Genomic DNA, 72,089 nt, shown 5'->3' with positions numbered 1-72,089 from the left:
TTACTGCTGGGGTAGCCGCTGGGGGGGAAGGGGGGCATTATTACTGCTGGGAAACTGGTGGGGGAACTGCTGGGGGGGGCATTATTACTGTTGGGGGACTGCTGGGGGGCCGCTGGGGGGGGCATTATGACTACTGGGGGACCGCTGGGGGGGTATTATGACTGCTGGGGGGACCGCTGGGGGGGGGGGCATTATTACTGCTGGGAAACTGGTGGGGGAACTGCTGGGGGGCATTATTACTGTTGGGGGACTGCTGAGGGGCCACAGGGGGGGGCATTATGACTGCTGGGGGGACCGCTGGGGGTGGCATTATTACTGCTGGGAGGGGCAATATTACTGCTGTGGGACCCCTGGGGGGGTGTATTATTACTGCTGGGGGAACCGCTGGGGGAGAGGGGGGCATTAATCTCTGCTGTGGGACCCCTGGGGGGGCATTGTTACTGCTGAGGGAATCGCTGGGGGGGAAGGGGGGCATTATTACTGGTTGGGGACCGCTGGGTGGGGCATTATTACTGTTGGGGGACCACTGGGGGAGGGGCATTATTACTGCTGGGGGAACTGCTGTGGGACCCCGGGGGGGGGGTCATCATTACTGCTGTGGAACCCCTGGGGGGGGGGGCATTATCACTGGTTGGGGACCATTGGGGGGGCATTATTACAGCTGGGGGTCGCTGGGGGATGTCACTATTATTACTGCTGGGGGGCCGATGGGGGGTGTCACTATTATTACTGCTAGGGTGCTGCTCTGGGGGGTGTCACTATGTTCAAGGATCATTTTTTTTTAGAAGGTGGCACCTCAGAATCACTTCATCTGGTGGGCCCAAGATACATAAGTCCAATGTTAGTTGTTATACAGAAGAAATGTGGGGCTTCAGTAGTGCTTTCAAGTAGTTGGGCCTAAGGTGTTTATGGCTTTAACGCTTGGCAAGCAAATTTTAACAGTTATTCTCCATCTCATGGGCACTGAGTAAAGGATGGGTGTTATAGGGGCATATCAAGGTTGGTTTCTTATTCCCTTAGCTGCAGCATTTTGGACTGACTGAAGACGGTCTACTGCTTTGTTTGGGAGGCCCGTGCAGGGCTGCACATTAGTTCAGGTGTGAGGTTATTAAAGTACATACTAGTGTTGATGGATCTTCTCAAGAAATAAAAATTATTTCCTTTGTTGTGTGAAGGTTATTTCCAGAATCGAGATTTATCACATATCCAAAGGAAAGATGATAAATGACTGTTTGGTGGAGGTTTGATCACGTGGACAGGGTTCCTGTGTGCCTTTTCTTCCTCAAGGCACTGCCCATAGTGAGAAGGACCAGGCATACTGTCGATCTATTAGCACAGTGGGACTGCCAAAGAGAAGCTGAGTTCAATGCTTGACAACCTTAACCAGTTATCCTGTGGATGGGATAAATGTCAGTTTGGGGCATAACCTTTAATTATTGTAGTACTCCTCAAGTTGAAGCATGAAGATTTAACAGTGTCAGATATCTGCTTCCTGAGAGTCATCTCCCCATCTATAACTACACCCAAGTGGAACTCATGGTCTGAGCTTCGAAGGGCTATGTTTCATAGGAATTGCGTTGTTCGATGTTCAATGTGCAAGTTGCCATTTTGTTTATAGGAGCTGACCTCTGACCAAGAGAATTTCAGTTTCGGAGGGGTTCAGTTTCTGCCAGCTGGCGTTCATTCAGTCATGTAATTCGGCTAAGTAGGAATTTATAGCTGGAGATAGGTCATCGAATCCAGGCTTAAAGTGATTGTATCACCAGAAAATGACATATTATTCACATCACACTTTTGTTTTAAACATATTTTTTAAAGAATTTTTGGTGATATTTGTTTACATTTTCAGTCACAATCTATGTAATTTTAAAAAATCCTAAAATCCTGCATTTTTCACATTGACCACAGGGCTTTGCAGCAGTCATCTCACTAACATCACAGACCGGATTACACTGACAGGTAACACGTACATATGTAGATAACACGGGATCCACTACTCACAATAGGTGATCAGCTGTGACTATCTACTCCCCTTCCTGCAAAATGACCTCTGTACCGGTCACAGAACATGTCTAGAACAGTCTCCCATACAAGTCACTGGGTCCCTCCTGTCCATTGTGTGAATGGCCCATGAGGCTGCTGTAAAGCATCTCTCTGAATGCTGTTAAATGTAGCTCAGGAAAGATGTCCGTCCCCATACTCATGTATAGACAACAGAATAAAAAAATTCTACACTCAGAAAGTAAAAATGCATTAGAAAAATCAAAAAAATTTTCTATGTAGCTTTCATTAATAAAAAAATAGTGATGTATTTAAAGGATGGGTATAGTTGGCTATTATCTGCATAGCAGGAGTATCTGGCTCTGGATTATTTTGCCTAATGGCTGTATGTAAACTATCTGCATTACAAAGCCTGCAGGTTACCAAACTGTTGCGAATCAGTCTGCAATATTTTTCTGTATTGTTTAAAAACTATATGGACTGAAAACGTTGCAGCTTAACCGGTAATGACTAATAGACCCCCTATTGATCTGTTTTATGTCTCATGATTGTTGTGCACAGTAAAATCTTGAAGAATGTCAATACTGTATATTATCTTCTACTTTGATTTAATGCGTTACAAGATAGAAGTGCGTAGAAATAGAATACACTACGTCTACCAACTTTACTAATCAAATTGAGCAATAGAGGATGTGGGACAGACTTTCTAAAACTCAGCTCCCACATGATGAGGTACGAGGATCAGTCGCATTGCATTGTTTTATTCATGCTGTAATTGGATAGAATCTGAGTAATGTGTTTATTTGTCTCATCCCATATAGTCCTGTCACCTCTATCACACAAATTACATGCCTCCCAAATCCCACAACTGTTTTTTTTAACTTCCAGTAGCAGAATTGTGACATTCCAGACATACTTTACGAGCAGATGAGAGCAGAAAGCCAGATTGGTATTGCGCACTTGTTGTTGTGAACACGGCACTACATAGCCATAAAGTATAAAAAGTCATTGGCCCGCTACAAATATTCCTACACCCAGGTGAGTTGCAGCGGGGAGCGGGGGGGAGAGGGAGAGAGAGATCTCCCCTCCGTTCCTCCCCGCTCTCCCCCGCCGCTCCCCGCCCCCTGAATCTTTAGGGACGGGCGGGCAGATACTCGGCTAAGGCACATTACTCGAGCGAGTAGTGCCTTAGCGAGTATACTCACTCATTTCTACACGCTTTCTTATAAAAAGGGCAGTCATCTGTTTGTAAGTTACTTCGTATATTTAAACATTAAAGCGACCCTTCAGTTACAGGACAAAATTCTACTCTGAACTAGAGAAGTTGTGTGTATATTACCTGCACTTGCACTTTTTGGTCATCCATCCAGTCCACCGGTTCTAGTTCCGTTTTTCAGCTATTCAAGATGGCTATCAATACTCTAGGGGGATTAGGTAGTCTGAAGATTGTGTTGACCATCTTAGACGGCCGAAAATGGGGCCCGAAACCGTCAGATTGGACGGACGGCAAAGAAAAACAAGTGCAGGTAATATAGCCCCACACCCCCTACAGTCCTGGGGCAGGATTTTGTCCCATAACTAGGGGGTTGCTTTAAGAAGCTTTTGTCTGCATCCCCCAGTACTGTTTTATATGTTTTAACCTGCCTTCCATCCATGAAGGTAATATAAGCAAAATGTTGCTTTAATGTAGCTATTTCCATTAATTTCATGCTTACTAAAAACATTACTACCTTCCCAGCTAGAAATCCACTCTCCTATTGGCCAATCACTGGAATACACAGTGGTTACCTTAATATCTTGCCTTAATATCCTGTTAAAGCTCATGTAACATTCCTAGAAATATGAAAAAAAAGCAAATTGGAGGTATTTTCACAGCACAGTTGTTAGCAAAGTAGCTAATTATGGCAGTATTTCTTTTTATTAACCATTTTCGTATTTTTTGGCCTATTTTATACTCTTTACATGAGTATTGTTTCTTCCATTACTGCTATTATTCATGAAACATTTCCTTAAAGACATTTAAATCATTCCAATCAAGTAGAAAAGTCAGTAAGAAATTTCTCCAGACAATGTGATTAAAACGAAAGCAGGATATTAACCGCTGTCTTGGGTGATGCTTTAAATCCAGACTTGTACAGTTTGATCCCTTTTTAGTGAAGCATAGTTCAGCTGGGTGGAACACAATTCAGCAGGATGTCTTTCTGTGATGAACAATGCGGTGCTCAGAGCAGCTGCAATGGTGTTGGAACATGAATACAAATGAACACAATTTGTTCTTCTTGCTTTCCTAAAACATTCTTATAGATGAGGCACTCACCAGTCAGGGTTGTTGCCCAGGCATTGTGGAAGCCACACCAATGAAAACTCAGCACAACACGTGACTCATGGATCAGAACAGCTTGTTCTGTGACACACTTGTGGAACTGGATTCAGGCTGCAAACAGCAGTCAGAAAGATCTTCCAAGTCAGCACTGGAAGTAACCACATTCACAGCTTGATGCACCTGGAACTGGCTCATATGTTCTCGCGCCTGCACTTTGTTTCTTGCAGGACTAGGCAGATCTATGACTTTTTTTTCCCACTATGGATTTTTGTTTGTTCTATTTTTTATCCATGTGTATGTCAGTTAAAAATTAAATTCCTGTGTGTGAACATTTATTTAGATCAACAGGAATGTGTTCTCCTCCCCTCTGCATCTGTAAGTTATGATTATGTGCCATCCTAACTAGTTTCATTTAATAGCCTGACAAAGGGAGCGAGATATCCCTGAAAGTTTGCATTAACATCATGTATTTTTGTTAGCCATTAAAAGGTATCATATCTACAAGATTACTTGGTTTCTCACACTGAGAACAATCACACTTTGCTCTACTGGCTAACACCGTACCAAATATTTTTTTTGTTTTTCCATTAAAAACATCATGGCGATGCTAGTTGTTGATTGGGTTTCTTGGGACTAAAATGTTGATGGCCTATTCTTAAAGGGTTTTTTCAACTTGCTTTTTTTAACCCTATTTCATTACTTGAAAAGTAATAAAAGAACCTATAGTCAACTCTCGGAGTGCCGCATGCCCCCTCCTCGCCACCAGGCTCTCTTTACAAGCTGCAGTTGGTGACATTCTATCTGTACACTGACCGCTGCAACCAATTATATTCCTTAGGGCTATTTCAGACGACCGTATATCGGCTCGGTTTTCACGCCGAGCCGATATACGGTGTCCTTGTCTGCAGGGGGAGGAGGATGGAAGAGCCAGGAGCAGGAACTGAGCTCCCGCCCCCTCTCCGCTATTTGCAATGTGATTTTTCCCAGCAAGAAAAACCACGTAATCTTGTAGCTATGATACCTTTTAATGGCTAACAAAAATACATGATGTTATAGCGAGCTTGCGAACCTATCGGGCTCTTCGTCAGGCTAAAAATGGAATAGATCTAAAGAGGCATCCGTTATCAGTGCCTAGACAAACAAGTTTGTTTTCTGTTGCAGAATTCCATTTAAGTGCGAACCAATCACATCCATATCTGTGCCTTGTCATAAGTATGTATGTTATAAGTGTGTTTAAATATTCATGCCTCTTCAGATCTATTCCATTTTTAGCCTGACGAAGAGCCTAAGAGGTTCGCAAGCTCGCTATAACATCATGTATTTTTGTTAGCCATTAAAAGGTATCATATCTACAAGATTACGTGGTTTCTCTAGCTGGGAACAATCACATAGAACACATAAACATGTACCCATTGATTTCAATAGGCAATTAAGTCAAATAAATGTAATAAATGCTATTTTGTGTGCTATGGGTTTTTTTTTTGCACAACCAAAATCTGCAAGCAAAAATGCACATGTGACCAAACCCGTCGAATTCAATGGGTTCTATTCACTGCGTATTGTGTCAGTAATACATCTGTGCACGTATTATGCAGCGCAGATGTCTTCATGTGAATGAGCCCTAAGTCTGTGATATTATTTGCTTCTTTTACAATCCACTCCTGACTTTGGTTAAACCCAAAAAACTGCACGTGTGAATGTATCCTAGACACTGGGCTTCAGTTCCAGAGTGGATCTGATCAGTGTACACTATACAACATACTCATGATACTGGATATCTAATCTCGTTTGAAAACGCCCCCAATGATCGCAATGTGCAGGTTATAAAAACATGTCCCAATAGTAGTTGATTATCATAATTCCTACTGATCTGTAGATAGTACCTGAAAGCATTTGCTAGATGTGCTGTACATTCTTGAAAAGACGATGGGGCAGGCATTTTATGTTTATACAAGGTGAAGAATTTGACCTTCAAATACCTTACAATTACACAGTATGATCATTGCTACATTTCCCATGTGCCTATTATTCTTGTAGCACCAGTTCTTTGAGCTCACGTGAGCATTTTTTCTACTTAATGCTTGCTCTAGCAGATAGTTTAGGAAGCTCCGGGGAGATACAATGTGGTCTTCCATATATATAGAAATTCTAAATAAATGAGGTTGGAATTATTCTGTACACCTCATGCCCAGAGAGGCTCTCCAAAGCGATGGGGTCCTTTCTGACATATCATGTTCTGTTATTTTCGTCTTCAGAAGTGAGGTAACCTCAATGAGGGCTTAAGTCTACGTGAACAAGCCTTACATATATGGTAAAGCAGTAAGAGTTTTACTAAGTGAATGAGAGAAGGACATATTAGTCATCTTTATTATAATAACTCATTAAATTGTTCTTCAGACTCCTTGAATTAGTTGTCTAGTCACTCCTTGCTAAGCATGTGGAGGTGGCCCACACTTGTCCGGTTACAAGGTAACTATTTAAAAATATGAGCCAAATAGTTAAAACCATAAAATGGTACCTACCCTCCTCAGCCCCAGCGATCCAGTGCTGCAGTACTGTGATTCTCCCAATCTCTGTTGACAGCAGAAGTCAGGTGACCATTGAAAGCCAATCAGAGGCCACAGTGTCACTGTTCTGAACGCCTGGCATCATGGTGTCAGGATGTTAGCGTTGATACCAGAAAAACGGGGGGTGATTCTGTCGCTGATGATTGGCAGGCAGCAGTCACCTGACAATTGCTATCTTCAGAGACGGGAGAATCACAGTGTTGGCTCGCCGAGGCTAAGAAGGGAAAAAACATGTTTGTTCTATTGTTTTAGCCCTTTTGGCAGTAATTTTAAAAAATTAATTGTAACCGGATAACCCCTTTAACCCCTTGAGTGGCAGGTTTCCTATCACCCTGTCGTGCCCACCAGGGCAGGTTTTTTAAAATGGTCTAATCATTGAATTTCAACTAGTTTTGCAGTTGCGTCTCAAGAGCCATAACTTTTTCATTTTTCCATTGACATGGCCATATAAGGGCTTGTTTTTTGCGGGACAAGTTGTGATTTTTTAAACAGGGGGGAGGAAAAAAAGAAATGGGGAAAAAAGAAAAAAAGGGGCCATGTCATTAAGGGGTTAAATAATGTATTAACTTCCTTCTCTGGGTCATTACGACGCATGGATACCACATGTGTGATTGTATTTTTGATTTTTTACAAAGTAAAGGGAGACAAGTGTTTTTTTTATTTTTTTAATAATTTTTTTACTTTTTTTAAAAAAAAATTTTATTTTATTTTATTTATTTTTTGTCCCTATAGGGGACTTCCAAAGGGACCCATCAGGACCCCTGATCACATTCCGGGGGTCCGATGGTGACAGCCCTTTACATGCTGCAGTGACAGCCCTTTACATGCTGCAGTCACATAGACTGCAGCATGTAAGGGGTTAACACAGCAGAGATCAGAGGTTTTCTCTGATCTCTGCTGTTAGAGCTAGTACCTAGCTGTCCTCTGACAGCTAACAACCAGCTCTCCCTGCCTCTATGGCAACCTGTAAACAAAGCAGGAGATATTGCCGGCATATCGGCATGTCGGCAATATCTTCTGCTGGTTTTTCAAAGCCCTTGCACTGCTCTGTGTGGGTCTGTGCAGGCAGAGCACACTGTCACAGCTTGTGGCATTGTGCTCTGCAGCTCCCATAGTGATACATAGCCCGGAAATCTTCCGGGCAGTATCGCTATGAGCAGTGGAGCTCGGCCCCGGAAATTTTCCGGGCGTGCCACTTAAGGCCTCCTTCCCACGAACGGATTTCCGCCGCGTAATTCGCGGCGAAAATCCGCTGCGTTGCCCGCAGCTATTAGGTTCTATTGAGCTAATAGCTCCATGCTCACGATGCGTAATTCCACCGCGGAATTACGCATCGCGATTTCTCCCGTCCTCACCCGCAGCATGCTCTATTTTCTGCGGGTGAGGACAGGCTGTACGCACTGACGGCTTCCATTGAAGTCAATGGAAGCCGTCCATTCACGCTATCTCCCGCTGTAACCAGCGGGAGATAGCGTGAAAAAACGCTTTCCCGCCCACCGCCGCGCGTCATATGACGTCATATGACGCGCCCGGCCGCGTCACGTGACACGGCCGGCCGCGGCACGTGACACGGCTGGTGACGTGGCGGCGGTGGGCGGTGACGCGGCGGCGGTGGGCGGGGAAGCGATTTCACGCTATCTCCCGCAGGTAAGTATAGGGTCTCTGGGGGGCGCCGTGACGGGCTTCGCAGCGGAATATTACGCGGCGGAGCCCGTCACGCTCGTGGGAAGGAGGCCTTAGGGGTTAAGAGATGGAGCACACGTTGCAGAACATCAGGATAATCTTTAATTGGTGGCTGAATCAGTAGTAAACCGATTCAGCTGCCACTTTAAGTAGACACACAGGAATTAACGATGCGGTCGCTTTAACACGTTTTAGTTTGACACCGTTGCAGAACATTGGAATACAATTTAGAATACTTTGGCAATACCATCTGTAATATTAGACAATACAGACTCTTGTATCTTGGTAACACTGTTTCGGCTTGCCATGCCCTTACGGAATCTGATCAAGTCTCTTTGTTATGCAGCAGTCTCTTCTGACATCACTACTGTTTCTATCACTTGTGACACAGCCTCGGATCTACCGCCCATGCGGGATACATCACAGCAGTTTCTCCAGCTTCAGTTACTCACAGTCTCTTATTTACTTAGTAGGCCTTTGGTTAAAAGGTCTCTCTCTCTTAGGCCAACATGGGCGAGCGCAATATCGAGCTGTGAATCACAGCCTGATATCGTGCTCGCCAACATGCGATTTTCCTGTTGGTGCGAGGTGTTTTTATCTCAAAACTGCCTCGCATGACTTTGGGGAAGTTGCGATCCTCCGGCATGGTGACAGCCGTGGAGGAGAATAGCAGAGTTTCTCCCATTGTTTTTATTGGGGGATCCCTTATATCTCATCGCACTGCGTACACCTAGCACACGGTGCGATCCTGCCGCCGGCCCCATTGAAATCAGTGGGAAATGCGGTTAGACCATGCTCAAGATAGGACGTGCTGCGATTCGTTTCCCGTATCGCATCGCGTTGTGATGCAGGAAAACATCGTTCATGTGTATGACCACATTCAAAAGAATGGGGTTCATATTCACGCGAGATTTATGCGTCTCGCAATGCACAAATCTCACGCAATTTTCTTGCCCGTGTGAAGCCGACCTTACTCAGCAATTCAACAACCTGAGCTACTGTTATCCAGTGGTCTGCAGCTCACAAGCTTAGGTTGCACACAACTTTTTAGGGTTGCACTCATGGCTCATGCCTAGGCAACACCAAATCTTGCACATACTTTATACTTGTACAACACCCTTCAGTCTTATAACACACATCTTCCCAACAAACCCTGACCTCTTCATAACATATTAGCTATACATAATTAAATCCTCTATCTATACAACTATCACCAATCACTACAGCACTATATCTAATAGATCCATGCAATACTCATTAACACCATAGCATTTCCTGTACTATACTTCAACATCTAATGCTAAACATCAGCAATGATAGCATTTCTCATACTTTACATCACTTTCCTACACAACATTTGTATCTGTGCCACTCCCCAAACTAAACATTACCGCATTACGACATTTCTCTAAACTCTAACAAGTGTAGCATTTGTCTGACTTCACTAGGTTCACTTTTCTATTCCTCCATATAAGCAGCAGTTCAAACATGCTTAGACCATTTTTTGGCAGCAGGCGCCAGTGCCTGAGGTGACATCTCCGTTCTCCTGAAGAGACCACAATGTGTTACCTGTTATAGTAGAGAAGGACTGGTGACACAAATGGATAGCTGCCACCAGCAGTTTTGGACCTACGGTGGTCCAAAGGGGAAGGTGGCCTAGTCCCTTGTGCAATGGCAAGGATTATTATTAGGTCATTTTTTTAATATTTGGCTGGGAGCAGAGGCGTAACTTGAAGCTCTGGGCCCCGATGCAAAACCTGTAACAGGGCCCCCAACTATAATGCTTTATTCATAGTACTGGACTCCCTATATGGAGAAGAGAGGCCCATAAGGGTTCTGGGCCCGGGAGCAACCGCATCCCCTGCATCCCCTATAGTTATGCCCTGGCTGGGAGGTGACATACCAATGAAGTGTTTAAGTGTTAATATTAGTTTACTCATAGTGGACAGTTTTATTTTTACGTTTCCAGGATACCAGAGGTTAATTCTGACTCTGAGGTTGAGTTGAAATGAGGAAATTTCTACTGTGCAGAAACCCTGCACTGCTGTGGAGACGAGATAACACCTTATCTGATCCCTTTTAAATTAACTAAATATCTCATGCACATGACAGAATCTTTTTTTTGTGATATTAGAACATTGAATGTTACAGAAAGTCTAACGAGATCAAGAAGAGACAATATTATTTCTGTTGACTAAAGCTAAGCTGCAGCGCTAACATAGTTACCGTGGAACAGAACACGATCCTGCAGATTCTGTCACCTTGCTCTGCCATCTAGATTAACCCTGTGATACTGTAGACGTGTGATGTTAAGTCTCTTCATATTTCCTTTGTGTATCTGTTTCTAATGAAGAAACCAAAAAACAAAAATGACAGCTGATAAGAAAATCATCTTTACTTCTTCACTGTTGCCCTGATTATGGGGTTAGATACTATGCTAAAAACTAACCCTTTTAGTCCAATTTCACGCAAGCATATTGTTACCCATCCATAACATGTATGTGTTACAGATCATATTGCAACCATATGTCATCAATATTTGATCTGCATTTGCTATAATTTTTTACACCATTTTATTTTTGTCCCACTAGCGCACTTGCATGTCATCACCTTTGATCGTTATAATACATTGCAATACTTAAGCATTACAGTGTATTATATAATCCAATTAGGCTGAGCCTCATAGACCACCATAGATTACAGACCAGGAGGCCATCTTCAAGCCTCTGGGTGCTATAACAATCTATTGGAAACACGTGATCACATCGTGGGGGTCCAATGAGTAACAGAGGAAACACCCTCCCTCTGTCAGGCTTTTACATGTTACACAGCAGGAATCGGCAGTTTCTCTGGTCCTCGCTGTTAGAGCAGGTGATGGGCTGTTATCAGACAACTGAACCCCTGTTCCGACTTGCATGGGAGATCTGTGCCAGGTTTCCGATACAGCATTGTAAAAAGATGCATGCATCAGAACAAGGTCCCTTAACAACTGTCGTAAAAAACATATGAGCGGTCTTTAAGGAGTTATAGGGAACCCGACTCCTGATTCATCTTGCCCAAACCACGGGCAGCGTGAACCTGGGACAGGTATACCTATTGTCTCCGTGTGTTATTTTGAAAAACTGCAGTATTTCAGAATAAACACACTTTGAATTTTGACTTGGAACAGAGCTCTGAGTCAAAGAGGCGGGCCGCAACGGCCTCTCCCGGCCTGCTGCCTGTTGATTGACAGCTCTCTCCCCTTTTGTGAATTGGGGTGAGAGCTATCAGTCACCATGCTATTGATAGGCAGAGGCCGTCCTCTTTGATTCGGACCTCTGTTCCAAGTCTGCCTTTGACGTGTGTTTATCTCGAAACGCCATAGCGTTTCGGAATAACACGTACACAGGGCAATGGGCATACCTGTCATGGGTTCCTGCTGCCCGTCGTTCAGATAGGATGAACCTGGTGACAGGTTCCCTTTAACATCTATCACTAATCCATAGAATAACTGGTACATTTTAGATAAGTGGGAATCTGAGCGCTGAGATCCCTCAGCATTCGCTACAACAGGTCACCCATGTCCCTCCCCACCAGCAGATCCACGCTGAGAAGGAGATGTATGGAGGGGCTATTTCCATATCCCTCCTAGAGTGCCAACATGCATGCTCTATCATGGTGGGGAGAGATAGGAGACTGGGTTCTACGATGGATGGTGGACCCATACCAATCTGAAATTTATCATCTACCCCATGAAAAGTTGAGAAATGGTTACCGGTTGGAAAGAACCTTTAAACAACACAAAAATATGAAGATACAATTTGTATATGGTAATGCGATTATAGTTTTCTATGGGAGCCATTCTAGGACGAAACAAAGACCATGACCACTGAACACTGCAAGAAAAAATGGCATGGTTAATCTAGTTTTGTTGCGGTTTCCTATAATGCAAACATGCCATGCATCACGGCAGAAAGTGCCCTAAAGTGTATATAAATAGGGCTCAGATAACAGGCACATGTAGTATATGCACTGTCTTTAAACCATAAGCAGTGATTTATTTGGGGAGGAGGATTGTTTATATCCATGCTGCCTGTTTGTACAGGTGGCAGCTGTACAGATAAGTTCATTGCCCTCTATAGGACATTAACCCATGGATCTCATTCAGAGACCACCTACGTACAGCAAGCAAACAATCAATGCGCTTGCATGTGTGGTTCTGGTAATCACACCCAGAGACCAAATATTAGCAGAGCACAAGTGTAAGCACTACAAGTTATGAGCTCTGTATGCTTTATGATGTACTTTTTTTGCTGCACTGCTTGAAAAGTCTATTGAATTAGGTTACATGCACATGGACGATTTTTCCATCCAACTTTCAGACAGAAAAATTGGTCCAAATTTCGGACGGCAATAGCATCCGTTCATTTGAATGGGTGTATTCACGTTTTTTGTTTTTTTTTACTTGAGTAAATAGTCAGAGTAAAAAAAATAGCAGCATGTTCTATTTTTGTCTGATTCTCGGATGAAAATAGTACATATCAATTTGCGGTGTCCCACACTTCAGCCAGCACACAGACAGGTAAGGGTACATGCGGACATCCCATCAGGTAGGATTCAGCAGTTTGTTTCAATTCATCTCCTGTGTTGCAGCCATATGAATGCTATTTAGGGAACAGATGGTAGCGCTCCCTTCTCTGGAGAACCTTCATTATTGCATAATGGAGATGAGCAATTATTTACAAACTGTTACAAACAGTATTGTTCACAAGCTTTCTGTGGCCTCATGTATGTCATTTCACCTCGTTTTGGACAAACTCCTTTGGGCCTCATGTCCACGGGCTCGCACGGTTTCCCCGTGCAGAATCCTGCAGCGGACTCCACCTGGCCCGCAGACATGAGGCCAGAAAATACATTATACTTACCTGTCGAGATGCTGTGTGGCTCTCCTCCGTGCAGGCCAGATCTTCTTTCTTCTGCACAGCGGATGTTCTTGGGATGCCGGCGGTGTGCCGGGCGCATGCGCCATGATTTTTTTTTTTTAACTCCTGCTTTCCCGCAGCCTGGGCAGCTGTGTCTGTACCGCGGGTCCGGACAGCTTCCATTGGCTTTAATAGAAGCCGCGGGAGCTGTCCATGCGGCAAAACCACTAAAAAAAAAAAATAGAGCATGCTGCGATTGTTTTCCCACGCATATGTTCCACACTGGGGGAAAATGACTTACGCAGGTATTTAATTTCCTGCAGATCACCCATGCGGTTTTTAAAATTCTATTTTTGCCATGGACATGAGGCCTTAGGCTGGTTTCACATGGGGCGGAATTTCCATACAGCTTTGCCCCCTCTCATTGGAATCAGCCAGAGGGGAGGAGAGAAGAGGGAAGGCGTTTAACAGTCACGCTGCTAAACTCCCTCCCACCTCCCATATTCCGGCCCAAAAGATAGTTCCAGGACTCTTTTGCGCCAGACGTAAAAATGCCCGGTACTATATTGGCTGGCAGGGCACTTTTACATCACAAAAATATAGCCATGTGATCTAATGCATTGGAATCCAGTGCATCATATCACAGCGTAAACCGGCAGGCCGATATACGCTTGTGGGAAAGAGGCCTAAGAGTGTTCTTGCTACAATCCGTTTAGCTTTGCTATTCCACCAGTACCTGCTCAGCTACCTCATCTTCTCTGCTCTGGACTCTTTACGTGCCATTATATGAGCATTTCTCTCCTGAAAAACAGAGGCAGAGCTATGCCCATTGTGGCCAGTGTCAGGAATTGTCAAATCAATCACTAGGCAGAATCCAGGTGCCGCCCACAATCTGCATTTCTTCACCTGCATTTAGCAACAGAAAACCACTACCATGTAATACCCTGTTTTCCTGAAAATAACGCCAAGCATGATGTTTAAATAGTGTCCAGGTACCTATACATGTAAAAAAAGAAATAATTTTGGAGCAAAAATAAATATAAGCCCCTGTTATTTTCAGGGAAACACGGTAATACTCATGTTCCCTCATTCTGGGCCAGAAGTTCTATGTTCTCTCCACAGAACACTTCTGTTACCAGTCTCGTCTGACCTGCTGTCTGAGGGTTCTGCCTCTGACTGACCTGTTTCATATCAAGTCTGTTAGCTGTGGTTCTCCTTTTCCTGAACACAACTGGTTTCTGCCTAGTCTAGCCCTTGGAACGTCCGCCAATACCTTGTGTTCTTCTGATTCTGACCAGGCCTGCTCTTGGATTCTGCTGCTCACCCAGCTCTCTGGACACGGTTTGTAGTCCTGGTTTAATTTAAGGCTCCATTCAACATTCTCTCTCATGTCCGGTAACTTCGGAGTATCCCACGTGAAAGGGTTATCCAGTTGTAAACTACTGATGGCCCATCCTTAAGCTATATTTACATCTGCGTTCCAGGGTTCAGTTTTCCCCGTGTCCTAGGAGCAGGAAAGCAGAATCTCCTGGCCACACAGATCAGTTTTATGATGGAACCGAACGATCATCAACTATAATGGTGTCAGTTTGGTCTCAATTCATCTGGTTCTGTGACAGAACCTCAGAACGGAGCCTTAGTAGATCAGTGGGGGTCGGCCGCTCTGGTTCCCTACCAAGTCGCAGTTTGCTCAGCTAAGCTAGGGCACTGAGCCAATTTGTGCAGGCAGCAGACTGCTCCATTCCCACCATAGTGGCCTGGCTTTATATTAAAGGCAAATTTTTCAAGTGATTCGAAACTTTGCCTGTAATACCAAGCCTTGCCATTGCACTGGGAACAGAGCAGTCTGCTTCCTGCAAAAATCAGCTCAGTGGCATGAGCACACCTGCCCAGTAAACATCTGATCAGGACTGTGGACCCCACTGATTTACTATTGATGGCTTATCCTAAGGACAGGCCAGCAGTATTTTATAAGTGGACAACCCCTTTAAGGAGCCACATTCCTTGTTTCCCCTCTTGTCTCGAATACATATGAGCTTAACGGAAAGTAACATTAGGCAACTTTCCAACTAGGCTTCATTAATAAAGTCCTAGTGTTTTGCTGCTGGAGTCGATTACTCCTTCAACTAGATGGGAGGTGCTGATGGGGCTCTAGCATAATTCAGACAACACATTGCTTTTCCCATCCTCTCTGTGTTAGGGCTTATTCAGACGTGCGTATATCGGCTGGGTTTTCATGCCTGGACGATATGCTATCCCTCTCTGCAGGGGAGGAGGCGGGAGCAGTGCACAGAGCACCTGCCCCTCACCACTATTTACAATAGGAGGTGGTGGAACTTCTCTGCCCCGTCCCTCCCATAGCAAACAGTGGCGAGGGCCAGATAGGGGGCGGGAGCTCAGAGCACTGCTCCCGGCCCACCCCCTATCCCTCTGCAGAGGGAGACAGCGTATATCAGCCAGTCGTGAAAACCCGGCCAATATACGAATGTCTGAATAAGCCCTTAGGCTGCTTTCACACATGCGATGACAAACCGTGGCATTTTACTGAGATTTTGTGCTGCGTTTTCAAACGCATATTACAGGATTTTTTAAAGCACCCCATCACTGTAACGTGTGATGAGGGGAGTTAAAAAGTGCTACAACGCATGAAAATAGAGAAAACAATGCTCTAAAATTGTGGCGCTTGAAATGTCACATTCGAACACTGGTCTGTGAGGCCCCATTGAAATCAATAGTGGTGTTGTACCGCGGATGTCCCGAACGCCATGCTAATCATGGTAAAAATCAAAAGGGTTTAAACACATGAACCTGCTTCAGTCCTCTTATGAGGCTGTGATAACCACCGCCGCATAACGGGACAAATGAAAACTACCGATTTCAATAGCGGGATTCTTGCCTGCTAATTGTATGGGCAAGAAGACACTGGACCTGCCCCATCTTTCCTGCACGTAGTTAAATACTATGTGCTGTAAAGATAGAGTTCTGCCCCATCTTCCCTCTATAGTGCGGAGTTTTAACAGCCGGTAGGAAGGGAAAAAAAACCCTCGTTCATGCACAACTACACTCTGTAGCGGCGAGCATAGTTCAGCATAAGCCCGTGTGTTTTTGCCCCAAGGGTGCTTTTATATATATATATAAAAAAAAAAAAAAAAAAAGGGCTTGGATCATTCAAATTTGAATGATAATCGTTCAGCGTAAACACCGCCAACAATCGCATGATGAGCAATTATTTTTTTGCTTATTAATTTCATGCACGCATGAAAATAGTTGGCTCATTCGCTAATCATTCGGTTTAAATACCGATAATGCAATCATTCTCGTTCATTGGTACAGCAAATCTGAACGACTTGTGAGCGAATGATTATCTGCCAGTATAAAGAAGCGGATAATGAATCCCTCAGCGTAGAAGCACCGCAAGTCTTCAGAGACAGCAGATCACAGAGGCTGTAGAGAATCAGAGTGTAGACAGGACAAAGCACAAATGGCAGTATGCAAGGGGCGAATCAGGCGGTGTATCTGTGCAAAGAGAAAGGAGAGCACCCACTTAAAGTGGGCCATGCACTTCAAATAAAAAGGCATCCAGAACAAATTTCTATTTCAACACATGGATATTTACTCACATAAATAAAACATTTGTATTAACAAAAAGGCACACAAACTGTTAACAATGAAAAATATTTACAATATGCACATAAATTATTAACAAGTGCACTGTTGGTCATTATCACAGAGCTAGGAAGTTTCAGTTTTTTGTTTATTAGTCTTTGTCAACTTATATACCGACTCCTAGGCCTGACTATAGCAGCATCCCTTCGTTTAGGCCTCATGTCCACGGGGAAAATCAGGCCCGCTACAGATTCTCCATGAAGAATCCGCAGCGGGTCCCTCCTGCCCCGCGGACATGAGCGTTGAAAAATAAGAATAAACTCACCTGCGGTGGACACTGCGGTTCTTCCCTTCTTCGCGGCCGGATCTTCTTTCTTCAGCCTGGCGGATGTTCTCAGCATGCCGGCTGCATGCGCCGTGCCGAAGAAAGAAGATCCGTCCGCGAAGGGAAGAACCACACCGTCCACAGCAGGTGAGTTTAGTTCAGGCACCGGTCTCCTGTGGATCCGGACGGTTTCCATAGAAGCCTGCGGAAGCCGTCCCCGTGGGAGACCTGCACTAAAATGGAGCATGTCTGGATTTTTTCCTCACGCGGGACCTGTGCCTGCAGGGGAAAAATGACATCCACAGGTATTTAACTACCTGCGGGTGTCTAATGCATCACTATGGGGCGCGGATCCGCGTGCAGGAAAAACGCTTCGGATTTTAAATTCTTAATTTCCCAGTGGACATGAGGCTAAAAAAATAAGAATAAACTCCCCTGCTGCAGACTGCAGGTCTTCCCTTCTTTGCGGCCGGATCTTCTTTCTTCGGCCCGGCGGATGTGCTCGGCACGCCGGCTGCGTGCCGCGCTTGCGCCGGGCCGAAGAAAGAAGATCCGTCCGTGAAGAAGGGAAGAACTGCACAGTCCACAGCAGGAGAGTTTAATTCAAGCGCGGGTCTCTTGTGGATCTGGACGGCTTCCGTAGGCCTCAATAGAAGCCTGCGGGAGCCGTCCCCGCGGGAGACCCGCACTAAGGCCTCATGTCCATGGACAAAATAGGATTTAAAATCCATAGGGATGCATTGACCACCCGCAGGTAGATAAATACCTGCGGATGGTCAATAAAAGGAAGGAAAAAAAAAAAAAAAAAAAAAAAGCGCATGAAAAAATCCAGACCATGCTTTATTTTCGTGCGGGTCTCCAGCGGGGACGGCTCCCGTAGGCTTCTATTGAAGCCTATGGAAACCGTCCGGATCCGCAGGAGACCCAAAATAAGAATTAACTTATCCGCAGTGGACCGGGAAGTACTTCTCTTCTTCATGGCCGGATCTTCTTTCTTCGGCCGGGCGGATGTGCCCAGCGCATGCGCGCTGCACGCAGCCGGCGTGCCGAGCACATCTGCCGGCCGAAAAAAGAAGATCCGGCCGTGAAGAGAAGAACTTCCCGGTCCACTGCGGGTGAGTTAATTCTTATTTTAAGCGCTCATGTCCGCGGGGCAGGAGGGACCCGCTACGGATTCTCAATGGAGAATCCGTAGCGGGCCTGATTTTCCTCCGTGGACATGAGGCCTTAAATGGAGCATGTCCGGATTTCTTCCCTGCATGCGGGTCTCTAATGCATCCCTATGGGGCGCGGATCTGCGTGCAGGAAAAACGCTCCGGATTTTAATTCTTAATTTCCCAGTGGACATGAGGCTAAAAAATAAGAATAAACGCACCTGCTGTGGACAGTGCAGCTCTTTCCTTCTTGGTGGCCGGATCTTCTTTCGGCAGCATGGCAGATGCGCTCGGCACGCCGGCTGCGTGCCGTGCGCATGCGCCGGGCCGAAGAAAGAAGATCCGGCCGCGAAGAAGGGAAGACCTGCACCGTCCACAGCAGGTGAGTTTAATGCAGGCACGGGTCTCCCGTGGATCTGGATGGCTTCCATAGGCCTCAATAGAAGCCTGTGGGAGCCGTCGCCGCTGGAGACCCGCACTAAAATGGTGCATGTCTGGATTTTTTCCTGCACGCGGACCCGCGCCTGCAGGGAAAAATTACATCCGCAGGTATTTAACTACCTGCGGGTGTCTAATGCATCCCTATGGGGCGCGGATCCGTGTGCAGGAAAAATGCTCCGGATTTTAATTCTTAATTTCTCAGGGGACATGAGGCCTTAGATGGAAACAGTGTTGCTAACTTCTTCATACTGAATAATAAAATAGGGGTAGCTCTGGTCATCGTTAAATATAACAAAGATCTGAGGTTCAAAGAAATTGTCCACGCAGGAATCATAAAGATCACTGGTTATGTCTCCAGGGTTGAGCGGAGGAGGCCTCCTCATGGTGTGATTCCCTACAACATATCTTCCGGTTAATACTTTGGCCAGGAACATGTAGTGAACTCCTTTTGGTGACCTCTTGGAGAAGTTGTGAGAATAACTTGCTTTCCTGGCAAAGTAACTGCCCTGTCCAAACATGGTGGCATGTTTCCCACACACTCGGGGGTCAAAGTTATGTTTGCAAATTCCATCAACAACATCCTGGGAGGTCCCGTGAAACAGATGTCTCTCGTTCATAATCCTATCCAGTCCTGTCATCTTCCTGGCCATAAATTCCTTTTTCCTAGGAGAAAAAGGTGAGAAGTTAGAATTATGTTCAAACATCACAAAGGACAAACTTCGACGAGGAACGCACCGACAAAACTGAACACCATAGTTACACCAAGCTTGAAATGACAGCCGTAAATCATAATTACTTAGAACCCTTTAAAGAGGCTTTCTGGAACTGGGATGCCTAAGACCTATCATCGAGTCAAACATTCAATTAGTGGGACCCTGCAGCACTAGGGTAAGCGCTGCAGACTCTTCTCAGGCCAGCGATGTCTTGCACACACGTCAAGTGGCCTTTCAACACATCTGTGCCATTTAAGTGAATGTAGATAAACTGCTATACCATGCGCAGCTGCTACAAAATGCATACGCTGTGCCTGTTGTGCGCAGAAGAGGCTGCAGAGCTCACTCAGGCGCTACACCCGCTTCAGACTGCTGATCCAAAGAAGGACTCTGTGCCGGACCGCAACAATTGAATATTGATGACTAATCCTAAAGATAGGTCCAACCATACCCCAGTCTCAAAAAAAGTAAATTTAAGTTTTAAAATATTTTTTAAAGTTGTTGCAACCAATTAGATTATAGATTGCAAGTCTATGGAAAATAAGAATTAATTGGTTTGTATGGGAAACTCCCGTATTTTGACAATTCTGTTCCCACATGTGTTCAATTAAAAATCCCAAATACCATAACAGCAACAGCCAGTTACACACTGAAGAGAGAAAGTATTTTTCTAGGGCAGCCTGGTAAAGTAAAAGTTTTCCTTCCCAGTTATCGACCTTTTAAGATCTTCCCACAAGATTTGATAAAGTACGCTGAAGTGCTGTGCCATTATTGCAAGTTACCCCCTATCCCAGCAGTCAAACCCCACTGAACCAGATAGGTCCCAAAATGTGATCAGCAGTAGTACTTGCACTTGTGCATCACCTCGCCATTCACTTCAATGGAGCCGTCAGATATATGTGCAGCTGCCAATGACCACATTTCGGGACATCCCAAAAAGGTCAAACCTCCACAGATCTGCAAGTTATCCCTTATCCAGTGGATAGGGGGTAATTTGCAATCATGGCATAGCCCCCCTAAAAGAAGTATTCCAACCAAAAGCGGTCCTTTTACACAGAGCAGTTAACCCTTTCCAATCCAATGTCGGGCCTGCCCCGACATCATTTTCCTCCACAGCTCCAATGTCGGGGCAAGCCCGACACTGCAGTGCAGGAGTGCATCTGCACCCGATCGGCAGACACATCGGGTGCAGATACACTTGTGCACTGGTCCCCATCGAGGACCCCCTAGGAGAAGGCAGAAAGGGTTTTAACCCTTTCTGCCTTCTTTACACATTACATAGCGCTCAATTAGCGCTATGTAATGCATAGAGATTCCGGCCGGCCGGCGATCATGTGACCGCCGGTGTTACCTGACCCCCGGCGGTCACATGAACTCCGAGCCGGGAGCCTGTACCATGAGGGGACCTGGTTACCTGACCGGCGTCTTGCGCGTTCTCCTTCTGTCTCCCGGCCCGGCGATCATGTGACCGCCAGGTGCCACCTGACCCCAGCGGTCACATGATCGCCGAGCCGGGAGGCAGAAGGAGAATGCGGAAGATGCCGGACAGGTAAGCAGGTCCCTCCACGGTGCAGTGAGCACCTGCACCCTCCTGAACTCTGTCAGTTCAGGAGGGTGCAGGGAAAGTGTATTTTTTCTCACCCATTTTCCCCAGCTCCAATTTATTTGGAGCTGGGGAGAATGGGTGAGAAAAAATAAATGGATTGGAAAGGGTTAATAGTTAGAAGGAACGAACGATGAAGGGATCATTTGCTTTCAACTGCCGCCTGTTTACACGTGCAGAGAAGCATTTAAATCTTGTCATTTATTGTCCTAGCCTATTCAGTTGAGAATCGGTCTGGGATCGGTCAGCAAACGACTGAATTATTGTCTTTTACATGACCGACAAACGGCAAATTATGATTTTTATGATTGCATAAAACGAATGCTGAGCGATACACGAATGAATTATCATTCAGTTGTTGGCCATGTTTACAATGAACTATTGCTCATTTTCACGATTCAATGATTTTAACAACTAAGGGCTGTCTGAAAGGGGCCTTTTTTACACAATGGGTAATAAGTTTTAGATAGTGGGGGTCCATCGATCGTTAGAACAGTGTACCGCAGTTTCATTTCCTGCCAGACGCGCAACTGTGCCACCTACGCATTCAAAGTCTTTGGGAGTTGTGAAACGCAGTGCGCTGTACAATAGCGTAATGTGATTGGGGGACGCAGACAAGATTTGTGGAAGTTTCCACTCACACCCTCCACACGATACAACAAGTGACTGTTACCTTTTATACTTTTCCCACAGGAAGAGGTTCTGGACTCGCATTATTTTTAAAATTCGGAACTTGGTCTCGGGGACAGTTTTGTGAAATAAAGTATAAACTGTTCGGTAACTTTTATCTTCTTTTGGCATAGGCACTTGTATAAACTCCTGAGACGAGTCCATGGGAATCCAGGTTTCAGGGTAGAAGTTTGGGGCTGTGACAGCAACAGGAGACAAGACTTGCAGAGAAGCCGAATCGGCTAATGCAGGGGTAGCTGGGGGTACTCCACTCAGGGTCCTAGGGGGTAAACAAAAATATATAGAATTTAACTATGGCATTTTATGGTACATTAAGACCTATTAAAGTGTACTTTCCAAAAGAATATGTATATATAAAAGTTGCAAATCGAAATGTAATTAATTCTTTTTGCCCATTTTGTAGTCATACATGGAAAGGCTTGTTGGCAAGTAATGTGGCATCTGTATGAAGAGTCATCCAGCTTTCCTACAGTCCTGAACGGCAAACATTTGCTATGGGAGTGAGGAATGGCCACTGGCGTAACTAGTAAGGCTTGGCATTCAGGACTGTACCAGCCTGGCAGAAGCTCCTGTGGATGCTGGCAGCCACACATCAGCCTAGAGTTAACATCTCGACATATGAGGGGAAATGTGAGGACTTCTATTTACTGGCCACTTTCTTCATAATACAGGAACGAGTTATTCCACATAATCCCAATATACAGCAAATTGATTAAACCGCAGCCTTAAAAAAATAAAACGGCAAGTCGTAACTAAAATCAGCCAGAAACTGAAAGCCGCCATAAATGTAACCTTTTAGTTTGTTCTGTAAAAAGCCAACAAAATACATTTTGTGTGGGAATTGATTTCAAGCTGAGCCAACGCTATAATTGTAAAACCGTTCCTTCCGAAATGGCTCTTTAATGGTACGGGAAGTGAAGCAAGATTTGTGCGCCACTGCGTCCCCACAACAAAATTACTAAGTACCGCGCCAATAAAAGCCTTCTCAGCACAGGCGTTAATGGAACCCATTCATCTCATTAATACCGCGACAGACTGTATACACACAACATGGCTGCTCTAGGTGGAAATTAGGCCTCATGTATAATACAATCAACTAAAACCGTAGGAATGGTGGAGTTTATAAAAAGGCTTAGGAGCGGATAGAAGTGTCCTGACTGAACTGCAGGGTGGGCCGTAGAGATGTAGGCCGGCACCACACTCTTATGAAAGCGGGCTACCAGAAAATCTGCCTGTGTTGCCCCTAGCAACCAATCACAGCGCAGCTTTCATTTTACCTCAGCAGTATATAAATAAAAGCAGTGCTGCGATTGGTTGCCATTTCTCCGATACTGCTGAGGTAAAATGAAAGCAGTGCTGTTGTGAAAGTTGTCTGAAAGAAATCGGTCTTTGTTGCCCATAGCAACCAATCACAGTGCCGCTTTTATTTTACCTCAGCAGTATAAGAAGTGAGAGCTACGCTGTGATTGGTTTCCATTACTGCTGATGTAAAGTAAAAGCAGCGCTACGATTGGTTGCTGTGGGCAACACTGAGCAGATTTTCCTTCAGGACACTTATAATAATGATGCCGGCCCACCCTGTATAAGACATGCATCTCCCTCATGTCACAATATACGTTTAAGGTGTGGATATACAATGTGTCTGCTTTGTTCATATGAAGGTGTAATGAGAGGATACATGGGAGAGGCACAAATCGTGATGGTGGGAAACCTGAAGTAAAGTTACGCAGCTTAGGAAAGTTGCTGAGGGTTATGAGAACAGTACAGGTTATTCAGTTCTATGAGAACCACTGGGGACCAACATTCAGCCATTTTTCTAGATCAGCACTTGTGGTCTTGGAACAACTCCATATATGACTGAGCAGCGGGGAACACACACTTCCCCGTTAAGGGTGCGCTCACACGTTGCAAAACCGTAGGTTAGAGTTGCAGCAGAAAAATCCGCCACATTCATTCCCCTACGTGTGACCAGGATTGGCTTTAATCACATTCACCTTCTTAGTAAAGGTTTCCGCAACGTGTGAACGCACACTCAATGGGGTATCCAAGCCTTTACCTCCTTGCGAATGACCGATGTTCAGTAAAAATCGGCAAGGCTCCACCGCTCAGGGCTTTGGGGTTCAGAGACAGAAGCGTCATAGAAGGAACGTATAGCGCCTGCTGATGGCAGAGAGTGAAACCTTCTATTACACTTTAGGCCTTGTTAAGATGAGCAACGTTTTAGCGCATTGTAGGCGCGTGAAAAGAGTGCTTCTATAAGTACCAATGGTTTCCCATAAAACCGCTCTGATGAATGAATTTGATGCACTAGAGTCCAGTGAAATATGTTTGTGTTCCCCCCTTACCTCTGATTTTAACAAAGATAGGACATGCGACTGCAATGACAGGAAAGACAGGATCTGACCCATCTTTGGTGCGCCCTTTCCATAGACTCCTATGGGAGCTGGAAAACACGCACCTCGGATCGTGTGAATAGCTAATTTTAATTAGCTGGAATTAACCCATTCACACAATCTTTTAATGCACCTATAATGCGTGAAAACCACGCTCGTGTGAACGAGGCCTCACTGAGAGCTCTGGCACCTCTGGCTCGGGCCCCCAAAGCGTGGTTGCAATTAGCTGATCGCCAGGGGCCCCAAGCAGCAGACTCCAACCGATCAACCACAGATGACCTATCCCGAGTATAGGTAGTCATCACCACTGCAAGGGGTTAAATGCCCATCAAACCCCTTTAAGCTATATAGTAACACCCCTTCTCTGGAAACACTAATTGCTCAGGAGGGAGACTAACTCACAGCTGTCAGCAAAGGCCTTAGTAATCCCACAAAGCTAAGGAAGAGCACATTGACGGGAAGATGAAAGCCATGTTCTCCAGAACACCACAAGTGCACCATCCATGACCGGTGAATCATCTCCTCCTCCCAGCAGGGTGCCCAGTTGTCAATACAAACAATCTACTAGGTCACATAAACAGTGATCGGCCATTACTGCAGTACATGTGATCGGCCGCCTGAGGCGCACAAGGACAGTGACCTACGATGCTACTTTACAGGGTAGCAAACGGATTTTCTTCAATCCCCAAAGAATGATTTATTAAAGAACCCGTATTCCTGTGTCCGCTACAAACGCTGACAGATGAGAACAATTCTGCTGCTTCCACTCCATCACCCCTTCCTAGCTGGAGGTGATCGAGCCTAAACATGCCAGCCTATGGAATATACCTCCAAAATCGCTAAAAATAACAAACAAAACACTCGGCATTTCCCCCCCCCCCCCCCCCCCTTTCATTTAACTCCTACGTGCAGCCAAATCCGTGGAGACTATGAACTTCGTGACAAAGATTGTAAGTGCAACGTGCAGCTCCTAGTACACCATGAATGTCAGACCTCCGGGCTAACAGCTTCCAGCCATGCCCTGGGAGGACAGCGTGTTCCTAAATACAGGACTGTGCAATCCTGCCTCCAGCTGTGCATGAGATGCCATAAACAGCTTTTACACCGCTTCAAATTAAAACAGATTAGGCTGCGGGGCTTGCCAGATAAACGTACACATCCGCTTAAGTCACCACTGCATGGAACATGACAAGTATTCTGACAAGTTTCACAGTGCAGAATGTTACCGGCGGTGGAGACCACTCCGCGTCAGACCCAGCTGTGTTTGGAGAAAACCTTTGCTGTACTAGATGCAAACAGTAAAAAACTTCTACAGTCAGGGCTCTCACAAATCCTCAGACACCATTTTTGTGTGTAATCCACAACAAGATAGTGTGTACCGTGTTTTTTTTACTTGCTGTGTGAGAAATACCATTGCCAGTAATGTAAAGTTAGTTACCACGCATTATACGTGCAAAACCTGTGCGTGTGGTATGCTGTAAAAAAATGCTTGCGCGAGAGCCCTCATACTACCAAGCACTACCAGAAATCTGAGCCTGTGCACCTATGTAATGTGAAGAGAGAGGAGTACACCTGCAAACCTTCTGTAGATAACGGGAAGAGCCCGGGAGGAGGAGTGCCCCTGGGCAACGGGAAGAGCCCGGGAGGAGGAGTGCCCCTGGGCAACGGGAAGAGCCCGGGAGGAGGAGTGCCCCTGGGCAACGGGAAGAGCCCGGGAGGAGGAGTGCCCCTGGGCAACGGGAAGAGCCCGGGAGGAGGAGTGCCCCTGGGCAACGGGAAGAGCCCGGGAGGAGGAGTGCCCCTGGGCAACGGGAAGAGCCCGGGAGGAGGAGTGCCCCTGGGCAACGGGAAGAGCCCGGGAGGAGGAGTGCCCCTGGGCAACGGGAAGAGCCCGGGAGGAGGAGTGCCCCTGGGCAACGGGAAGAGCCCGGGAGGAGGAGTGCCCCTGGGCAACGGGAAGAGCCCGGGAGGAGGAGTGCCCCTGGGCAACGGGAAGAGCCCGGGAGGAGGAGTGCCCCTGGGCAACGGGAAGAGCCCGGGAGGAGGAGTGCCCCTGGGCAACGGGAAGAGCCCGGGAGGAGGAGTGCCCCTGGGCAACGGGAAGAGCCCGGGAGGAGGAGTGCCCCTGGGCAACGGGAAGAGCCCGGGAGGAGGAGTGCCCCTGGGCAACGGGAAGAGCCCGGGAGGAGGAGTGCCCCTGGGCAACGGGAAGAGCCCGGGAGGAGGAGTGCCCCTGGGCAACGGGAAGAGCCCGGGAGGAGGAGTGCCCCTGGGCAACGGGAAGAGCCCGGGAGGAGGAGTGCCCCTGGGCAACGGGAAGAGCCCGGGAGGAGGAGTGCCCCTGGGCAACGGGAAGAGCCCGGGAGGAGGAGTGCCCCTGGGCAACGGGAAGACATGTATGTTACTATTATGTTTGAATGGAAACAAATCAGTAGCTGATCGATTGTTAACAGTCAGATCCTATTGGCAGGCCATTAAAGTGAAATTCAGCACCCATAACAATTGCCTTATCTTACAACAACTATATTAGGAGAGGGAATCCACCATTAATTCTGTAGACTGAAATAAGGTTTTCACTTACTGGAGATGTGGCAACAACATGACAGAGGAGCGGAACAAGGGCCGTCTTTTGATCTCCTTTCTGAAACACGCATTCTGCTGGAATCCATCTTTAATGTTCAGTATATATTGGTTGTGCCATGTAACAAATCGGACTTCCTTTAGTCCACGGCAGTTGGCTTCTTCTATCAGCTTCACAACAGGCTGTCATGAAAAAAAAAAAAATGTGGTCACCATTATTGAAAGACGACACTATATGTTTCACTATATATAGTAGACTAATTATAAGAAGTTTACCTCCGAGTATTCCCGCCATCCAAAGTGATCTCTGCAATAGTATTTCCAAATGGTGTGATAATTCGAGGCAGCGCCAGAGGTAGACGGAGAAGACAGTCGTCTGATTTGGTCAAATTCAAGAGTTTCATAAATAGTCATGGAGTCCAGGTTTACTAAAAAATCATGTCCCCTAAAAGTAAGAATAAAAATACCTAGTTAGAAGTCAGCTCACACTACTAGTTAACATGAAGAAAACATTACAGCAAGTACCATCACTTATCACTGCTGTTCATAGCTGCATTCATACAACAGCTTTTGTATATTCACAATCCCAAATAAACTGTTCAGACTGACGCTAGCTAATAAAATAAGTTGTGGAGTATTGCAGGACACGATTGAGGGCCACGTACCAGCTAAACAGTAATTGTTTAATTACAACATAGAGTGGTAGAGTTGGAAGGGACCTCCAGGATCATCGCGCCCAACCCCCGCTCAGTGCACGATCACTAAATCATCCCAGACAGATTTGTCCAGCCTTTGTTTGAACACTTCCATTAAAGGAGAACTCACCACCTCACGTGGCAACCTGCTCCACTCATTGATCTCCCTCACTGGCAAAGGTTTTTTTTCGAATAATCTAATCTGTGTCATACACCCCGTTACCCTTACATCCATAGGCCATCAGTAAGGACTAACCGTAAAATAGGCAAGAACTATTTTAAAACTATTTTATCTGGTTTTATAAGCTCGTGTGCTGCCAGACATACATGGTTCTGTCATGCCTAAGTATCATTGCTAAAGCTAAACTTAGGACCACTGGATGATCTGGAGGGTTAGTCCTACATAAAGTGACAGTAATCATTTGACAATTCACATGTTAAAAGTAATTTAACTAAAGTTGTTCCATAGGAAATTCTGTGTGAATAGATAGAGGAACTTCAAGCCAACATTTTCTATCCTTCTACGTACTATGGATCACACTACATTTTTCAGAAGCCGCATCCTGTAACCAAGATACCATTAAACTGGGTCATGAGAAGGAAAATGTGATTGTCACCTATGACACCAAATAAGGCTAGAATATGAGGCTCTATGAAAGACTCACCAATGGGCCAGGACTGCTGTGGGTATTGTATCTTGACGCCACCAGGAAGTCCTGGTGGAGTCAAGATTGACATGGGAGGGGGTGATTTTTCCATTTAAGCACCCAAAAAGAGCTTTATCCTCATTGTGTAAGCAAGAAAACCCTGCAGGGATCATATGATTCTCCATCACCTCGTTTTTATCATAATTGGAACTTGCTGAATAAATGACTGAATGATTTCCTAATCGGTGACTAAACCAATGTCCCACAAAATCCAGGAAGATATCCGAGTTTCGTGTGCGATTTGTTTCTACAAGCCCCTGAATGGAAAAAAAAAAAAAAAACACAAGGAATCGGGTGATTTAAATGGGATCATGTGTTCTACAGCTGGAAGCAGAAACGTGAACAAAAACTGAAACTGGGCGGCGTTCCTAAACAAAAGTCTGTTTTCGAGAACTGAAAATGCTCAGCCCTACTGTGTGCTAATCGAGCATGCCTGACACATACAGCCCAACTTGTTAACCTTCACACACATCTCCAAGGCAACACGTACCCCCCATCCTTGATCGTTATTAGCCAATAATGGCTGAGAAAAGATTGTACAAACAACGTGGTGAAACCGAAACACAAAGAAGTAGCTTGTGTAAATGTAAAGGAAGAGGGGGGCGGAATGAGGAACCTAGAGAACAGATCTCCACCACATTACTATGTTGTATCCCAGTAAAGGCTGCCAATCCCTAGAAGACACTATGTATGTGCTATCCGCACGCTATGAAGGAATTTCTGCGTAACTGGGCAGACTACTGCTATCTAAATATGTGCTTAGTACGACTATAAATAATGATTTGCATGAGAAAGAACAGCGGCTGAAACGGTTTCTCTCACGCTATATTGCTAAAGCTGAACATTTTGCAATACAGAGACTTCTTAGAATAGGTATCATTAATCATGACCTGGATAAACTATTTACTTCATTGCATTCGCTCAACATCTTATGGGAAATTAGGATTGAGGATGTTAACGAACTCCCGTCTAAAATAGATGGAGTTACTTTATATACAGACAACTTGAGGACATACAGAACAAAACAATAGGGGTTAGCAGACAGTCTCTGTAATTTCCTCTTGGTCTGATGCGCTATTCTTGCTACCAAAGAAAAGCAGAAGGCAGAAGGCCCCAATAAAAGTGAATAGTGTCCACTTTGTAAAAGATCCATCAAAGGTGTCCTGGCTCCAGCAATAATGGAGTTAATGAGTCAGATAGGTAGATTTCTCTATGGGTCAGTGACATGTAGACTCGCACAATGCTCCGGATGGAGTAGAGTTCCCCATGTCTGGACACCCCACGGGTCAGGAAGAACAACTGAAGCCATGTAGTGTTTCCAATGGCGTTCAGAACGAGTCAACTATGTACCTACCAGTCTAAACAGGCTGCACGAGTGCGAACGCGCTGATATCATTTGCTCCTCAAACGATAAATTGGCTCGTCAAGAAGGGCCCCAAGTAATGGTCCTGGATCTGCCTTGAGGCAGACTGGCCCTCACGATCTGATACCGATGATAGGTCATCAATAGCTTAGTCCCTTTAAATGTGTTGAGCCCCAAATTTAAACTATACAACCAAATAGAAAAAATGTTATGTGAAAACACTGTCAGCTGCCACAAAGTAGCAATCATCACGTTGATCTCTCCGACAGGAAGCCCAACAAGTTTACATCCATGATGTGGTCACAAAACTGTTAAATGTGATGCTAATCTCCTACATAGAAACACTGGGGTCACATATGTCATCAACACAATGTTGTTGAATAGCCTAATTTAGTTGGTTTCTAGTTTAGTCATCTGTTTTGCAAGAGTCATATCTGTCAAAGTTTGCACTCTTTGACACACCACTTCCCAGTCAACACAAATCAGGAGTTTCTTTGTGTCATTGGGCCCCATACCCCTCATTAGCGTGCACAGTGTACTCGTACAGGGTGTTCCTATCAGGAGCTCCTAGGTGGCTCAGATTGTTCTGTACCAGAACGTTACATCTGCTTGTTGTACTCCGCACTGGGCACAGCTAGCAAGAAGATGCGGGTAGCCGCAGAGACACAACGAATGTTAGCATTGAAGCACGAACAGATAAACCACCACTATAGATATGCATTTTACAATATCCTGTCTTACTAAAAATAAAGAAAATTTAAGAAAATCTTGTCATGCAACCCTCAGATGGCAGAAGCCACGGCACGAAAGCAGGCTGCACAACAGAAAACTGGGTACAACAGGCAACTACAATAGAAGAACATGTAGAATTCTATCACTCTTAAGGACCCATACATATTAGGGAACAGCCACCCGAACCTGCCGATCGCCACAGACCACACGACTGTCGCATGTGCATGAGGGTCTTCCAACTTTTAGTCAGATGTCAAGGAAAAAAGGGATTAGGCAAGTTTAATTTCAACACCCGATCTTTTGTGTTCCTAGAGATAAGCTGTCTGATGGCAGCTTTTAGCACTGTCACCATTGAGACCACATGACTGCCCAGTGCATGGGGCAGTTGGAAGAAATAGCTGGCGACCAAACAAGCATTCGACCAACAGCTAATGAGGGCGTATGGGCACCGTAAAACACCTACAGAATTAACATAAGTGGTGTACCCTCAGTTAATGCTTAAAAAGCGACTGTTTCAGGAGAAAATTCTATCCCGAGACCAGAAGAGGTATATTACCCATACTTTATTTCCTCCTACCAGTCGGTTCTGGTTTCAGTTTTCAGGCAAGAGAGACGGCCATCACCATCTTTACTCTACTGAATCACCGATAGGTCACTGGAAGTGTTAAGACTACCAATGCACTATACCTGCTCTGTGATTGGCCAACGCTTCATATGTGATCAACATTGGCCAATTACAGAGCAGTGCAAAGCATTAGAAAATGGCAGTGGCCATCTCTGCCAGCAAAAACAGGACCCGGATCTGGTGGAATAGGGGATCTGAGAAGATCAAATACAGACAAGATACCTCTTCCCTCAGGTCCCAGGGCAGTATTGTGTCCCAAAACAGGGGTGTCACTTTAATCACGAATGAAAGTGCTGAACTGTTAGTAGTAGTATGCTCTGTGTTCTAATCCCACCCAATCTCTTGATCACTGCCTGCAATCAGTGAATAGAAATATATGTCATGCGTTGCTCTTATAGGTGCATGGGTCGAAGCCAGTGTGACGATCAACTGACTGCCACAGGTCCAGATATCAGCCAATTTTATTTCGGGAAGCCTTCCCTGTTTACCGCATGGGAAATGTAATAGTTAGTACATGGCAGCTATCCTGATGAATGGCGGCCACCAGAATGGCGGCCACTTGTGCAGCGTGACTTGCAGATGGGGGTTGGGGGTGAGCTGTTGCATTGCAATTTTTCAAGAAACGGCTGTGTAGGATTTGTAACCACAACTTTGAACTTTCAAGCATTCCGGTTAATGTAGGCGACCTCCTATATCTTCACAGTTAATCCGCCTTTTAGCCCTCCTTTGTACATTTTAACATTCCATTTCACTTGGCTCAAGCTGTATCCTTCTTGCAAGGCTTGTACTTCTCGCCGAGGTGCTTCATGCCTCCTACCCTGTGGGAAAGCTGACTGGCTAATTAGAACTGATATTATAGTGCATATTTTAATCACGGCACAGTGCACTTACACCCACAGATCACATTCAGATCCTCAGCCCATAATTACTCAGGCTGCTGCGTGAGATTAGAAAAGGACAGATGAATTTTAAGCAGGCGCAGCGAGGGTGTGGAAAAGTGGGGGTCACTGATTGAAGTTTAATAGATTGTCATGCTCCTACCATTTCTAAACTCACTACAGATTTCCGGAGAAAGAAAAGCCTAGTGTAATTAGGTTACATTATTCCGAGACATGAGACGGGAGATGCCGCATATGGTGAGGTCACCAAGGACACAATTGGTCATTATGCCTCTAGTGCCCAATAACGGTACTGCATGTTAGAATCATGACACATTTATCAATGGATTCCAGTCACATTGGCAGCAATCGAAGGGGCTGCCAGACCCGGTCCTCAAAATAGACCAATATTTAGGAGAAAGACACTTAAGACCCTAATTAGCTGATTCAAGGGGCTGCAGCATTTCATGCAGTCGTTGGGGCATTTTCAAGGGTTACATGCGAATACAATTCTTACAACCCCATGCTATGTGTAGCGGCTGTTCTGAGTATTGCAATGTTGTCCAATTGGATTGAATAGGGTCATACTTGCGAGGAAGCCGCAGCTCTCGTACGAGTGCGGTAGCCCCTTTAATCCATACAGAGGACAGGCCATCAAGTTTTAAAGTTCTGCAGTTACAAAATGTCCATGTGTAATCATAACTGCTAATACAACAAAGAGCAGTAACACAAAATATGACCAGGGCTGTGGAGGCTAACAAAATATAGACTAATACGAGCAGATTAAGGGATTATTCAGGACAGCGTGTAAGGAGACTGACACACACGCAATGTGCTTTTTTTCATGGTTTGGAGGAGTATGCCTTGCAAAACTGAACCAGGATGTGATTTTAGTTTTTAGAGAATGTACTCATGCAGCATTATTTTATTATAGCATATATCGCAAGGCCGGAAACGCTTTACGCCATGCCTGGTAGCATGTACAACACAGGGAAGTCACTGCAACTGCTGATCGGTATTAAAAAATGAGGAATAAATCCCTTATTCTGGGAAATAGGATGTGCTGAGGAATTAGCATGTCCCTTACAGAGGGGAAGAAAAAAAAAATAGAATAGTTCTTAAATAATTCTAGACTCACTGGGTAGTAATTAATACCAGCCATTCCAGACTAAGGGGGTCTCAACCCAGCTAAACGGATCATTGTATAGTTGGGAAAAAGTGCCATTAGACTCCTGGGAAAGCTGTGGTGGGGCAAAAGTGGTGGCTATACTGATTATCGCCCTAATTAAAAAAAAAAAAAAAAAAGTCTGACCATTAAAAACACCACAAAACTACTATAATATGTAGATAAAATCTGTCTCTCTACAGGTATCTACTAACAATGTATTATCTCACCTTCACGCCCCTGCAGTGAGCTGGACTTCTAAATCTGGACAGACAGCACAGTGGCCTCCTAGATGCCTCATTAGCATACAGAACAAGGGCCATTTGCCAGCTTACTGCAGGGTGAGTTCAGAGATAATTACATTGTTGCATCTCTTCAGCTCTACCTGCATTATGGCTTTCAGAATGTGATGGTAAAGGACAACTCAGCAACTTCTGGTAACTGTTTTAGTTTTTAAGTTGCAGTTTGGCCGATGTGGTTTGAAGTCAAATTCAAGAAGTAATCTGTTCTATCTTGTGGTGCTAGGTGTGTGCAAACAGAAGAGGTTTTCAGTTCCTGAATTCTGTTTTTCAGTTGTTATTCTTCTCCGTGCACGTTCTGCAGACAATCTGAACCCAAGACAATGAGCACTTCCTTTGTTTACCGCTGTGCTGGTTCTCGCTACTTAAGTATTTGGTAACTTCAGAAGGGAGTAGATTTAAACCATTAATAGCAATAATATTAAAAGGTACTGCATATGGAATGATGTTACCCTTATGGTGCCTTTACATGAAGTGTAATCTATATGAACACCCTGATTCACACAGCTGTTCACAGACGGCCATCGATGGGCTGAGGTCAATGAAGTCAACGCAGTCTTGTCAACAGCTATGGTCTATGTGAAGAGGAGGCATCAAACGTCAGAGGGAATAAGACTGTAGCACCCTGAAGTTACACCGCCGTTGACATGTGACCTTGACAATGACCTAGAACTACTAAAGAGCTGGTAAACGTGGGTGGTCTACGCCATCAACTGCCACAGGGGATATGATGTAAGACAGCTAGAATACACACTAAACCCATAATAAATAATTCTATATAGACTTTCCCATTCTTTTTTTTTATATTAACCTATATACAACCTCAGACTCCAACAACGAAGCAATACTAGGTGTATCTATAGAGAAGAACACTTTTCCCCCACACACAAGGCTGTAATTTTATAAAAACCAACATGCAATTTCATATACGTCTATATATTGTAAAAGTCAGACTCCTGAGCGGTACATGCGAGACGCAATGCCTAATGGTCTACAAACTAGATCCTGCACTATAACTGGCTTACCCAAGCTTCATGATCTCATAGGAGACAATCCAATCAAGAAATTAGAGTAATATACTTGATCGAGGGTAAACAGCCCTTAAATGAACCGCTTAGTCTAGGGCTCTGCACGTCTGTACAGTGACAATTAGGTAAGTACATATAGAATATGGCTTGCCATACAATATAACATGTTATTTGGGGAGGTGCGGCACCACATGTAGTCTGTGGGAAACGAGCAGCTCAGGTCACCATGGAACTGCTTTTGTGTTACATCCTGCTTCACTGATAAGAACTTTTCGATAAGCAAACTAAAACCCATTAGTAAAGATTGTTTGAAAAAAGCCCTTTGTGTACCCGTTAAATGGAGCAAGAAGCGAAGTCATCAATAACCGCAGACAAAGCCGAGCAGAATGACTTCTACGCTGTGACATGAAACCATGGGGGCTTGTAGAGATAGGAGGGACTGGAGAGGTAACCTAAATACAGTAAGTCTCTTATGTAAAATGCAGGTCAGCGGCGGTGCATGCCATCTGCAGATGAAGTGCTTGGCACTCTAGTTATGAGTCCTAAACGCATTAGAATAATCAGTTTTTAGTTCCTTTGATTGACCCAACCTCCTAGAAGCCAGCAGCCTCCTATCTACGGCTCTGGATTGGGTAAATGGTGCCCACTTACATGAAAACTCCACCAAATCTCAGGTTTATATGCCACGGCTGCTACATCAAATAATGCAGACTGCAGGTTTCCCAATGAAAGTGCGATTAGCTGATAGCAATGTTAATAAATGCTAATTTCCCCCAATAGTACTGCATTGCACAGAGCCTGATGTAATCAATAGGTGTTTGTAGACTCCAATGGACACCCATAGTCTTTCAGAGCGTAAACAAACCATCAATGTTGCCCTTGATAATGGTTAGTAGAGTGCTCATGGTTTGTCCATACATAGTCCTTGGACATGAGATTGGCTGAACACAGATAATGATAGGCCTGGCTGATCATCCTATGTGTATGGCGGCCTCCTGGCTCACCCCTGAGATAGGGCTGTTGTATTCCAACTGTCTGGCCTTTTTTCCTTCCCTGAAGATTAAGAGGTGTCTGGCAGCAGCTTTCTTCCCTCACACGTAAGACACTTGTACAATTGACTGAGAATTTGTGTGTTCGCGGGGGGTGGAAAATTGGGAGATATAGCTGCTGGCCAAATGAGCATTCAGCTGAAAGCTAGCTCATGTGCAAGGGTAGTCTTAAGGCCCATTTACATGCAAAGACAATCTTTCAAACGCGTGAAAGATTGACAGTTTTAGCGATCGTTTTGCATAAAGTGTTAATGGCCACTAATATCCATTTACACTTTATTAGCTTCATTTGTGTGTAAAAGGGCCTCTGGGAGCTGTCTGCAGAGCCCAGTATGTGGTCTGAGCTCTGCATACAGCTCCATTGCTCTCGCATGGGCTGTTGGCAGAATACAATGTAATGTCTGGCACCTGCTGAAAACACAGCATGCGGTTCCTGTTATCCCTCTCCCGCTGAACAATGGATTTTAAGCTCACCTTAAAATCATCGTTCAGTCAAAGAGTGAACGATGGCGGCGTTTACAGGCAACGATTATCGGTCATATACCATTGCTTTGAGAAATCGCTGCATGTAAATGGGCCTTTATGTATGGGGCATAAAGTTTTGGAGTCTGCATCTTAAAGGGAACCAGTCACCTCCTATAAGCACCATAAACCAAGTTCTGACACTTATAGGGTAGGTGCTACTGAGTTGGGGGGGGGGGGGGGGGGGGGGGTGAACGGCTGAATGAAAAGACTGACTGACTTCACGCTGACTGTGCAGGAATAAAGAGCCCGGTAAATATAAATATTATACCCTCGACTCAGTGGGACCCATCCTATAAGCACCGTAAACTAAATTCTGGTGCTTATAGGAGGTGACAAGTTCCCTTTAATAAGAATTATCCCTCAGTTGGTGTACTCACAATGTACTTTATCACATTATGGCCAAGCCGGGGTAATAAGCCCATAAACCTCTTGAATAGCGCTCAATACACTGGAGAAGCAACAGTTTGCTTTGGTTATAAAGAAACACCTGAGCACCTTCCTGCAAAAGACATTCTCGGGCAAAATAAAGGACTGTTTTGCTCATGGAAGATCATGGAGTGTAATTAATGTGTCATCGGGCCGATAACTCATCTTCTGTAATCTGCTGGAATGAATGATTAAGCCGCTTTATACAAGCCCATAAATAGTGCTGATAGCACGAATACAGAAACGTTATCTTGTACCACCCTCAGTAAACACAGCCCAAGAGCGGGCCTAGCTCTGCTGTATATGGCACACATATGGCAAAGGTCAACTATGACAATCCTATCCAATATAGCTCATGGTTTACTGCAGACACCAAGAACTAGAGCTTCTCGGAAAGGCAAAGAAAACCATCAGGCAGGCTGATTCAAAGACGTACGGGACAGGAACGCTCCGCTAGGCTTGTTAATACCGTTGTACAGCACACGGGTGCGGGAAGTAGAAGCACTTGTTCATGTATGGATAGCCCTCCAGGGAAAGGCTTGATGTGCGGTCAACAAAAAAAATCCTTGCCATCAATGGCCAGCAAAGGGTTAAATAACCCTAAAGTGCATGCCTGGCGGACGACAGATGCTCCCAAAACTGTTTATCTGATGAAACAAATAGTGAATACGTTTCTGATTGCCGAATCTCCAGGAAGACACTTCAAAGAGCCCCGGCTTCTTGGATCGTCTGTGTAAAAACCAATTAGTTGCATTTCATATGGAAATAGGAATACACGCTGCTGATCGTCCCCAGACTGCTGAAAGCATGTATTTAAAGCCCCTCTGACATCCCCTGTACACTGCGGGTTTGTCGCTAGTGCTGCCAAGTCCTGGAGAGCATCAAGTTAATTAAACATAGAACTCCGAAACAGTGTAGTCTGCAGTGGTCATGACCGGCTGTTATGGATGGCCAATATTTCCCCTCTCATCCTCCTCTACCATCCTCACTTGGCCAACCATACATGATTCCACGACGGAGCCCACCTACCGTGTTGAAGATATACAATATCAACATCAGTTAGCCGCAGCATCTGACCCATGATGGCACCGGGTCTTCCGGTCCAGTGAGGTCCCATGTCAGACCTCTTGTTTTGGGAGAACCTACAGAAACATTTACATACATGGGCATCAATGATGTCATCAGCACTCTTTAGGAGTTACTTCTCCGTGTGCTTTCAGTTCATTGCCTCTTTAAGACTGATGAGGAAAATCAATGGTGCAGATCTCTGGCAGGCGGTAGGTACTAAGGTCACGATGAGCACGTGTACGCTCCTTCCAAGGGAAATTAGTTTATGATTACAGCATAGCTCCCCTCTACATTTTAGTACTGTAACTAGGATGCAATGGAAAAACATGGTTTTGTAGGATTTCACCAACGTCACCATTGTATTTAATGCTAAGTTAATTAAATGTAATTAAAGGTCAACCCTCCGTAAGTAAATAGCAGTTTACAAGTAGCATCTTGTCATTGGCTTTGCCTAGAGAGGAATTTTCTAGAACATGATGTGTAGGGCAAGGTAAGAAGTTAGGACAGATATGGGAAGTAGGAAACCTCCAGAAGGAGCTAAAAGTGCTTATTACGTGTAGCTACTATTACAGGATTTCTATGTTGAACCACCCCTCTGATTAGCTGGTTTCAGGCCCGGTTTTCAACCATCCAAGATGGATGCAGCAATTTTTTGAATTAGCTAGTGCACACTGTTCTCTGGCCAGTCCTGATCACATGAGCAGCTCTGGCCAATCAGAGAGCAGGTATAGTAATTAGTCTAACACTACCAATGTACATTGGGGATTAGGTAGTCTAAAGATTGTTTCAGCCATCTTGAAACCAGGTCCCAGAATTGATGGATCGGATAGTTCGAGAAGTACAACTGTAGTTAAATACCCCCGCCCCAGAACAGACTTTTGTACCTAAACCAGAGGGTTGCTTTAAGAGATTATAAAGGTTTTATTTTATTTTCTAACTCCAGGAGCAGCACCACTATTGTACATGAGTTATGTATGGTATTGCAGTTTAGCCATATATAAAAAAAAAAAATTAAAAAAAAAAAAGAATGGAGCTGAACTGCAATACCAGACACAGCCTATAGGTCAGTGTGGCACTGTATCCTTGTAGAACAAAAACCAAAAACCCACAACAAGCGAACAAGTAAGCACATCCTTCTTTCTAATGTCATACAAGCACTTTTAAAGTAACTACAGCCAACAAGCAAAAAGATAAGTGCCAATTCGTAATGGAATTACAATTTGTTATTGATGGGGCAGGGCAAATATTATATAAAATTAGGAGAAAAGAAAGAACAGATGAAATTTTCATCAACCAATCAATTTAAAAAAGGTTAAGGCTGGGTTCACACAAGGCGGATTTGCCGCAGAATTTCCCTGCGGCTGCTAATCCTGGGATAAGCCAGCCATGTGGACGAGATTTGTCAAAAATCTTATCCTCACTGGGCGGACAGTCAGTCGTGGATTCCTGGGACGCAGCATGTCCATTTTTTCTTCCGTTGTGGCCTTGCTCCTCTCTATGGGAAAGCAAAGGAAAATCATGCGGCGAAGCCGCTCCAAAACCTGTTACTAAGTACCGCGGGTTTTGGACCTGTGCTTATCCCGCAGAAATCTCAGTTTTTCACTGCGGCAAAACTGCAAGACTTCCGCGGTAAATACACCCAGTGTGAACCCAGGCTAACAGTGATGGGCAGGACAACTAAAATTTAAATGCCCAGAAAAAAAATATATATTGCGTCTGTGGAAATAGACATGTCATTCAATCCATGTCCTGGAAAGCTGACATTCATGATGGATGGGTCTAAAAGGAAGTCTCAGGTTCAGACAATCCATATTTGCTAGAAGAGATTTTTTAACAATAAAACTGATCACAAAGTGTCCCCCTGCTAAAACCCCTAGTGATCGGCTGAAATCTGGCAAGTAGGTGTTCAATTTTCCTGCAGTGCCACCACAGGTGAAATGAAGCATTACACAGCTCCTTCATATCAATGGGTTGTCTGTGTAATGCAAGTCCTCCAGATCCCACTAAAAAGGTTAAAGATACTCTTTGTAACTGCTCTCCGCTCTGGCCAAGAACTGGGGATCCCAACTTCTCTATAAAACTAATTCCTAACAGGTATATGCAAATGGATATTCTAAACCAAACTACCTCTTTCAGAACGCCAGTACAGAACGATTCTACTGAAGGGACACTACTGCAGAGGAACAAATGTTCCACATCCATAAAGAGCAAATGGGATTATTTAACAACCTAGTGGAAATGGTAGCAACCAAGCAATAATAGGCTTTAGATGTCCCAACGCAAATTAGCCTGATGTGGGCACCACAACCCCCATCACCACACATGACTGGTGTACCTGCTGTTCTAAGTGTACTAAGTCTGATTAATTCATTATGTGCATTCCTGCTGACTTGTGCAATGACAAGGTTATCTCAGGTCGTATTCCAGGTGCCACCACAAAATAAATGATTGCTAAATTATAAAAACAGCATAAAGCAGCAGGCTGTTTCTATTAGTTAACAGTGTAGAACAATGGGTAGTGTTATGGATGACAGGACACAACTTTCTTGCAGTGCCAAGGAAACTGTTTAAAACCAAGAGGAACAAACAACTTCTAGCCATGGGTTACTAGAGAAGCTGCCTCGTACTTGGCCTCCCTTGACCAAGCAGAGTGCTGAGCCGGCGCTTCCCGGTCCCGCTGCACTGATAGGACTGCTGAGCCCGTCCGACCACAAGAGATTAATAGTCCTGGCCTGGTAATGTGGTAACAATGCAAATCATATGCTGCATTGGCTTGTTTGGGAGCTTCTCAGGAAGCATCAACACTCAATTATTTGTGTCCTGTAGCCAGGCAACTCAGCATTGCCTTATAATAACTTGGAGACGGAGGCGACCATGGGATACTGACGAGGCCTTTTCTCAACAGAAGTACTTCAACTGCAAACAACCACAAAACTTGGCACCAATTTCTAAGTGATTTAACCACATTACAAATTTAATGCTCATTTCACATTAGCTGTATCAGATTAAGACTTTGAGGAAAACGGTTGGGAGTGAATACAACTAAGCCTGCTCATTCCATTGGGACAGGCCAATTAGGTAAAAGGTAAAGCCCCCCTGGTGCGAGCACCGAGACATGACGGACTCCTAGGGTACGACACATCGTGACATTTTCGAAGCAGACTGTTTTTGTGGGGTGGTTTGCCATTGCCTCCCCCAGTCATCTTTTACCTAACAGCAAGCTGGGTACTAACTTTACCGACCTCGGAAGGATGGAAGGCAGAGTCAACTTTGAACCGAATACCTGAACCACACGGGGATTGAACCCGCAACCTTCAGGTCGTGAGTGAGCGCATAGGACAGCATTTCTGTTGCCTTAACACTCTGCGCCACACGAGGCTCTTTGATAGGGCATCTTTCACCGCTTGCTAAACACAAGGCACATTCACGCTCGGCCAAGCCAAGTTTGCATGTGTTTTGGGAAAGGATGGGGTGTCAAGACAGAAAGCGGTTGGCCAAAGTGGTGTCTGACAAACGTCTATCTGATGCGTATTGCCACCCTAAGTCTTGAGGGCCAACAAGTCAACTTACTACCTGGTTCAACATTCAGAAGAACAGAATCTCAACAAGCAGAAGGTTATCACTGGCCACTTGTAATACTTTGCCATAAGATGTGCCATTTTTACCAGCTCCCTTATAAAAAAAAAAAAAAAGCATACACCCCCCCCCCCCCCCCCCCCAAGTAAGACGTTACTCATCATCCCACCTCACGTTAACACTCTTAATTATTTTATTTGCTGTAATGCTGATTTTCAAGGCAGCTGTAGAGCCACAATATCAGCTTTGTGAACTAAGTAGGGTTATGTGATTTAGTAAATCACATCAAATAAAGTGTTTTGAAATATTCTAAGTATCTAAGCCAACAAGATCCCTTCTTAAACGCTGCAGCTCGAATTATCAGAAAACTTACGTAAAACTGTTTTTAAGATACCGCCAGATCTCATGTGTAACATTAAGTATGTCTGAGGGCTTGTAGCCACACTCCTTAAAGGAGTTGTCCAGGTGTAAACTATTGACGGCCTATCCTTAGATCGGAAGAGTTCCGCCAGACTGGATCCCCACAGATCAGATGTTCACCAGGCCCATGTGCTCAAGCAATGAGCAGATTTCTGCAGGAAGCAGACCGCTCCATTCTCACTGCAGTGGCCAGGCTTGGTATTACAGTCCAAGTTCCCAATTGTTCAAATGAGCGAAACTGAACGGTAAATGTTCACATAGGAGAGTGGGCAGTCTAAATGGGCCACGCGGGCATAAAGGAACAGAAAACCGGAAACCAAACAGAGTTCTTAACGCTTTTGAAGGTGCATAGTGCCACAGATAAAAACACCATCATTCAAGGTAAAAATGAACTCAAACACAATAAATGAAATACAAGTCATCGGATGAGATACTTACTGATATCGCATTTTGATCCGGTCACTATCTGGGCTACAGTACAGTCTTTCCACATGTTCCTGCGAGTCGTCATTTACACTTTGCCATACGCCTGTGGTTCTCCTCCTAACTTGCCAATGATAGGGCAGCACCGTGTGATGCTTTTGGCAATCTTTCCCATAAAAACACAACCCTTGTAAAAAGTCCACACAGATGTCCACCCCATCTTTCGGATGGACGTGGTATTGCAGCTGGTTTAACAGTTCAAACACAAGCAGTAGAGACGCTTCCTCGGTTTTGTCCTCGAATATCCCAGCGTTCGAATTATTGTTTTGGCTCACATTGTATTGGTCCAGACAGCTGGTGTCCTGGAATAACCCAGAGGAGTAACTTTCTAACATCTTGTCCAAGGAGATGGAGTTGGTAGAATCACTAGAGTTTGTTTGTAAGAGAGGATCCTGGAAGGAGCTGTTGGCAGTGGTAGGACCAGTTCCACTAGTGGTTTCCGATGGAAATGTTGGTTCTGTGCTCTCCAATACACCAGACTGGTCTTCCTCAAGATCTTGGCTTGCGTGAACAGATGCCGTGTGCTCCGTCACCGGGCTAAGACTGGTATTCCCAGATATTAGTGCATTGCTCTGAGGGCAATGTTGGTCAATGTCTAGAGCCTTTTTGACAAGGGGTTCACATAAGTTACTAGTGTTTCCAGCCTGATCATTGGATACAAATATTCCATTAAGAGTCCCAGATCCTAAAAAACTAGTAAAGATTGGCCGCAGAGCTTGAAGGGTTTCGGGGTTTAAGATTTTTTGGGCCGCTTTCTTTTTAAAACATGGCTTCACCGGAGGAATCTTATCCGAATGTCTGGAACAGTCCACATTGGATACTTCTGCCATCTTTAATGTACAGTCTTTATTCATTTCCGCATCCAATAATTGCAATGAGCCATCCATATTACTCATCATAGTCTCCAGTCTGTTCTACAGGTAAAGAGAAAAAAACAAAATATAACTACATAGAAAGACATATGCTTAAAAATCACCACTAAATACTCCTTAAAAGGGGTTTTTCTAAGATTAGAAGAAAAAAAAAAATTCTATGGGTAGGGAATGCTGGAAAATAAAAAAAATTGCCATAATCACCTCCTAAAAGAGGTTGACCCACTTCCAGTTTGTTGCAGCAGGAAGCAGACAGCTGTGTACATTGCACAGTGGCCTAGAGTGGTACCCATTCACATCAGTAAGACTCAGCCTGCAATACCAACCTGGGCCACTGCACACTGTATAGAGCTGTCTGCTTCCAACAGCTAGAGGCAGGACAATCCCTTTTGAGTGATCTTAGCCAGGTTGAGAGCCCCCGATCCCCACCGCATTGATCCAGAAAGAAGCTACAGCAGTTACATGCGATTCTTAGTATTATCACTGCGGAAGTCTGTGATTGACTGACGGGTCACAAGAACAATAAATGGCAGGTGGACATTGCAGCTTTCAGAGCAGTAATGACTAGGCGTCCTGCATAGGACTATTTTAGAAGTCGCGCGTGTGTTTTTATTTTTTAACCCATTCCCTGTCCATAGAATTTTTTTTTTTTTTTTTTAGTCTTGGAAAACCACTTTTAAGTAGACAATCATAACTTCACCTAATCTTCAGATGGCGCCTCCATTCATTATCATCCATGGAAGCAGACAGGAAGGAATGTATGCTACACATTGCGGTGGTTTGCTTCTGAGCATTCAAAGCCACAAATACCTGGAGCTCACCGCTACCAGACATTTTCTGCAACGTCTTACCTTTTATTTACACTGAGCACTGAAAAGCCACCCATAATATATGACAAATAGGCACAAGCCGGCCAGGAGCCCGCCCTACGGTCACATGCGTATGCCCACACCCTGTCTCACTCGCTATCTTGCACTCTGACACACACACCCAGTCTGACACATTCACATGGCAGTTTCTCATTCCCAAGCGCAAGACTCGCACACACACCCAACATCACACATCAGCATGAAGGACGCCGCTTTATTTCGGGGAGTCTTTAGCAGGCACCGCGGTTAGGTCACACTGGAAGCAAACAGCCAACTCATCCTGAAGTCGTCACCTGATTGAAGGGTGGAGATGAACATTAACCCAATTTCTCAGGTCTAATTTAGGGCTCGGGGGAAAAATAAAATTACGGAAACTTTCCAAAGCCACTTTTGTAGGGTGAACACGTGTCACACCAGGAACAGGAAGGATTAGGACGTTACAAGTGCGGGTTGAGGCCGCACGCAGAAGTGCTCATATTTGTGCCCAGGAAATGGGCAAGATTGCCAGCAGCGTGCCACCCTTCACGTGTGGTGGTTTGGAAACAGTACATACTTGTTCTACAACCACAGATAGAATTTCCTTGTAGATGTTTGTGCCCAGTTTATCTGTTTTCTACCCCCACACTGGGTGTTCTTCCACCTGGTGGCACTACGTCATAAAGCCCAACATCAGAACACACAGCCGATCACAAACACTTCTAGTTCTGAACACTGGGACACTTTTGGACGTCAGAGTTCCAGCATTGGGTTAATTAGGTCAAACATGTCAAGTCGTTCTCGCTTTATTGAAAACAATGTAGAAACCCGGCATGAGGTTGACGTAATAACTATAGACATTGCCTTACTTCCCTCTCTACAGTGAATCACTCAAGCACAAAGCCAAGAGACTGTCATCCAAAATGGCTGATAGCAGCAGACAATAACCTCAGCCTGGCCTTGAAAGAAGAACAGTCAGGTTGTGTTTAACTGACTTTACACATCAACATAAAACTATATACAAAGGATATATAGACGATGACAAATGCAATTATGGTCCATCCTTGTTTTACTAAGGACAGACGGTCACACAGGTGTGGCTTCCAAGGAAGGCCAAGATCAATGGATTTGGGAAAATGTTAGGAGAACAGCAGATAGAATCAGGCATCAGGCATTGTTCACCGGAGTGCTCCATATTCCAAGGGACGTGCACCTGATATGGGGAATATGGGGCACACTACAGTGGAAACCGCCATGGGTACGGCAGGTACGCCTGGATCTGTAAATCTGCCCCATTGTATCTGCTGCTAACTCGAAACATTTGCACCTAAATTCTGGCATTTGCAGTTGCACAATAGTCTGCAATATATTGCCGTTTTAGGTTTTTCTCATCTCTTTTAAATAGTATGAAGAAAAGTAGGATGGAAAAGCGGAACCACCATCGGTCCAACACTTACTAGAATTTAAGCCGAAACCGGTGTAACTTACAGCACATGTGTAGGCTGGCTCATAGCGGCCATAGATTTCAGTTTCTGATACCTGGACACAACCAAAGATGCAAATTATGAGATGTGCTTAGGCTGTATTTACACAGCAGAGAGTAAATTAGTTTTAATGGAGCTGGTGGAAATAGCCGGGTACAAGTGTCTGGCAGTGCCATTAAAGGGGATGTTCATGGTTGAGATGTGAAAACCCAGCTTTCCGTTTCCAGCCACCAGGGTGCCATGCTGTTTCTGTAGCTCCGGTTCCCTTCAGTGGAAACACTGAAGCCCTCGGTAACTATAGTAGCAGTTTCCCATCTCAGTCATAAAGCCGAGAGGGGCATATCCCTTTAAATGATTGTGAGCACCATGCATGCATGCAGTTTTCACCCTCCACATCACTGCAAGGAGAAGGGGGACACGTGACCTTCGTTATTGTGAGTCTCAGTGGCTAGACCACAAACAATAAGATTTTTATCACCTACTCTATGGATACCCCTTTAATAAATTTGACGCCAGTTACTTTGATTTACGACTGGCATGAAAGTAAACTTCTGAAAAAGCTTTTCGAAGTCAATGTTAGAAAGAGCCACCAATAGCACTCTTCTTGGCCAAAGGTTTCTGCAGGTTTTCAGAACTGGAGACACGTGAGGAAAAGTAATGATGATGGAGCATGACAGGGAAAGGAGGGGGGGGGGGGGGGGTTAGTACTTTTTTTGGTTTGGATTAGTAAGCCCATTGAAGAACATTAATTTGTCCTCCCCAGATCTGAAATAGCCGATTAAAGAAAAGAGACTACTCAAATAGACCACAAGAGGCTATAACACAGGCATTACGTGGAGTAGTGCCCCTTTAAGAAAAAGACGAGGAAACAACTAGGTTGAGAGATGATGTCAAGTAGTGAGATGTACACATAGCATTGTATGTAATACAACGACTGCGCCTATCCCACACATTACACAGCACAACCCCATTACACAAAGTCACAAAACCCATGTGCCTATGAGTGGGGCAATATTGCATCGTCGATGGTAATAATGCCCAGCGTGATACAGAAGGGGCTTTGTGGACCACCAGGCATGAGGCACTCCTGCACAATTCTTTCAGGGCAACTTATGGGAATTGTAGCAAGAATTTAAAACAGGCGTTCCTGACATCCCTACAGTAGGTGCTCTCATACCACTTATCACATGGTGTACCGGGGAATCCAGTCAATAGAAATTATCGCACGGCCACCTAATTTCTCATAGTCTCACCAGGTGTACAAGATTGGTGCGGACATCCCAGAGGCCAGGCGGGACATAGCACTATCATCCTGCACCGTTTATGAGAAGGGTGAATCATGTCTTGGTGGATACAGATATCTGGGGAGCGTGATAATAATGAATCACTGTGTATTGTCCTGGTATCTGCAGCAGCGTATACAGTGCTCACATCCTGTACACCGCTGGGCTGTAGACGCAGACCCCCATCAGCATCGCCTTAAATGTGGCAATTAATGATCGGGAAGCGCTCTACCAGAGTACAATAGTCCATAAGCACTCGGCACCCTATAGACCACCCACAGCCATCACCTACATAGCTCATGACTGTGCAGAAGGACTAAGGAAAGCAGAAATAATGTGCATGGAACATGTACTGCAGGTAGGTAGCTAGCATAGTGTCCCTGTATGGTCCACAATATATTGTCCCTGCATCATCCACATACTGCAGGTAGGTAGATAGCATACTGTCCCTGTATGGTAGGTATATTGTCCCTGCATGGTCCACATATATGCAGGTAGGTATACAGTATACTGTCCCTGTGTGGTCCAAGTACAGCTGGTAGGTATACAGTAAGTGGCCCCTGTACTGCAGGTAGGTATATAGCATATTGTCCCTGCATGATCCATTTACAACAGGTAGGTACACAGTATATTGTCTCAGCATGGTCCTTGTAGGTAGGTATACAGTGAGTGGCCCCTGTACTGCAGGTAGGTATACAGTATATGTTCTGCAGGAAGGTATACAATAAGTGGCCCCTGTACAGCAGGTAGGTATACAGTATATGTCCTGTAGGTTGGTATACAATAAGTGGCGCCTGTACAGCAGGTAGGTATACAGCATATGTACTGCAGGCAGGTATACAGCAAGTGGCCCTGTAGTGCAGGTAGGTATACAGTATATGCACTGCAGGTAAGTACAGTAAGTGGCCCCTGTACTACAGGTAGGTGTACAGTATATGCACTGCAGGTAAGTGTACAGTAAGTGGCCCCCGTACTACAGGTAGGTGTACAGTAAGTGGCCCCCAGGTCCAGCAGTCCTGATCCCCCGCACTGCTCCGGGTCCCGGTACACAATCTGTTCTCCACCTGCTGCCGGTCCAGCCCAGAAGTAACTTTTCCCCGATCTCCGGTGCAGGGGGTCGCTGTGCCCCCCGGGTGGGTGCTGTGGTGAGAACAGCAGCCGGTAAGTGCCCCCTATATGCCCAGTGCATCCGCCCCGCAGTCCGCCGGCCGCACGACGTGGTCCCGAGAGAATCCTTTGTTCTGTCCAAGTTGAGCCCGCAGCACCCGGCGGCTCCGGCGCAACTCCCCGCAGTCCCAAAAAGTTCTCCAGGCGGCAGTCCGGCCACTTACCTGCCCGAGGAGAAGAGCAGGACGGCGGCCGCAGAGCTGGAGGAGAGAAGTCCGCGGTGTGCGAGGAGGAGGCTCTCCAGTCCTACCCGGCTCTGTCCTCAGTCCGTGCCAGCCGCCCCATCCCGCTGTGTACACTGTGCGCTGCCGCCCGCGGCCTCACATGTTACATTAAATATCGCTTCCCCCAGGCCCCGCCCACCGCGGCTGTGCACGACTCAGGGCGGGGCTTCGCCTGCTGGGAGGCTTCAGCACAGTCATCATCATAAGGCGAACTGTGGAGGCCTCGGGCGCCACCTGCTGGTGGATGAGATCTACCTGGTCACAGTGACATGGCGGGAGGGCGGGAGCTCAGCAAGTGGACCAACATGTCACGAAACGCGGAAACGAAAATATGAGTGTGTAATAATAATCAGCAGCGGAGCTGCACGGGGGGCTAGATGGGGGCTGCACAACGCCAGGGAAAAATAAAAGATGTCACATTGTGCGAGTTTTCTTTTACTCACGGCCAGTAATAATCAGGGAGCGCCCAGAACTCCGTGGGAGCGCCACCATCTGCGTACAGATACAGGAAACAGAAGTGAACCCATGCGGTCTGATTGCAGAAGGGCTGCGGATCGTAAGACTTCCATTGACATCAATGGAAGCCGTCCGTGCGGAATCTGCGCAAAAATGGAGCATGCTGCGATTTTTCATCTGCAAATGGAAACAGTGATTGGTTTCCGCTCGTGTGCAGGAAGAAGCTCTTGTCCATAGCATGCTGTGGGCGGTATTTGCTGCGCAATCCGGAGGCGGACGCACGCTCTGGACTCCGCAATGTAAATCCGCCCGTGTGCAGCCGGCCTATGGCAGAGTCTGAGGTGTGAATGGGGCTGCTCTGTGCACCTTCTGGTCAGTTGTTGGGATGTAATGGCAGCTGCAGCAGTGTTGATGATTCTGGCGGATCCGATTTACGGAATCCACGCGGGAGATCTGCAAATCAAGTCGCTCATGGGGGATGTACTAGCATCCGCAAATCAGCTAAAAGCATGCAGATGTGATTTTTTTTTCCTGGCATGCGGATCGCATGGGAAGAAATCTCGGCATGCTCTATTTTCCTGCGGATCCTGCATGTACGGCCTCCATTGAAGTCAATGAAAGCCGCCCAATGTGCAGACCATCTGCAGCTGTCACTGAGTGCCGCGGATCCGCGGGAAAGCAGGAGATTTAAAAAAAAAAAAAAAGCACTGCACATTCGCCGGGCGCGACGGCCAGCATGTACGGACACATCCACCGTGCTGAAACAAGAAGATCCAGCAGCGACGGAGGAGACCTACGCTGGATCCGGAGAGGTAAGAAAAGGTCTTCTCTCCAGGTCTGCAGGAGCGCACGGATACCACTAAGGGATTCAGCAGATGGAAGCCGTGCGTACAAGTGGTCATTGGGCCTAAAGCTTTATTCAGATGGGCAAGTGTAAGTTCATCTGGGAATCTCATACCGGACAGCACACGTCCGGGGTTAGCCGATGTACACGGCCAGCGCACGCCGCATGTCCTATTCTCATCCATGCAAATAAAGACGGAACAATAACTCTGCAGCGCCACCTATTGGATGGCAGAATTCCTGCAAGTCAATGTTAGACTTTTTAGGGCTTATGCCCACGGCCGTGACAGGCTCTGCAAGCGGAATACCGCAGCCGAGTCAGTCATGGCGCCCCCCCAAAGACCCCATACTCCTCTCCAAATCCACTGCGTAGCTCCCGCATGAGGCGCTGGCGTGCATGCGCAGTACAGCGCATGACATGACGGCGGTGTCATGACGCGCCTGGCAGTGGGCTGGGTGCATATTCACATTATATTTCCACTGTGCTACAGCGGAAGTATAGCGTGACGGGTGGCTTACATTGACTACAATGGAAGCCGTCTGCCCTTCTTCCCGTGGCAAATAGGACATGCCACAGGTAATTTCACGCTGCGAAATTCCGGAGCGTGAACATTGGGCAAATCCAGAAATCCGGCCGTGGGCATTAGGCCTTATACAGGTCTTAACAAAGATTGGTAACTGAAAGCCAAGCCAGACTCCATACACAGACAGCTGTTTCGGGGTGTTTGCCCCCATCAGTGCGCAGTAGGATCCTGGCTTGGTTAGTGAGTGGCCTGGGCCATGAGTGGTAAGGGCATCACCACTCCTTAGGCTGCCTCACACTGGTGATAAAATCATGTGATTTTCGCACAATGCAAGAGTGAGTGAAAACACAGAATTATGAAACCAATGATTTTATTCTCATTTGTCATGTTTTCACTCATATGATGTTGCAAGATTTAGGCTGGGGTCACACAGGGCGGATTTGCCGCGGTTTTGCCGCAGCAGATCCGCCCGCGGCAAAACCGCCCGCTAATCTCGGGATTAGCCAGCCATGTGGACGAGGTTTCTCAGAAATCTCGTCCACACGGGACGGCTAATCCGCTGCGGTAAATCCGGTTGAAACTGCGGCTGCCGCAGCCGCGGTTTCAAAAGAAGCAGCATGCTCATTCTTTTCTTCATTCCGCTGCGGCCGTGCTCTCCTCTATGGGAGAGCCGGCCACAACAGAAGAGCAAGCGGCCGGACCGCTTCAAAGCCGCCGCGGCTTAAACCGCGGCGGCTCTGCCGGCGGAGATCTCGCGGTTTTTGCTGCGGCCAAACCGCGAGATTTCCGACGGCAATCCGCCCCGTGTGACCCTAGGCTTAAAAGTCGCTTCCTGCCCCGTCTTTCTGCGTTTTGTGATTTTTTCTACCCATGGAGCCTCCTTTTTATCGCATCGCAACGCATGAACTTGCGATTTTCGTTTGATGCGTTTTTAACATTAGAAACTCCTGTTGTCCTTGATATGGATCAAATCATGGGAGGAAATTGCAGGCGGCAGCGCTGCGCGATCCATCATAAGAAAAAGCATTACTAACACTCAAATCGCCTCAACAAAACTATGATTTTGTCGTGATTTTCTCGTGGTGATATAGCGATCGCCAGTGTGAAGGAGTCCTTATGGAGAGCACCTAGAAGGTGAGTTAGGAGATCTTATGGGATCATGCATGCTCCTCTGGGAAATATATGCATATAAGGAAGATGGAACAATACCTCTGCAGCGCCACCTATTGGATGGCAGCATTATTGCAAGTCAATGTCAGCCCCTTTCGGCAGGTCTGTTCTCATCCATGACATACAGCAATTGCTTTTACATGGACCATCAGCTTCTTGTCATTTGCAATTACCAGCCTAAGTGCTTTCTATAAGGGCTTCTTCACACGGGTGCATGCACTACACTCGCCGTTACTGAGGGGAGTTGTGCATAAATGAGGGAATAATCTTTTTTACCTTTCAAACTCCGCGCTATTCCATGTGAGTTTGGGGAAAATAAAAAAATAAAAATTTCGGTCCTGCCCAATCTTTTTTGCACATAGTATAAACTACATGTGCAAGAGATAGGGCAAGAACTATCTTTCCTTGCCCCTACTATTAACGGGCAAGAATACCACTAGTGAAAGCAAAACCATTGAATTCAATGCTTTCGTTTCATCCCATATTGGACAATATCATGCACATCTGTTTAAGCCCAAAGAGACTCAGGCCTCCCTCACACATGCATTTTTGTACAGCGTTTAGCGCTGCTTTTTCAGCCCAGCGCTAAACACTGTACAAGGCTCCCATTCATTTCAATAGGGCTGCTCACACAGGGCTGAAAACACAAGCGCTTTCAACACTGCACTTGGGACAGTGTTGCATGTCCTATTTTTGGCTGTTTTCAGACCTGTGTTGCCCAGTAAAGTGAATGGGCAGCGGTTTCAGCACTGCTGAAAATGCAGCACAACTAGGTACCACGCTTTTGGCAACACTAAGTGCCCTAGCTACACTGCCTGAGTTAAAAAAAAAAATAGCTAAAAAAAAAAAAAAATCAATACTCACAGGTGATGTCGCTGTCCCTGGCTGCACTCTTGGGACCTGTCAGCCAGCAGGGGAACTTTCTTCTCTGGTGACAGGGATTTGAAATCCCTGCCTCCAATGAGAGATTGCTCTGATTGGCTGAGGGGGCTGTCATTCAGCCAATCACAGCCAGCGCTGGATGCATCCAATCAGTCAATTAGAGCAATCGGCCAGCTTCACAATGTCCCGACAGCAGCGCCGGGGACAGCGACTTCACCAGCCAGGTGAGTATTTTTTTTTTCTTCTATCAGCAGCCTTGTCTGCGCTTTCAGCGGTGCTGAAAACACAGCCAAAACCCTGGCATAACGCATGCCAACGCTGCTAAAACCGCAGTAACCACATAGTTGAAGACAATGCAAACACCTGTGTGAGGGAGGCCTTAGGGTCCTTTTACATACAGCAAGTGTCAGGCAAACGATGCCCGACACTCATCCCTGTGATGCTCGCTCTGCACAGGAGCGGGTATCGCTGGATCGCTTACAGTGTGGCCAACAGGTAGGCTGGGCGGCTGGAAGAGGTTTCTCCATCACCCCTCTCTGTTCACTGTAAGCAGCGGACGCTCAGTACTGAACTGCTGCTGCTTACACCGAATAGTCATTCATCTTTTAAGCTGCTTGAAAGTGAACGACTGGACGACTCTTCCAGTCGTTCACTTTCTGCAGGCTGTTACATGGGACGATTATCGTTCAAAACCCTGAGGGAGAATGTTAAAGGCCATGTGTAACAGGGCCCTAACACCAAGCTCTGTGCCCTGGTATAGACTCTGCAGAGAAGCTCCCATCCTGGAGGAAGAAAGGAGATTCTTTAGTGTCAGCTATTGGATAACAAGTCTATAAGTCAATGTCTGAGACTTTAACAGGCCTTAAACCCAGGGATATCCATGTTTTACTCCAAGGTGAGAACTTATTTACATACGCTTTTTCGCAGAGAGCATTGCCTGTCCTAAGCCTCTTTGGCAGTCTCCACAAGGAAAAATATTATTCCCCTACACCTGCAAAGGTCTGTCACTCAACTAATCAATACCCTACTGTCCACTGACAAGGGGCAAAAAACCCTGAAAGAGGTCTGCAGATGAGTCTTCTCATGGAGAAGATTCTGGTTCGGCTTATATTTTTAGTCATGTTGCAAGGCCTGTCAGAGGGTTGGAAATTGGCTTATGTGGTTGCTATCTGCTTTCTTCCCCCAGGATGAGAGCTTATATACATATCCTTTTTCTTGAGGGTAATAGCCTTTTAAATTAGGGTGGGGGTGTTTTGCGCACACAGGTGAACCTGCCTTTGTGTATTGGTGCAAAAAGGTACAGTACTATTCGCCAATACGCACACAAAACTACCTCATTCACTGCTCAAATGCATTGAGGTGTGTGCAATTGCGCACATGGTTATCTGAAGAAGTCCGAGAAAACTTAATCCGATATTGCAGTCTACGGCTGCATTCAGACGAACGTATATCGGCTCGGTTTTCACGCCGAGCCGATATACGTTGTCCTCATCTGCAAGGGGGGGGGGGGAATGGAAGAGCCAGGAGCAGGAACTGAGCTCCCGCCCCCTCTCTGCCCCTCTGCACTATTTGCAATGGGGAGAGGCGAGGCGGGGCTAATTCTCGGAACTAAGCCCCGCCTCTCCCCATTGCAAATAGTGCAGAGGGGCGGAGAGGAGGCAGGAGCTCAGTTCCTGCTCCTGGCTCTTCTATCCCCCCCCCCCCCCTCCCACAGATGAGGACAACGTATATCAGCTCGGCGTGAAAACCGAGCCGATATACGTTCATCTGAATGCAGCCCCCAACCCGCTATTACGGTACTATCCAAGTGCAATGTGTTTCTGCTAGAAAATCGCATCACGGTAACATGTAATTTTTACGAGTGTGAAAATCGCATGATGTTTCAACAGGAGAAAAATTAAAAATCGCGCCGCCCTGAAATTCGCATATGCATGTGAGCTTCATGCAAGTGCGATGCAATTTTTAACTCCCCCATAGGAAGTCGGCAAGTTTTCAGCAATCTTGCTGAAAAATGGAACACGCTGCAATTTTTTAATCTCATAGCATTACTGCAAGAGGCAAAATGCCTGTGTGAACCAACCCATTGAAGACGATGGGTTAATACATGCATGAATTCTGTGCGTCGCACAAATGTACAGAACCCATAAGCCTTTGCACGTTTTATACTTTGAAGCCATCCATACAGAAAACATGACCAGCATATATAGATGATTTCTTCTCTCTGTACATGTCGTTCCCCTGCATGTGACAAGTGTGCTGAGCGCTGACACTTCCTTCCGCATGTATGCACACACTGCACTTCATGAACACACCTAGGTGTACTGTGATTTCCTCCAGAATGCAAAACAAGATTTCCCAAGTACAGGGAGTAGTGCGCACCTAGTACAGGATCCACCAGAACAAGCAAAGGAGGAGACCGGGAAACTCCACTGTGTGCAGTGGATTCCTATGGGTAGCAGGTCTTACACAGTTACTGTTACTAGTCTCTTGTGCACCTTCTACTGCAGACAGATTCTTCCTGTTCATTTGTTGCCAGTGTAAAAAAAACAAAAACAATCTTGTCATGTGTATAGCGCCAACTTATTGCACAGCACTTTCAAGTAATTTATTACCCCCACCAAGCTGGGTACTCATGAATATGGGAATTGAACCTGCAACCTTCAGGTCGTGAGCGAGAGCTTAGGACTGAATTTCTGCTGCCTTAACACTCTGCACCACAAGTGGAGAAAATATAGATTTTATCTTATATACAATCATTGTGCCCAACTAAACCTGGATTCATCACTAAAGACAATCCATACCACTCCGTAGCAGTCCAGTTTTGCCTTTCAAGACACCACTGCAAATGGAGTTGACGGTGGGCCCTGTAAGACAAAGTGTCCTCCAGCCAAGCACCTGGAGATAGTTCCAACAGACCCAGGGACCTGTAACGATGGTGCCAACTGTCTCTGGATGGCAGACAGCAAAAAAGTTTGAGCTGTTAGTACTTGTTGGATGATCAAACAGTCCTCTCCACTGGTGGTCTGTCAAGGGTTTCCTGAGCCCAGTTGCCTTGTGCTCTTAAGCATCCACTAGTCCCAACACCTCCTAACAGTCTGGTCAGAATGGCCCAGGTGGCGGGTGATTTGTCAATACGACCATCTAGTTTCTCAGATTCCAATAATGCGCCTCCTCAAACTCTGTTAGCTGGGTGAAATCTCTTTGATCGAGTCATAGAGGCGTCTAGTGGTGAACCAGGTCCACACAAGCGGAAGAAGAGGTCACCACACACAAGGAGCCTCTGAGAGCCTTTTTATAGGCCAAGGGTGGAACCACTTTTAGGACCTCAGGTGGCCAAACCATTCATCTAATCACCACAATTCCTAGCATTTGCATATCTGCCTGAGATGTAACTGCATGCCGGGTGTTGCAACAAAATGATAACCCCTTCTAGGTGCTTGATTTTATTTTTTTTACAAAAGGTTGTATTTTACATGTCTGAACCAATATTTTTGATTTTGCTGCTCTATTTAGTGTTAGTGGTGAAACTGCTTTTGACCCCAAGGCATACTTGTTGCACTTTGTTTTTGTTTTAGTTGTCTGCTTTAAAAGGGCACCTGTCATCACCTTTGAGCCCTTTAAACTACATTGTGGGGCTCATAGGTAAGGGGACAGGAGGTACGGAGAGCTGCTTGTTATACTCATTGGGTCCCTCGCTCCAGTGCTGTGGTCTTGAGAAATGAATCACCTTCTACAAGAAATATCTGCTGATGGTCCATTTAGACCGAGTGAACGATGTCAGAGTTCCCTTGGGCAGCCTGTTTAAACAGCAGATACATTATTGGCCCGTTCAAACGAGAAATCGTCCAATTGTTCACATTCACTGTAGTCAAACTGAATAGTGAACGAACCAACAATGATTTTTTTATGCCTGCCTAAAATAAACGGTGAATGGAACAATAAATCATTCCCCTTTCATTCACTGGCTGTGTTTACACTGAATTATTATCAGTCATTTTCACTTGTTTGAACAATTTTTTGAATGATCGTTCCATGTAAAAAGGCCTTCAGTCCTGCATATTAGAAGTTGTCAGAAAGGGTCTGTTTGCAGTGACTTCCTCCAGTTTCCAGAATGAAGGGTCTGCAACATACTTCTTAGGGTGCGTTCACACGAGCGCATAAACGGCGCGTTTTTGCGCCCAATCGTATAAACGTGACCATCTGAGGCGTTGGTTTCCAATGTATTCGTTCGCACGGGCGATTTTACGGCGCGTAAAAACGGCAACACGAAAAAAGACGGAACATATGCGACTGAAATACGCGCCAACGCATATTCGATGGCCGAAAAGATAGTTTGCAAAGTAGGAACAAACGATAATACGCTTTCTAGCTCTGGTCATGATCGCCGAAAAACGTTCTTTCCGTCGATTATACGCTGCGCACGTGCGAACGTAAATATGCCTACGCTCGTGTGACCGCGCCCTTAGGATGAAGATGGGCCATAGAATATAATACATTCTAATGGTCTGTTTTTGACTCTCCAGTGGGATTTGAAGGGGCTTGTTGCTCTGACAAGTGCTACAACACTCCTCTTATAGTGCTCAGTGGGGATCACAGTGCAGAAACACCCACTGATAACCTCTGTCATGTTGCTATGAGAAGGACTTTTATTAGATTACATTGACTGGAGGTGCATTCTACGCTGGCTGGGTCAGACGTTGGCATGACATACTGTAATAACAAGTTCTACAACAGCATTTATAACTGCTATTAAAGTGGGCGCACCTTCCTGGGATTTCCTCACTTTGTGCCTGAGGGCCATCACACGCACCTTCTCAGAGCTGTGCTGCTCCTCTGTTGAATGCATTTCTCAAGTGTATCTAGGAAACCATTCCGTACTTAGGTAATATCAAGCAATAAACGGAATGGGAGGACTGGAATACCCAGAGAGGCTATCAAAATAGGGATTATTCACCCTGGAAAAAAGATGGTTAAGGAGTAGAGATGAGCGAGCACCAAACTGCTCGGGTGCTCGTTACTCGGGACGAAATTATCGCGATGCTCGAGGGTTCGTTTCGAGTAACGAACCCCATTGAAGTCAATGGGCGACCCGAGCATTTTTGTATATCGCCGATGCTCGCTAAGGTTTTCATTTGTAAAAATCTGGGCAATTCAAGAAAGTGATGGGAACGACACAGCAACGGATAGGGCAGGCAAGGGGCTACATGTTGGGCTGCATCTCAAGTTCACAGGTCCCACTATTAAGCCACAATAGCGGCAAGAGTGGGCTCCCCCCCTCCCAACAACTTTTACTTCTGAAAAGCCCTCATTAGCAATGCATACCTTAGCTAAGCACCACACTACCTCCAGAAAAGCACAATCACTGCCTGCATGACACTCCGCTGCCACTTCTCCTGGGTTACATGCTGCCCAACCCCCCCTCCCCCCCAGCACGACGCAGTGTCCACAGCGCACACCAAAGTGTCCCTGCGCAGCCTTTAGCTGCACTCATGCCACACCACCCTCATGTCTATTTATAAGTGCGTCTGCCATGAGGAGGAACCGCAGGCACACACTGCAGAGGGTTGGCACGGCTAGGCAGCGACCCTCTTTAAAAGGGGCGGGGCGATAGCCCACAATGCTGTACAGAAGCAATGAGAAATATAATCCTGTGCCACCGCCATCAGGAGCTGCACACATGGGCATAGCAATGGGGAACCTATGTGCCACACACTATTCATTCTGTCAAGGTGTCTGCATGCCCCAGTCAGACCGCTGTTTTTAATTCATAGACACAGGCAGGTACAACTCCCTATTGTGAAGTCCCTGTGGACCGACAGCATGGGTGGCTCCCTGGAACCCACCGGCGGTACATAAAAATATCCCATTGCAGTGCCCATCACAGCTGAGGTAGTAATGTCATGTTTAATGCAGGTGGGCTTCGGCCCACACTGCATGCCCCAGTCAGACTGGGGTTCTTTAGAAGTAGACACATGCAGTTACAACTCCCTGTGGACCCACGGCATGGATGGCTCCCTGGAACACACCGGCGGTACATAAATATATCCCATTGCAGTGCCCAGCACAGCTGATGTAACGTCAGCTTTAATGCAGGTGGGCAAAAATTAATTGGATTACACTGTAGGCGAGGGCCCCAAAAAATTGGTGTACCAACAGTACTAATGTACGTCAGAAAAATTGCTCATGCCCAACCAAGAGGGCAGGTGAAACCCATTAATCGCTTTGGTTAATGTGGCTTAATTGGTAACTAGGCCTGGAGGCAGCCCAGTTAAAATAAAAATTGGTTCAGGTGAAAGTTTCAACGCTTTAATGAGCATTGAAACGTATAAACATTGTTTACAAAAATTATATGACTGAGCCTTGTGGGCCTAAGAAAAATTGCCGGTTCGGCGTGATTACGTCAGGTTTCAGGAGGAGGAGGATGAATATTATACACAGATTGATGAAGCTAAAAAGGTCCACGTTTTTGATGGTGATAGAGAACAATGCTTCCATCCGCGGGTGCAGCCTACGTATTGTTTAGGTATCGCTGCTGTCCGCTATTGGAGAAGAGAAGTCTGGGGAAATCCAGGCTTTGTTCATCTTGATGAGTGTAAGCCTGTCGGCACTGTCGGTTGACAGGCGGGTACGCTTATCCGTGATGATTCCCCCAGCCGCACTAAACACCCTCTCTGACAAGACGCTAGCCGCAGGACAAGCAAGCACCTCCAGGGCATACAGCGCGAGTTCAGGCCACGTGTCCAGCTTCGACACCCAGTAGTTGTAGGGGGCAGAGGCGTCACGGAGGACGGTCGTGCGATCGGCTACGTACTCCCTCACCATCCTTTTACAGTGCTCCCGCCGACTCAGCCTTGACTGGGGAGCGGTGACACAGTCTTGCTGGGGAGGCAGAAAGCCGTCAAGGGCCTTAGAGAGTGTTCCCCTGCCTGTGCTGTACATGCTGCCTGATCTCTGCGCCTCCCCTGCTACCTGGCCCTCAGAACTGCGCCTTCTGCCACTAGCGCTGTCGGATGGGAATTTTACCATCAGTTTGTCCGCCAGGGTCCTGTGGTATAGCATCACTCTCGAACCCCTTTCCTCTTCGGATATGAGAGTGGAAAGGTTCTCCTTATACCGTGGGTCGAGCAGTGTGTACACCCAGTAATCCGTAGTGGCCAGAATGCGTGTAACGCGAGGGTCTCGAGAAAGGCATCCTAACATGAAGTCAGCCATGTGTGTCACTTTCAGGATCCTCCTCCTCCTCCGGCCATACACGCTGAAAGGATGACAGACAAGCAGCATGGGTACCCTCAGCAGTGGGCCAAGCTGTCTCTTCCCCCTCCTCATGCTCCTCCCCCTCCTCCTCAACGCGCTAAAAGATAGACATGAGGGGGCTCTGACTATGCAGCGACATACTGTCTTCCCCCGGCTCTGTTTCCGAGCGCAAAGCGTCTGCCTTTATGCTTTGCAGGGAACTTCTCAAGAGGCATAGCAGAGGAATGGTGACGCTAATGATTGCAGCATCGCCGCTCACCATCTGGGTAGACTCCTCAAAGTTTCCAAGGACCTGGCAGATGTCTGCCAACCAGGCCCACTCTTCTGTAAAGAATTGAGGAGGCTGACTCCCACTGCGCTGCCCATGTTGGAGTTGGTATTCCACTATAGCTCTACGCTGCTCATAGAGCCTGGCCAACATGTGGAGCGTAGAGTTCCACCGTGTGGGCACGTCGCACAGCAGTCGGTGCACTGGCAGATGAAACCGATGTTGCAGGGTGCGCAGGGTGGCAGCGTCCGTGTGGGACTTGCAGATATGTGCGCAGAGCCGGCGCACCTTTCCGAGCAGGTCTGACAAGCGTGGGTAGTTTTTTAGAAAGCGCTGAACCACCAAATTAAAGACGTGGGCCAGGCATGGCACGTGCGTGAGGCTGCCGAGCTGCAGAGCCGCCACCAGGTTACGGCCGTTGTCACACATGACCATGCCCGGTTGGAGGCTCAGCGGCGCAAGCCAGCGGTCGGTCTGCTCTGTCAGACCCTGCAGCAGTTCGTGGGCTATGTGCCTCTTATCTCCTAAGCTGAGTAGTTTCAGCACGGCCTGCTGACGCTTGCCCACCGCTGTGCTGCCACGCCGCGCAACACCGACTGCTGGCGACGTGCTGCTGCTGACACATCTTGATTGCGAGACAGAGGTTGCGTAGGAGGAGGAGGGTGGTTTAGTGGAGGAAGCATGCACCGCCGCAGATACCACCACCAAGCTGGGGCCCGCAATTCTGGGGGTGGGTAGGACGTGAGCGGTCCCAGGCTCTGACTCTGTCCCAGCCTCCACTAAATTCACCCAATGTGCCGTCAGGGAGATCTAGTGGCCCTGCCCGCCTGTGCTTGTCCACGTGTCCGTTGTTAAGTGGACCTTGCCAGTAACCGCGTTTGTGAGGGCGCGTACAATGTTGCGGGAGACGTGCCGTCCCAGCCCTGTACAACCACATCGGGAAAAGTAGTGGCGACTGGAAACTGAGTAGCGTGGGGCCGCCGCCGCCGCCATACCTTTGAAAGCCTCCGTTTCCACAACCCTATACGGCAGCATCTCCAGGCTGATAAATTTGGCTATGTGCACGTTTAACGCTTGAGCGTGCGGGTGCGTGGCGGCGTACTTGCGCTCCAACACTTGCGCTAGCGACGGCTGGATGGTGCGCTGAGAGACATTGGTGGATGGGGCCGAGCACAGCGGAGGTGAGGGTGTGGGTGCAAGCCAGGAGACGGTAGTGCCTGTGTCCTGAGAGGGGGGTTGGATCTCAGTGGCAGGTTGGGGCACAGGGGGAGAGGCAGCGGTGCAAACCGGAGGCGGCAAACGGCCTTCATCCCACCTTGTGGGGTGCTTGGCCATCATATGTCTGCGCATGCTGGTGGTGGTGGCTCCCCGGCTGATCTTGGCACGACAAAGGTTGCACACCACTGTTCGTCGGTCGTCTGCACTCAGTGAAAAACTGCCAGACCTTTGAGCACCTCGGCCTCTGCAGGGTGGCATGGCGCGAGGGGGCGCTTTTGGAAACAGTTGGTGGATTATTCGGTCTGGCCCTGCTTCTACCCCTGGCCACCGCACTGCCTCTTCCAACCTGCCCTGCTGCTGCCCTTGCCTCCCCCTCTGAAGACCTGTCCTCAGTAGGCGTAGCAAACCAGGTGGGGTCAGTCACCTCATCGTCCTGCTGCTCTTCCTCCGAATCCTCTGTGCGCTCCTCCCTCGGACTTACTCCAATTACTACTACTACCTGAGTGATAGACAACTGTGTCTCATAGTCATCGTCCTCCTCACCCACTGAAAGCTCGAGACAGTTGCCGGAAGTCCCCAGCCTCATCCCCCGGACCCCGGGAACTTTCCAAAGGTTGGGCATCGGTCACGACAAACTCCTCCAGTGGGAGAGGAACCATTGCTGGCCATTCTGGGCAGGGGCCCGGGAACAGTTCCTGGGAGTCTGCCTGCTCCTCAGAATGTGTCATTGTAATGGAGTGAGGAGGCTGGGAGGAAGGAGGAGCAGCAGCCAGAGGATTCAGAGTTGCAGCAGTGGACGGCGCAGAACTCTGGGTGGTCGATAGATTGCTGGATGCACTTTCTGCCATCCACGACAGGACCTGCTCACACTGCTCATTTTTTAATAAAGGTCTACCGCGTGGACCCATTAATTGTGAGATGAGTGTGGGGACGCCAGAAACATGCCTCTCTCCTAATACACCTGGATCAGGAGCTCGGCCTGTGCCCACACCACACTTGGGCCTCCGCGTCCTTGCCCGTGTCCACGTCCTCTAGGCCTACCCTTACCCCTCAGCATGCTGTATTACCAGTAGTGCAAAAACAGAACGCTGTAATTAAAATGTGCCGCTTATTGGCCTGTGGTTGGAGGCTGACTTCCCTTACGGAACACACAGCAGAGCCAGGAAACAATTTTGTGCACGCCTGTAGTGAGACGTAGGTGCGTATGACTGAGCTAGTGGAATTCACAGCGCAGAAGCAGTCAAGTGTCCAAAGGCTAGTAGTAGGCCTTAAGTATTTTGCTTCTATTTTTTTAAAATGCTGAGCTGATACAGCAGACAGATACTGTAGGCAGCGTATAATATTATGTATACTGTTTCCCTCTGGTGGGATGACGGCGATCATGTAACAGACAGCAGATCCAGGAAACAATTTTGCGCAAGCCTGCTGTAACGCTTAGCTGCGTATTAACTAGGACTACAACCCCCAGCAGATAGATACTGTAGGCAGCGTATAATATTATGTATACTGTTTCCCTCTGGCGGGATGACGGCGATCAAGTTTTTGAAAAAGCCCACTGCGTATATAGCCTGAATATCTCTTTCCCTGCCTCACCAGTACTGCCCCTATACTCTGTACAATGACTGCAGACGCAATGCTCTGCACGGTCGATATACAAAAAAAAAAAAAAAAAGTGCAACACTGCTAAAAGCAGCCTCAACAGTACTGCACACGGTTTGATGTGGCCCTAAGAAGGACCGTTGGGATTCTTGAAGCCTAAAATCACTCCTAACACTCTCCCTATAGCAGCAGCACCAGCACTTTCCCTGAGCTATGTCAGAACGCATCTGTGGCGAGCTGCGGGAGGGGCCGATTTTTATACTCAGGTGACACCTGATCTCGCCAGCCATTCACTGCAGGGGGTGGTATAGGGCTTGAACGTCGCAGGGGGAGTTGTAATGCCTTCCCTGTCTTTCTATTGGCCAGAAAAGCGCGCTAACGTCTCAGAGATGAAAGTGACTCGAACATCACGTGGTACTCGCCTCTAGTAACGAGCATCTCGAACACGCTAATACTCGAACGAGTATCAAGCTCGGACGAGTACGTTTGCTCATCTCTATTAAGGAGCGATCAAATAACTATGTATAAAAATACATTAGGGGACAATACAAGGATCTCTCCCATGATCTGTTTATACCCAGGACTGTGACAGTAACAAGAGGGCATCCTCTACATCTAGAAGAAAGTAGATTTCATCCCCAACACAGAAGGGGGTTCTTTACTGTAAGAGCAGTGAGACTCTGGAACTCTGCCTGGGGATGTGGTGATGGCAAAATTGATAGAGGAGACTAGATGCATTTCTAGAGCGCTATGACATTACAGGATAGACACTAATTAACCAGCGAGGTTGTTGATCCGAGTCTGGCAGTCAGGTGGGAACTGTGAAAACGTTGATCCAGGAATTATTCTATCTGCCACTATGGAATCAGGAAGGATTCCCCCCCCCCCCCCCCCCCCACGGGAAAAATTGGCTTCTGCCTCATTGGTGTCTTTTTGCCTTCCTCTGGATTAACAAGGGGGTGGGGGGGGGGGGGGGGGGTGGAAACAGGCTGAAGTAGATGGACATTGTCTCCTTTCGGCCTAACATACTATGTATCCTCTATCTACAGGATAGGGGATAATTGTCTGACCAGCAAAGTGGAGTCAAGCCACTGGGACCCCCTTGGATCACCAACTGAAAAGACTGTACAATGCAATATCAGGTGACAGGATTCTACTAAGTTTGGGTATTTTTACACAGTTGCCCAAGTAATTGCCGAAAAGAGATTTTTAGGCAACTGTCGGCCCATAAATACGGAACTCGACAGGGTAAATGAGCAAGTATTGCTCACTTGTTGAAGTCACTTGATTTTAAACTCAACTAAAAACCAAGCAACTGTCGGCCCACGAAAACAGGCAGTCGTCCATCTATGAATGACTGCCTGTTTACTCTGAACGGAGGGCAGGCAGGCGAGAAGAGATCCCCAGTGCTCTCCACCAACATTCAGTGAGCAAGCATCTCCCCTGTATGACGGTATAGGGAGTGGTAATTGTTGGGATGACTATGCGTAGCTTAAGTACCCAACAGTCGTTCTGTGTCAAAGTACCCTTATAGATGCCCGCTGTACATGTTACCCCATGAGGTCAGCTCATACAAAGTGGAATTGTCATGGATTTGCAGTTTCTGCACAAAAATTCTGTAAAAATTGACAGCAAGGTATACGAGGATGGAGTTTGAAAGCCACACCCACACAGTGGGGAAAGTCCATGTAGCATTTAGTGCAAGTTGTGGATTTTCAGATTCATAGCATGCCCATTCTGTTGTAAAGATGATCAAAGGCAATGCAAAGAATGAAACCCGCGGCACATCTGTAAGGATGATTGAATCAATTACATGTTGTTTATTCACTTCTGACAACTCGGCGCTACAACATGTTATCTTGCCGATTCTCGCCTGTTTTATGGCAGAACGGCTGCTCCGCAGCATCCACTATTTGACAGTGCAGCAGGCTCAGTACTATAAATGTGACCGCTGTGCAATAACTCTTAATAAGCTCATCGGACGTGGATGGCTCCACTCAGCTGGCTGTAACCGCTTCTGTCCGCCTGCATCTATACATTACTGAGACCAGTCACTTTCTGACAATTCTCAACAAGAACATCTGATAACATTTTATGATGGGAAATGTAGCATGTTACCCTGAAACCTGCTGCTGGAAGCGGCGCTCTCCATTGCAGAATGCAATCTATTGTTCATTGTGACAGAATTGATTTCTGCCAACTCGCTGATAACAGAGCAACAATTCCATCTGTGTGTTTTGATGCTTGACTTCTTGGTTTCCAAAGATTTAATAAACTGCCAAATCTCCCAAGTGTGTGTGCAATCTCTACGCACCATTCCTGGCTAATGGCAATAAGCACTAATATTACAGGTGCCCCATAGGTTCTCCTCTGTATCCTCAACTCTTCTCTTCGCTGCCAGTCACTTCAGGTAAGGTCCCTTTACACCAGCTGGACTACTGCCACCTGACTATGGGCCCTGTACTTAAAGGAGTGAGTCGTTCAAATGAATGGAGGCAGAGCGGGATGGGATTGTTTCGGCTCCTGTTTTCATGGCCCGACAGTCACTTTGTTTTTAGCTCATGGGCGCTGGGCATTTTACTGAGGTTTGCTGTGCGCACGCACACTTCCCAGAGCTCTGTCTGTCTGGTTCTTGTTTAATTTGTTTAGCCCAGAGCTCTGTCTGTTATGCTGCTGTTGCATGCAGCGACAAGCTCCGTTAGTTCGTCCGTCACTATGTTTGTCAGTTAGTCAGTTTTTTGGTCCTCTTTGTCCCTAGGCGTATGGATGCATGAATATCCTCCGGCCGTAGATGCAGACACCCGATTCCCTTCCGTCCACTATAGTGCGGATTCCCAAATTCTCTCTGTAGGTGTACGGACACCTGAATCCCCTCTCTGCAAGTGTGTGGATGCCTGAATCTCCTCCGTCCATAGTTGCACAGATCCTTGATTTCCGTTTTTCGGTAGGTTTGCGGACACCTGAATCCCCTCCAGTCGTGAATGCACAGTCACCTGACTCCCCTTTATCTGTAGGTGCGCATACACCTGAATCCCATCTGTCTGTAGGTGTGCAAACACCCAAATTCCCTGTTAAGTGCGCGAACGCCTGAATCCTTTTTTTGGCTTCTTCAGATTGGCGTGATTCAGTCCCGTTATGCGGCCGTGATAATCACGTCCGCAAAGCGGGGCGAAACTAAACCATTGATTTCAATCGTTTTGTTTTCATTAGCGGTATTCTTGCCTGTTAAAAGGGTGAGAAGAGATAGGATTTGCCCTATCTTTCTTCCACATACTTAATACTGCGTGCGGGAAAGATAGACAGGACCTATCTTCCCGTTTTTTTTTATATCAAACTAGGGCGATATGGTGTGGAATTTGAATGGCCCAAAAAAAAAAAAAAAATCCCTGGTTCATGGTCAAATACGCTCCGTAGCGGCGAGCATAGTTCTTACATCCATGTATTTTTGCCTTGGTCTGTAGGTGTGCAGACACCTGTCTTATGTCCTGTTTGGTGTAGCAGTGTTACCTGTGTGACTTGTACCTGTGCCTCATGTTGTGCCATCTAGGTATAGCCTAGGCCCTCTGAGATACATTTATTGAGCTAAGTAGCCAATTCAGGCAACGTTCCGGCCAACATTGGCCTTTATCAAGCCTAAAAACGATAATAGCATCGTAGTTAAAAGACTATACACAGACAATGAAATATCTCATTGTATGACTATTAAAAACACATCCAAGAAAATATCATATAAACATAACAAATACATACCATCTGACCAGGCTAAGAGTCCATGCTGAAGAAGGCCCACAATCACATCTCTTCCTATATATAGGGTGTGGAGCACCCGCCCCATCCTGGACCCCACCCATTATTAGGTATAGGCAAAAAAGGAGTGGATCCATCTGCTGTCAATGTTAGTGGAATGGCCCCGGGTCATATCCTCTCATGCTATCTAATTGGTAAATAGGGCTTTCTCATCCTGTGTAAATGTGAAGAGCAGAACCGGAACTAATAGATCATGGCCCTCCCTATAGTACACCTCGCTTCCTCGTCACGTGGCCAATGTCACCTGATGACGCTTCGTCACATGATCCACATCTCCACGTGTGACTAAGTGTGACATATTCACACTGTGCATGCAGCGCCCTATAGATCGCTATCAACTGAGACGCCATATTCAATAGAGTCCATGCGTCACAGCATCACGTGACTCGCGTCATCATATGACACGATGTCACGTACCCTGGATCGTAGCACGTGACCAAACATCACTCATATGCACCTCCCATTGCTTCTAATACCATAAATAGGTTTAACAGCGTTTCGATAGAATATCAAGTGATCACATATTCCTACTGTTTAAATGCATATTTTATATAACTAGAGATGAGCGAGTATACTCGCTAAAGGCAATTGCTCGAGCGAGCATTGCCCTTAGCGAGTACCTGCCCGCTCGAGACGGAAGGTTCGGGTGCCGGTGGCGGGCAGGGAGCTGCGGGGGAGAGCGGGGCGGAACGGAGGGGAGATCTCTCTCTCCCCCCCCCGGCTCCCTCCAGCTGACTGCCGCTACTCACCGCTCCCCCGCGACGGCACCCGAACCTTCCATCTCGAGCGGGGAGATACTCGCTAAGGCTGCATTCACACAAACGTATATCGGCTCGGTTTTCACGCCGAGCCGATATACGTTGTCTCTCTCTGCAGGGGAAGGGGGGGGGGATGGAAGAGCCAGGAGCAGGAATTGAGCTCCTGCCCCCTCTCTGCCTCCTCTCCACCCCCTCTCCGCCCCTCTGCACTATTTGCAATGAAAGTTCTGAGACTTAGCCCCGCCCCGCCTTTCCCCATTGTAAATAGTGCAGAGGGGCGGAGAGGAGGCAGAGAGGGGACGGGAGTTCCTGCTCCTGGCTCTTCCATCCTCCCTCCCCCCCCTGCACATGAAGACGACGTATATCGGCTCGGCGTGAAAACCTTGCCGATATACGTTCGTGTGAATGCAGCCTAAAGGCAATGCTCGCTCGAGCAATTGCCTTTAGCGAGTATACTCGCTTATCTCTATATATAACCCATAATCTTAAACAAGGACATTTATAAAAAAGTGTAGTGGACAGAACTCTAGATATAACCATGTTGATGTGTGTTAACCCAATCCAGTTCCAACTTCTCATATAAGACCATATCTGGAAAAAACTGTCTATTCAAAATAGAACGTCATCCTATTGAATAACAATCAAGATGAGAAAAATTATTATTATCAACAAATTCTTTATTATGCAGAAAAATTTTTTACAGAAAAAATTTAAAAAAAAATTTCTTTAAAAAAAAAAAAATATTTTCAAAAAAAGGGAAGCAGAGTGCCAACATAATCCAACATATATAAATCAAGGAAAATCACACAAAAAATCTTGTTAGATATGATGATCAGGACAAAAAACGATTTTTGGGAAGAAACATTTTTCAAAAGCCTTTTCTCATCCAGGTAGCCAATGATACCCATAGAAAGAAATGGTGAGAGGTTCAACCTAAGGTGATAAACGTGGTCCTTCAACGGCATGGAGACTTGTCTGGTCTACAAAAAACATTTAAAAAAAAAATCATTAAAAACATTTTGTCAATTAGATGTTACATTTTAACCATAACGAACACAGGATGAAAAACATGACCCAACAATAACCAGGACAGGAGAGATCACCCAAAAGTTGCAGTATATATACATATATATATCTCAGTGGAAAATGATTTAGAATAGAATCAAAGAGGGGAAGAAAAAAAACACCAATCGTGTGCCACTCAATCTCAGAGGCTTATTTTGTGTTTCATTTCCGCGAAATGTTTAGGAATCGGTAGTGCAATGTTATTGTTCCGGATCGTACTCTTGTGTTTCGTTATATGCGTTCTCACCTCCTGCGTAGTTTTGCCTACGTAGCCCTTGCCACACGGGCAGACAATCAAGTAAACCGCATAGGTGGTGGTACAAGTACACCGACTTTTAACCCTATATCTGCGGCCTGTAAGAGGATAATAAAAGCTATCGCCTTTCCCTCCACACCCTATTTATAGGAAGAGATGTGATTGTGGGCCATTTTCAGCATGGACTCTTAGCCTGGTCAGATGGTATGTATTTGTTATGTTTATATGATGTTTTCTTGGATGTGGTTTTAATAGTCATACAATGAGATATTTCATTGTCTGTGTATAGTCTTTTAACTACGATGCTATTATCGTTTTTAGGCTTGATAAAGGCCGATGTGTGGCCGGAACGTTGCCTGAATTGGCTACATGGATCAATAAAGTTCTTTCTTTTTTTGAATAACTGATTGCACTCATATATGCTGCCACACATACATATTCTGGATGACCTCTCGGTTGCTAGTTCGCAACCTTATGTGGCTATTGCATTCCTTGTACTAAGGAGGTTCCTCCCTGATGGGAGTTTTTTTGTAATCAGTGAGTGCTGCGGGCTTCTAGTATTTTGGTTAGCTATTACTACCGGGGGGCAGCGCTAGGGGGCCGCTATTACTACCAGGGGGCAGCGCTAGGGGGCCGCTATTACTACCAGGGGGCAGCGCTAGGGGGCCGCTATTACTACCAGGGGGCAGCGCTAGGGGGCCGCTATTACTACCAGGGGGCAGCGCTAGGGGGCCGCTATTACTACCGGGGGGCAGCGCTAGGGGGCCGCTATTACTACCGGGGGGCAGCGCTAGGGGGCCGCTATTACTACCGGGGGGGCAGCGCTAGGGGGCCGCTATTACTACTGGGGGGCAGCGCTAGGGGGCCGCTATTACTACCAGGGGGCAGCGCTAGGGGGCCGCTATTACTACCAGGGGGCAGCGCTAGGGGGCCGCTATTACTACCAGGGGGCAGCGCTAGGGGGCCGCTATTACTATCGGGGGGCAGCGCTAGGGGGCCGCTATTACTACCGTAGGGGGGGCAGCACTAGGGGGCCGCTATTACTACTGGGGGGCAGCGCTAGGGGGCCGCTATTACTACCAGGGTCACCTATTACTGACGGGGCCGCAATGATTACTACCGGGGTCACCGATTACTGACGGGGCTGCAATGATTACTACTGAGGCCACTGTGAGTGGGGTCACCAATGTAAGGGGGCAGGGACACGGTTTAGTTATGGAATTTATAGTAGCTGTAGTAACAAGGGGGATGAGATTTCGAAATCATCCACACGGTGTGGAAACAATCTGTACAAAACCCATGTGGACACTGACATGAGGTGCGGGATATAATTGCGCAGCATGTTAATTTTAAATATAATGTATATCAATAGCCTATCCCGCACTCTTCCCTGTGTGTGTTTTTTTTTTTGTTTTTTTTTTTTAAACAGCCCTGTCTTTTTGTGTAGGTAGGGGTGCCGCGGCATAAAAATTTTTTCCCTGGGGTGCCACAAGGCTGAAAAGGTTGGGAAACACTGGGTTAGAGAAAGAACTCCCAGTTTTGTGTCTATTTAGTTCATCTTTGTCTTGTTCGGTGATGCCTGTATCGGGCATCGTTGTTGTACCCTGCTGGGATGTGACACATACATTGCCAATTGACTTGCTGCATGGCATGTATGTTGTGTGGTATACAGGTTTGTCTTTGGGATCCTCCAGTACTAAAAAGCATAATCAACTGTGTTTTTCAATACAGTTAAAAATATATGCCTCATAAACATATGAAAAAAAGGGACACTCGTTTGGCCTATATTGGTGCTCTTACCCGTTAGCTATGTAGAAGGTATATGTCCGATGTATTTCAGTTAGCACTCCCTAGAGATGGCTGCAGGCAGAGAAGGGAAGAAGGGATTGGAGCTGTCAGTAAAACAGAGCTCCTATGTCTATAAAAGAATTTTGGGCCTATTGGGATTAAATACAATTTAATTATAAGTGCACCTTCCTTCCCTAAACCACTTTAATTAACCCCTGCATCTCCTCAAGTCACTAAAAATATAATGTGGTAATTATAAGCAGCTGGTCAGGACCTAAAACACTGGTCCCCAACCAGTGGCTCGAACTCCTTGCTGTGTGGCAGTTGCCATTATTGCAGATCTATCCTAACCACATATCCTCATAGGGCCAATTCGGATGGCATAATGGCAGACATAATTCTTTCTCCACATGTACACTAGGTCTACATGGCGGCTTTCAGTGTGAAGTGCCGCATGGCCACAGGTTACACTATAGCCCTGCCAAATTCCATCTGGATGTAAGTGTATGCAGTCACAAAGTGTGGATTTCTTGCAATTGTTGGGTCATGGCAACTTACTAGTCGTGAGATGATAACATTCACTTCCAATAGGTTCTGATGTAGCAGGACCATGGTGCAATCTTTGGAGGCTTGAAGAGTGTTGTGCCCAAAGATGCCATGTTGCCCAAGCCTAAAAATTTCTCTCCATCTTTGAGTTGAATGTGGCTGATGACTATCATTCAAAGTTCAATGTGGCTGACAAGGTATAAAAGGTTGAGGACCTCCGACCTAAGACAACAAGAAGCAATACTCACCCCTCTTTCTTCTTCGGTAAGCAGCTAAATGCTCCCACGACCTACCCATTATCTGTTTACAGCAGACATCAGGTGAACAATGCAGCCAATCAGAGGCGACGTCATCACTGTTCATTCTTCTGGTATCCGTGTTCGCACCCTGGGTGTTATGTTGTCAGAAGTTTATAATAGTGACACTGCAGCCTCTGATTGGTCGCCGTTTTCGCTGTAGCCAATTGTATACTGCGCATGAAAAAATAGGTCTTGCCCTATCTTTTGCTGAGATACGCTGGAGGCTCCCATAGACTCCTATAGGAGCTGAAAGAAAGGGAGGGAGTTTACTTGCATCCAACGCTGGACAAGAAGACAGCTGGCTCTATTTAAGCATTAGCAGTCATTCCGAGGATTTCTTGTGACCGAGGGATTTCACTGATATGCCACAGCTGCCCGTGTGAATGGATGAGAAAACACTAATTAAGATCAGGACTTGATCGTGGCTATTCTTCATTCATGCGATTTTTAGCCGAGATCGGTCGAGCGTAAAAACGCATAGTCGTGTGAAGGAGGCCTTAGTTCCATATTTGGGAGGTTTCAAATACAGATGTAATGTTGTTAGTCATGTTACCACTCACACATGTTTCATGAATTCTGTTGGTAGTGTATTCTTATAAAATGCTAGCAAAATGCATTTCATACACTGTCCGGGCCCACATTATTAGGGCTGTGTGTGTGCAGCTGCAGGACCGAGGAGGGGGACCTTTGAGCAGTGGCGTAACTATAGGGGATGCGGTTGCACCCGGGCCCAGGAGCCTTAGGGGGCCATAAGGCCACTCTTCTCCATATAGGGAGCCCAATACTATGAATAAAGCATTATAGTTGGGGCCCTGTTACAGATTTTGCATTGGAGCCCAGGAGCTTCAAATTATGCCTCTACGTTAAGTGGTTAAGAAAAGTTGGGTGGCCCCAAGATAAACTTTTGCACCCAGGCCCATGAGCCTTTAGCTACGCTCCTGCCTTTGAGAGAACAAGACTGAATACCATTTTAGACAGAACGATCAATCAAAAAAGCGTTCAATCGCGCAAAAGTGAACAATAATCATTTAGTTTAAACACAGCCGACAATCGAACAGTAATTGTTCACTTTTCATTCATGGTTCATTTTATGCAGGCATAAAAATCATCATTGGCTTTTTCACTTGTCAGTCAGCCTAAATATGGATTGTTCAGCCGTTCTTACTTATAGGGCTTATTCACATGGACGTATATTGGCTAGGCTTTCACGCCCGGCCAATATACACTGCCCCTCTCTGCAAGGGGAGGAGGCAGGACAGGGCGGAAGCTAGTGCATTGAGCTCCCGCCCCTCACCACTGTTTGCAATGGGAGGGATGGGAACTGTGCCTGCAGTACCGAACCAGACCACTGCAATGTAACCAGTGCTATTTCCTACCAGCACATTGACAACAGCACTGGGAATCAGCTGATTGGAGGTGATCCTGAGTAGTGGACCCCTGACAATCATCTATTGATGACCTA

General features: G+C 46.3%; 1 protein-coding gene across 1 annotated transcript; it reads right to left on the bottom strand.

The window, feature by feature from the left end:
* Positions 1-17,064: 17,064 nt before the first annotated feature.
* TIPARP (TCDD inducible poly(ADP-ribose) polymerase) lies at positions 17,065-47,989 on the bottom strand. The gene is made up of 6 exons (XM_066600223.1): positions 47,835-47,989; positions 41,975-42,933; positions 27,257-27,425; positions 26,982-27,163; positions 21,991-22,266; positions 17,065-19,664 (listed from the first exon to the last, which is right to left on the bottom strand). The coding sequence occupies exons 2-6, from the start codon at positions 42,916-42,918 to the stop codon at positions 19,217-19,219; spliced, it is 2,019 nt and encodes a 672-aa protein (XP_066456320.1). The 5' UTR covers positions 42,919-42,933; positions 47,835-47,989; the 3' UTR covers positions 17,065-19,216.
* Between the last annotated feature and the right edge of the window lie 24,100 nt (positions 47,990-72,089).

Source organism: Eleutherodactylus coqui, chromosome 1 (assembly GCF_035609145.1).
Source record: "Eleutherodactylus coqui strain aEleCoq1 chromosome 1, aEleCoq1.hap1, whole genome shotgun sequence".
NCBI lineage: Eukaryota > Metazoa > Chordata > Amphibia > Anura > Eleutherodactylidae > Eleutherodactylus > Eleutherodactylus coqui.
The sequence above is the reverse complement of the archived record's forward strand: the minus strand, read 5'-3'. Positions and strand labels throughout refer to the sequence as shown.

What these genes read in the sequence shown, in the direction of transcription:
- TIPARP (XM_066600223.1), bottom strand. Translation starts at nt 42,918, where the DNA reads ATGATGAGTAATATGGATGGCTCATTGCAATTATTGGATGCGGAAATG. An exon ending in GATGGCGGGAATACTCGGAG is followed by an intron (nt 27,164 to 27,256) that starts GTAAACTTCTTA and finishes TTTTCATGACAG; the next exon opens with CCTGTTGTGAAGCTGATAGA. An exon ending in CTGTGGGAAAAGTATAAAAG is followed by an intron (nt 19,665 to 21,990) that starts GTAACAGTCACT and finishes TTTTTCTCCTAG; the next exon opens with GAAAAAGGAATTTATGGCCA.